Raw genomic sequence first — 72,089 nt, forward strand, 5'->3', positions numbered from 1 at the left:
CATGTGGCCAGGAAGATCAGGGCCAGAACGACAGACAGAGTCAGGATGATGACCAGGGTTAGACCCCTCAACTAGCTCTCGATAACTGGAAGCAGTTGCTTGTTGTCTTACAAGCCAGGGTATGGAGGCAAGAAGAAGAAATTTGCCTCCTGAGACAACAACAGGTTCCTGTAGGGAACATCTTGCCAGAGGCACCACCTGTAACGGTACCAATAGTTGAGTAGCCACCAGAGGCTGGGAAAAAATGGGAACCTCTTTATGAAAGGTTCAGGAAACAACACCCTCCAGTTTTTAAAGGTAGTGCAGTTCTAGCTAAGGCCGAGTAGTTGATAAGCATGGTTACCACCATCCTAGACTTTATGAGCGTGTCTGGTAAAGAGAGGGTGGTTTGTGCCACATATATGTTTCGGGAGGATGCCCAAATTTGATGGGAAGTGATATCCCAGAACAAAATGTTAATGCCCTTAGTTGGGAAGAGTTTCAGACTTTGGTCAATGAAAAGTATTATAATGATGCAATCAGAGCTGCATAACTTGAAGAGTTCAGAAAGCTATTTCAGGGAAATTTTTCAGTGACTGAATATTCCTTAAAGTTTGACAGACTGAAAAAGTTTGCATAGGAACTGGTGCCCATTGATGGGAACAGAAGGGAGAGGTTTCTCTAGAAGATACAACCTATGAAAGCCGTGATGTTCGTATTACCACTCTGTCTAGAGTGACTACTTATGCACAGGTGGTTGAGAAGGCGCTCATAGCTGAGAGCGCAGAGAACAAGATCTGGCGAAATAATGCAACCAGGAAAGACTTTAGGAGGGTGGGACTTCCATTTATAGGTTCAAGTAAGGGCGGAGGCCCTAGTGATCAGAAGAGGAAGGCTTTTGATGCCTTCCCAGATCCAGGCCCTGACAAAACACTATGTGGTATTACAATGGGTCGCTAGGGCGACAATGAGGCCTGGAAGACTTTTCCTGAGTGCCCTAGATACAAGAGGCACCATTTAGGGGAGTGTCGGGCAAGAGCCTGCTTTTTGTGTAGGGTAGTGGGGGATTTGAGGAAAGATTGCCCAAGAACAAGAAAGGAAGAGCCATGAAAGGCAGACATCTCAACCCCATCTTTAGTGTTCGCATTGACTCAGGCAGAAGCTGAGGCTTGTCCCTCATTAGTCACAGGTCAGCTTTTTAGTGTTGGAACCCCTTATATTGTTTTGATTGATTCTGGTGCTACACATTATTTTGTTGCTAATAGAATTAGTGATAGATTGTGTAGACCATGTGATTATTATGTTGTGGGGTTCAGAACCTTATTACCCACTCAAGAGCTAGTAGTATCTAAAAGATGGGTCAGATCATTGTCAGTGACAATGGAGGGCAGAGAGTTATCAGTTTATTTGATAGAGTTGGTTATGACCGAATTTGACATGATTCTGGGTATGGATTGGTTAGTGAAGTATGGGACAACCATAGATTGCAAAAGAAAGATGGTAACATTTGAGCCTGAAGGTGAGGATACTTTTATGCTTGTTGGCATTATGCATGGACCCCGTATGCCTATGATATCTGTTCTTAGGGCTAGAGATCTATTGCAAGAAGGTTGCATTGGATTCTTATCCAGTGTGGTTGATACCTCTCAGGTCATGCCAGTGCGACCAGAGGAGACTAGATTAGTAAGTGAGTTTCTTGATGTGTTTCCAAAAGATTTACCAGGGTTGCCACCACACACAGAGATTGAATTTGTGATTGAACTGGCACCAGGGACAGAGCCAGTGTCTAGAGCACCTTTCAGAGTGGCCCCAGGAAAATTAAAAGAACTAAAGGTACAACTGCAGGAGCTGTTAGACTTGGGTTTTATTAGACCTAGTTTCTCACCGTGGGGAGCACCAGTTCTGTTTGTGAAGAAGAAGGATAGTTCTCTGAGGATGTGTATTGATTACAGAGAACTGAATAAGGTAACAATTAAGAACAAGTATCCTCTGCCAAGGATAAATGAACTGTTTGATCAGTTGTAGGGAAAAAGTGTATTCTCAAAGATAGACCATTGATCTGGTTATCATAAGTTGAGGGCCAAGGAGGGAGATATATCGAAAATTGCCTTTCGTACCAGATATGGGTATTATGAGTTTTTAGTTATGTCCTTTGGGTTGACTAATGTCCTAGCTGCTTTTATGGATTTGATGAACAGAGTGCACAATGATTATTTGGACTAGTTTGTGATCGTATTCATTAATGATATTCCGGTTTATTCTCAGTCAGAGTCAGAACATGAACAACATCTAAGGTTTGTTCTACAGAGACTAAGGGAACACATATTATTTGCAAAATTCAAGAAGTGTGAACTCTAGTTATCCCAGGTAACTTTCCTTGGTCACATTGTCAGTAAGGAGAGGATCAAGGTGGATCTAGCCAAGATTAAGGTGGTCACAGATTGGGCAAGGCCAAAGAATGCTTCAGAGGTTAGAAGTTTCCTTGGGTTGGTAGGTTATTACACGCGTTTCATGGAAGGGTTCTCTAAGATTGCTACTTCGTTGCCTGAAATGATACGTAAGAATCATAAGTTTGTGTGGTCAAATAAGTGTGAGAATAGCTTCCAGGAATTGAAGAAGAGGTTGATTACATCTCCAGTTCTGATTCTTCCAAAAGATCAGGAGAAGTTTGTGATATACTGTGATGCCTCACATCAAGGTTTAGGTTGTGTTCTTATGCAGTCAAGGAAGGTGATTGATTATGCCTCATGCCAGTAGAAAGAGTATGAACAGAGATATCCCACTCATGACTTAGAGTTGGCAATAGTGGCAATTGCATTAAATGTATGGAGGCATTATCTTTATGGGGAAAACTGTGAGATTTATACTGACCACAAGAGTTTGAAGTACTTTTTCACACAGAAAGATCTGAACATGAGACAAAGGCATTGGCTGGAGTTAGTAAAGGATTATGATTGTGAAATCTTGTATCACCCAGGAAAGGCCAACGTGATAGCAAATGCTTTAAGCCGGAAGGGTCTGGGATAGATTTTCAGTGCGAGGCTGATATCCAAAGAATTAGCAGAGGAGATGACCAGAGCTGGCATAGAGTTGTTGGTAGGCCAGTTGGCCAACATTACACTTCAGTCTACCCTGTTGGAGAGAATAAAGGAAGGTCAGTTGGGTGATCCACAGCTGACCAAGATTAGAGAGGATGTTTTAGCTTGAGGGTCCATATATTATACAGTATCAGATTTAGGCTTGTTGAGGCACAAAGGCCGGATATGTGTTTCGATGGACACTGCTATGAGGGGGGAGATTCTGAATGAATCTCATAATACTCCTTACTCTTTGCATCCAGGCACCACGAAGATGTATCAGGATGTGAAATCGTTGTATTGGTGGCCTGGGATGAAGAGGGATGTGGCAGAATATGTGGCTAAGTGCTTGACATGTCAATAGGTCAAGGCTAAGCATCAGAGACCAGCAGGGCTATTACAGCCTCTGGACATCCCAGAATGGAAATGAGAGGACATCACAATAGATTTCATGGTGGGATTACCCAAGACTGTTGGTCAACATGATTTGGTGTGGGTTATCGTGGATCGATACACCAAGTCAACTCACTTCTTTCCAGTGAGGACAACTTATACAATTGACTACTACGTAGATCTCTATGTGAGAGAGATTGTGCACCTTCATGGGGCACCGAGGTTGATCGTGTCAGATTGGGACCCCACATTTTGTTCCAAGTTATGGGGAAGTTTGTAGAGGCCCATGGGTACATAGTTGAAGTTCAGTACTACTTATCATCCTCAGACAAATGGACAATCTAAGAGGACCATTCAGATATTAGAGGACATGTTGCGAGCATGTGTGATGGACTTTGGTGGGTCCTGGAGAAAGTATCTACATTTGATAAAGTTTTCCTACAATAACAGCTATCAGTCGACCATTGGGGTGGCTCCTTACGAGATGTTGTATGGTAAGAAATGTAAATCTCCCATTCATTGGGATGAGACAGGAGAAAGGAGATACTTGGGTCCTGAGGCAGTTCAGAGGACCAATGAGACCATTGAGAACATTAGAGCTTAGATGCTCGCTTCTCAAAGCATATAGAAAAGTTATGCTAATCCCAAAAGCAGAAACATGGAGTTCCAAGAGGGAGACTACGTCTTCCTTAGAGTCTCTCCATGGAAAGGGGTGAGAAGATTTGGGAAAAAGGGAAAGCTGAGCCCTAGATTCGTAGGTCCATTTAAGATCCTAGAGAGGATTGGTCAGGTGGCCTATAAGTTGGCCTTACCACCGGCACTATCGGCCATGCATAATGTATTCCACATTTCAGCTCTTCGAAAATATGTGTCAGATGTGACTCATGTGTTGAGTTATGAGGATCTAGAGCTTGAGGTCGATCTCTCCTACGAGGAATAGCCAGTCCAAATACTAGACAAAAAGGACAAGGTCCTGAGAAATAAAACTATACCTTTGTTCAAGGTATTATGGAGCAGCAGCAAGGTCGAGGAAGCGACCTGTGAGCTGGAGTCAGATATACAAAATCAGTATCCCAAGCTGTTCAAGTAGATTTTGGAGACGAAATTTTTGTAAGGAGCGGATAGTTGTAATGTCCCAAATTCCCAAATGTGGCATAGTGCCTGGATTAGGGGGCCAAGAGGGCCATAATTTATCTAACGCGTTATTATATGATTATATGCAAGATTATGACCATTGTATTATTATATGGCTATATTTGTATATTTATGTGCATGTACGTGAGATCACATTATTATGTGAATATGTATAAGCTATTCGGCATGAGATGATCCTAAAAAGCAAGTTAGCGGTTTGGTCATAACGGTATTAAATACCGGACTCGGGGTGAGCCTAGGGGTAATTTCGTGCTTGGTACATTACCGGGCATGAGTGGGTAATGGGAAATAATTTGATAATTATTTGAGGATATTGATCATAGTGTGAATTAGGAGACGTTAATTATTATTAACGGGGTAGGTGGAAATGACAGCTTTGCCCTTAGGTGACTTTGAAGGTTTTAGATGGCCCTAGGGGCATTTTGATCATTTAGGCCATTAGATATACTAAGCCAAGTAGGCTGTAGAAGGAACCAAGGCAGGACAACAGGGGTTCTCTCTTCTCTCTCGATCATACTCTCTCTCACTCACTCAGTTGATTTTTTAAGCTTTAGGTAGGGAAAATTGGTGCTATTTAAGCTAGGTTCTTGATTGAGTAAAGCTTAGAGATAATTATGGAATTAAGGTAAGGATTCTCAGCTTGAACTTTAAGGTTTTTACTCTATTTTTATGTTGTTTGAAAGATTGAGAGTTTGGTTGTAGAATTGAGTATTTGTTGGTGTTTTGAGTGTTTCTAGGCTTGGGTTTTAAAGCTAGATTGGTGGTAGTATGGTTTTGATGTTTGGTTTGAATATTATGATTGATTGGTGGAAGTTTTGGCTGATTTAGGATTGAAGAAAATGCAGGGGAGCAGGGTTCATAGAGTCATGTCGTGACTAAGTTCTTGGAAGCCGCGACTTGAGTGAGCCCAGAGCCTTCGATGGGCTTTGTCTGGAAAGCACCCCACGACCTTCAAGAGCAAGTCGTGATGCACCCCTGACTCCCATACAGGGGGCATGTCTATCTGGGAGGCGCACCGCGGCCTTTGGGGGCAGGTCGTGGCCTGCCTGTTCTTTTTGAGCCAGGCATGGTTTTACTTAGTTTTAAGCATGGGGTTTTGAACCTTAAGGCTCGAGATCGAATCTATTAGTCGTTTTAGTAGGATTTGAGGTCGTAGGGGATGGGTTTTAGTCCAAGAGTCTTTTATTACTCATTTTATTGATGGGATTTCATATTTGGTTATGATTAGGTTATCGCTAAGGACCTAAGGTCAGGATCGTTCTCAGGGATTGTTCTTAACTTATATTACGCTCGAACCTGAGGTTAGAAAACTGCACCCATTATGTGACATACTTGATTATTGTTGAAGCATGTTGATTGCTCTATATTTGGATATCTGTTGCATTATGAATGCTTGATTTCATTGTTTATCTGAGCAACGCACTGACTTATTAGTTTGAAACGGCAATGGTGTTAATGCTGGTCGTGAAGCTCTGACTTATGAGTCATGATCGGCAATAGTACTGAGCGCTGGTTGTATGGAATTGACTTATGAGTCAAGAGCGACAATAGCGTATTGAACGCTGGTCAATATTATTAGATCTAATCAACAAGAGCATTATATGCTCGTCCAACCTATTGGTTGAAGAAAACTAAAGCGCTTGGCTAGTCTATGACTAGTTACTTAGAGCTAAGGCTAAAATGCTCAGGTGATTTGATATTCACATGGCTTAGGGTGCAGGGCCCTAGGATGTCTTATTAGTCATCTATTCAGGGCGCAGGACCCCAAGATGTCTTATTATTCATATATTCAGGACGCAAGATCCCAGGATGACTTAATAGTCATCTATCCAGGGCGCGGCACCCCAGATTGACTTAATAGTCAACATCTGATTAGGGTTGCCAGCCCCAGAATAATTTCATGATTATTTGTATACATGCATTAATAATTTTTCTTGCTGAGTCGTGGCTCACGGGTGCTATGTGGTGTAGGTAAAGGGAAAGAAAAGCTTACCCAGCCTTCAGTGGAGAGCTTACGTGGCGACATGTACATATGGGGCCGCTTGACCACCACGACCAAGGTGTTTCTCAGGGGAACTTGGGTTTAACCCTATTTTTTCCGCTTAGGTCGGTGGATTGTAACTTTTGAGTTGTAATGATCATTTGGAATTGTAAACTACTTTGTAAACACTTTTATGCTCAGTTAAACGTTTTAAATAAAATATATCCACTCCTTTTTACCGAGATTTTAACCCTAACCCATTACTAACACTTAGATGCACGTTTATGGCCTAATGAATCGTTTAGCGAGTTAAGCACTATTTAAAGTAGACAGTGTGACTCTCTTGGCTAACCAAGGCGTTACAATTACCTTGACAAATCATTTCTAGGATTTGAAATTTTTGCATGTGCTTTTGCATGCGAAGATATGGACCTAAAGGGCGCCTTCAAATCTGGTGGGTCGGGACTGGACCCATCATCAAGAAGGCGAGAATATCGATGAAAAGAACCTCCAAAGATGAAGTTGTCACTGAATCCCATGACAAAGGATAAAGGTGCCATCTCCACTCAAAAGCAGCAGTAGCAAAAACAACAGCCAGCCGAGGTAACTGCAGATACAATTCACAAAGCTTCTCCTCCTCATCCTCGCGACCCTACTCCAGTTCCTAAAGTTGTTCAGGGCGAGGCCCCATCTACTCTTCTCCCAGGTACGCAGTCCAGAGATTTGTAACTCCCAATCAAGTCATTCGAGGTCAGGGTCGCCCTGGCGTCATCCCAAGGAAATGAAGGAATCGCCAAAGAATAGTTCATTGATGCGAGCCAGCACCGAGACCAGTTGCAGGTTTAGGTTGATAGCCTCAACAAAAAACTTGAGGAAGTCGACATGCTTAAAAAGAAATTATTTGAGGTCAAGGACATAATTAAGCAGGATGCTGAGCAGGCGAAGCTGGATGCTGAGAAGACGAAGCAGGATGCTGAGCAGTTGGATGTTCCCGAGGTAATGAACGCCCTGGAGGAGATGTTGTATTGGTGCTGGGCATACAACTAGGAAAGTGGTTTTTCATTTCTGGATGCTGAGCTTTGGGAGCATTATCTTTCCAAGTTCTAAAGTAGACGCTCATCAAAGCCCTCCAAGATTGTGGAGGCTTCTAGAGCCACTAAAAGAGGCAACGATGAGGTTGCATCACAAGGGCAAGTTATTGGAGCTCAGTGATGTTTAGGGCACCCTCATCTTATTTCTTTTTTTTAATAAAAATCACTTATAATCCAGCTTTCAAAAGCTGAAACAATCACCTACGGGCTTAGTTCGAGGTTATTTTCCTCGTGATATTCATATACCTATTAGTAAATGTTCATTACATTATGATCTATTTTTGTTCCCCTTAATCTATAATCTTGCTATGCTTACGAATTTTAATTCCTTGCACACTCGAAATCATAGGGGTTATCTTTATATCGAGATAGATTTCCAATCACTCGACCAATTAATTCTTGTCGATATCATTGTTATAACCAGGAATTTACCCTCCTAATAGCGCTATACATGTTGGGAATTAGGTCTCAGACCTGGTTATAACTAGGAATTTAATCACCTAAAAGTGTTAAACCTGTTAGGAATCAGACCTCGGACCTGGTTATATCCAGAAGTTTGCTCGCCTAATAGTGTTTGTAAATTTTGAGTAATATCCTAAGAAATATTTGAAATGGTGTCAATTCTTGAAGGCTTTGCAAGGTCCAATGTGCCCACACCAGGGTGATAAGCAAAAGTGTCGAGATACATAGACATAGGCATCCGAGCATAAGTCTTCAAGGGCTGTCATGTGAGGGACTCACCATGCAAGGCTACCCTATGTCTCGCTATGCGAGGCTGCCTTGTGACGCACCGTGTGAGCCTCCCACATACACCCTAGTACCTGAACATGGATACCTCGAGGCGTCACCCTCGCTATGTGATGGTCAAGGCGAGTCCCCCGCGCACACCCAAGTACCCGGACATGGGTACCTCGAGGCATCACCCTCGCTATCCGAGGGTCAAGGTAAGCCTCCCACGCGCACCTTAGTACTCAACCATGGGTACCCCGAGACATCCCGCTCGCTATGCGAGGGTCAAGGTAAGCCTCCCGCGCGCGTCCAAGTGCCCGGACATGGGTACCCCTAGGCATCACCCTCTCTATGCGAGGCATCGCACCCAGCCGCCGTGTAATCAGCCTAGGCTAGCCTTGCTATGCGAGGGAGCAGCCCCGCCGCTTCTCACAGGTCCCGTGCCCATCGGCGCATGCGTTCGCACCGTTGGCCACCCTCACTAGGCGAGGGCGCAACCTCGCTATTTCTCATGTTTGGAGCCTCCTCAATATGCATACGAGGAACACTTGGAAATACTAAGGAGAAGTGCAATGTGATCCTAGGATACCAGGTACGCGCACTGATATAGGATGTACGATCATGAAGGGGTCAGAGGCGTGGCCCTATCATCTGCGTCTGATGAGTAGTGGCGGTACGAACCTGTATGGATAGTGGAGGCACTACCTGAGCACCCCCGACAATATTCCAGAGTCCACAGTACGATGTCCTGCACCACTACTTGGGCATTGTTAGGGTAGACACCACTATGTCCTGAGCCACTACCCTGACCCTTTACCTGCATACGTACACGTCCCCTGGGACCTACTTGTATCAGGGGGACCTACTCGACCCGTCAGGTTAAGGGGTTGGAAAACTGATTGTATGAGGAGAGGTTTAAGAAATATATGATCTTTGTTCCATTGTAGCTCTGGTTTTTTCGTTGATTCAAGTTATTTCCATCTGATTCTATGCTATCCTTAGTATAAAAGTCTGAGTTTCCAAACCTTTTATCGTTGACAAGTTCTTACCATCAACAGTGTTATACCTGTTAGGAATAAGGCCTTGGACCAGGTTATATTCAGGATTCCCTAGTTGAATTCTAGGCTTTGTTTCTTTGAATTTTCCTAACCTAGTTCTATTTGGAGATTATTTTAAAATTCAAGCTTTAAAAAGTTGTTGAATGATCAATTTTCCAAATTTTGATTTTTGAATTTTATCCAAACAAGCTAAATACTTTTAACGACTCTTCAAGGGTTATATGCCCCCCCCCCCCCTCCAAGTGATAATAATTTATGGATATTCTAGATTTATTTTACAAAATGAGTACATCATACATTGTGAGAATAAGATAAAAATATTGGTTCTACGATTAAATTACGTAGCGATCCCGTGTTATTTAATTAGACTAACTTTTATAAATAAGCCTTACACAGAAAAATATTGAAAACATAAAAAATTAACAAAGTCATCCTATTACTGATAGTAGTTTTTAAGATGTAGAGCATTCCAGGTTCGTGGTACTAACTCTCCACTTAACCGAGCTAGTTTGAAGGTTCCTCCACGTAAAATTTCCACGATCTGGTATGGTCCTTCCCAATTCGATTCCAATACACCATCTTTAGGATCCTTACTCGACAAAAAAACCCTTCGAGGCACTAAATCACCTAGTCCATGCTGGAGAATATATTTTATTGCCTCAATGGAAAAGTGGAAAAACAAAAAATACAACTCTATGCAAAGAATACAATGGACTAGATGATAGATAAATAGGTTTACAACTCAATGACCAACAATACAAGTAAATGTAGAGAAGAGAGAAAGAAGAGAATTATTAGAACTAAAACTCTAAAACAAGAGATTCCAATAAATATGTAAATAGAAATAGAAGAAGAGGATTAAAAACTCAATACAATAATAATACAAGAAGAACAACTGAATGAAAAATCAATGGAAAACACAAACTCACACTCAACCAACGTGTAGAGTAGTGGGGATCACCAACTTGAACAAGGTTCAAAACCTTTGTCCAAAATCTTATTTCCCCCTATTCTCTAAGCACTAAGGGATCTCTCAAGGAAATAACTCTCTGGAATAATCAAGCCTCAAGGTGAATTTTTCAGCCAAGTGCTTTGTGGATGAAAAATGGTGTGTCATACAAGTGAGCATTAGGCTCCTATTTATAAAGTTTGAGATACCCTTTGGATTTCAAATTCCACCAACCCCCATGGCTGTTACCAATGTTTAATTGGATTAATATGGAATTAAAATTCAGATTTGGGAGTTATTTGGGTTTTTAGAACTGTTCAACACAGTTGGAAAAAACTGAAAATTTGGCCTGAAATGCACCTGTGGCCGCGGCCAGGGACATTAGTGGCCGCGGCCACTGCTCTCTGTCCCCCAGGCCGCAGCCACCATCATTCAGTGGCCGCGGCCACAACCCATTTTCAGCACTTGAAAATGTGCTGTTTTTCCAAACAGTTCCAAACCCTCCCAAATGATTTTGTAACTCCCAAAACACATTATTGGGGTCAAAATCATTTCTCCCACAACCATATTTCATAATGGCTTTATGAAATCCAATCTCAAATGTGTAACATATAATATATACATTATCGGGTAATATTTGGGAGTTACAAATTTGTAACTGATTTTGTAACTCCAAAATATGTCACATTTGGGCGAACACATGTGTCCAATTTTGTGACTCTCAATAATATGTTACAAGGTGTGACAAATCACATTTGTGTGACAAATCACATTTTGTCACATTATTTAATCTAATATTATATTATATGAAATAATATAACATTCCCCCACTAGATTAAATAACCACTTTTTGTAACACTTATTTAATCAATCAAACATTATATTAAAATATAATATTCCCCCACTTTATTAAATAATCAATCTCTATAGAAACCTTTGCATTGGTGCATAAAGTAAAATGTCTTTCGACTTGAATTTTACCTTAGTGTAATTATCACAAAGTTTGTTGAAATTTTGGTTGCCGAAGCATTGAACCACTATTCCTTGATAACAAACTAGTGATAACACACACATCTTTGCTATGTTCACTTGAGACCTCAATGTCTCGCTTTTGCACCGTTAATGGCCATGTGCACATTCCATTCATAGACTTTTCTTGAGAATGACTCCCAATCCTCATGAGGGGCGGCACCACCCCTAGGTCTATATAGGTAGAACTCTTACAGTATTTTGTTACCCTAAAATACTTGTCTTTTCAAGACTGAGTTCTATTAATAAACCTTTCGGTTTTAACCCTCATTTTGGTAACACACTAGTACTCATATCTCAGATGGGACAAAATTTGAGTACTACTATCTATTCACTTGATTGACTTGTTATTACCTATTGAACCTAATACTAGTTTGGTTACTAGTATTAAGATAGGTTACCATCAACCGTGAATCTCTTTAGGGAGTCTAAGTCCCACCCCTTGAAATGTAAAAATGATTCCATTTGAATCATTTCTTTTCTCATGTATGCATACTTAGACACTCTCATTATTTTATTCAAACATTGTTGCTAGCCATAGTTTGATTAAAATAGTTACCCCTTAAAAATAGTGATTTTGACCATAGTCAACACCCCCACTATTTTATAGTTTAATATCCAAGATAAACATTTGAATATTAATTCTAGAAACCTCTTTGTTTCTAAAATTCTCCTTTATGTTTTAAGTTGATTCCTTCTTGAATCAAAATATTACAAACAGTAACTTTAGACACCAAGCATGTCTAGATTTATCCATTCTATATATAGCGAATGTGATTTAGAATGTGGAATTCCAAATCACCTATTTGATAGGATGACCAAATTAATCAATTGATTAACAACAAAATAAATTGATTAACTTTGGAGCATCACCCCCATATTTCTCACATAGTGATAGTAAAATACCACTTTAAAATAGAAATCTCTTTATTTCTAATAAGTCATTTATCCTCCAAGAGAAATCTAGACCTATGATTCTCAAAGTTCATCATGAGTCCTTAAGCTTCATGATAAACACTCAATAGATCAAGATAAAAAACCTCAATGTTTATCTTGATTCATTTACTTGCTAAAGCAAGGCACACTTATTTGAATGTAACTTTCACTTGGTTGCTTTCTTTTATATATTTCATAAAATAAAATGTGAACACAAGTGTAATGTGAGAATTTCTCAAACAAATAATCGCATTATGAAATAATAGGTCTACACACTTACCTATTATTTTAACAAGTTCATTTTGAAACTTTGTTAATGTCTCACACAAATGTCTCATAGAAAAATAAAGAATCATCATAGAATAATACTTTAATTTTATTGATAGCTTTCAAGAGTACAAGCTTTATTACAAATTAACAATTTTCCCAACAAGGCACATAAACATGGTAATCATGCTAGGATCTCTTATTCCTTTTCTATAGCATTTACCAAATTCTCATGTGGGTCCTTTCGGTACCTACATACTCTAGCATAGTGCCCGGGTTTTCCACAAACAAAACAATGACCTCTCATGTCTTTGAATTGTCCATGATCTTTCTTTGGACCTAAAGGGTTCCCACTACCCTTTTTGTTGTTGTTGTTGCGCTTTGGATTCTTGTGTGAAATGGCATTGGCCTTGGAAGTCTCATCTTTAGACTCATTCACACCCTTGTCTCTTATTCTCGATTCCTCTTCAATTCTAATGTGTTTTTGGATCTCTTCCAAAGTGTAATCCTCATTCTTATGGAGGATTCTTTTCCTATAGCTCCTCCAAGTTGGTGGTAATTTTGCCACTATTGCACCAACTTGGAAGGCCTCGAAAAGCTCAATCTTGAGAACTTTCAACTTGTTCACAATCACTTGTAACTCATGAATTTGAGGTAAAAGAGTTTTCCCATCAATGAAAGAAAATTCAAAATATTGAGAAATTAACAACTTTCTTGTACCTTCTTCCTCAGCCTTGTACTTACTCTCCAAGGCATCCCAAATCTCCTTCCCAGATTTGGTATTGGTATAGAGGTCATATAGCCTATCGAATAGGGCATTAAGGATATGACCCCTACAAAGAAAGTTGTCCTCTTCTCTCTTCCTTCTTTTCTCCACCTCCTCGGGAGTGTCTTTGTCGGATGGCTCGGCTAGAGGTGCCAAGGATGACTCAAGGATGTAGGCTATCTTGACTGTTATCAAAAGGACTTTCACCTTGTCTTGCCACCTAGTGAAATTGGATCCATCAAACCTATCCAACCTCACTAGGTCTTGGTTCATGATCTTGATGGTCTCCCCTTCCATTGAAACAAAGAGAAATTAAGCTTTTGATTGTTAGAGAATATATTTTATTGCCTCAATGGAAAAGTGGAAAAACCAAAAATACAACTCTATGCAAAGAATACAATGGACTAGATGATAGATAAATAGGTTTACAACTCAATGACCAACAATACAAGTAAATGTAGAGAAGAGAGAAAGAAGAGAATTATTAGAACTAAAACTCTAAAACAAGAGATACCAATAAATATGTAAATAGAAATAGAAGAAGAGGATTACAAACTCAATACAATAATAACACAAGAAGAACAACTGAATGAAAAATCAATGGAAAACACAAACTCACACTCAACCAAAGTGTAGAGTAGTGGGGATCACCAACTTGAACAAGTTTCAAAACCTTTGTCCAAAAGCTTATTTCCCCCTATTCTCTAAGCACTAAGGATCTTTCAAGGAAATAGCTCTTTGGAATAATCAAGCCTCAAGGTGAATTTTTCAGCCAAGTGCTTTGTGGATGAAAAATGGTGTATCATACAAGTGAGCATTAGGCTCCTATTTATAGAGTTTGAGATACCCTTTGGATTTCAAATTCCACCAACCCCCATGGTTGTTACCAATGTTTAATTGGATTAATATGGAATTAAAATTGAGATTTGGGAGTTATTTGGGTTTTTAGAACCGTTCAACACAGTAGGAAAAAACTGAAAATTTGGCATGAAATGCACCTGTGGCCGCGGCCAGGGACATCAGTGGCCGCAACCACTGCTCTCTGTCCCCTAGGCCATGGACACCATCATTCAGTGGCCGCGGCCACAGCCCATTTTTTTTTTGGTCAAGAAGAATAGAAGACATCATTGAACAAAGAACAAATACAACCAAACAGCCCAGATTTACCTCAAAAAGAGGAACCAGCCAAAACAAAGAAATCAGTAGCTAATTACAAAGAATATGCTCAATGAAAAGCTGATCATGAACCGAAATATTGTGTCTATACACTTTGTAAAGCCTAACCTTAGTAGTGAATTTAATATCCTGAACTAAACTCAAAATAGATGAAGAGTAATTGTCATATATACACCTATTTCTATTCTTCCAAATATTGTAGACAACTGCAGCAAAAATCATGTTCACAATGTCAGTCTTTGTACCATTCCTGGCTTTAGTCAGCCAAACCAGCCAGTGCTGGAACTCCAAAGGCCACGCCTGAAACCCCAGCCATTTGAAAATGCACTTAATCAACTGGGAAGACAGAGCACAGTCAAAAAACAGGTGAGAGTGAGTCTCAAGACAATTCTCACAGACCGGGCACAAGCTTGAGACTATATGTATGTTCTTCTTGGTGAGGTTGTCTCTGGTTAGAAGGTGGGAGTTAATTACTTGCCACAACATGAACCTATGTTTAGGGAGGATTTGCTTACTCCAAACAGACCGATGGTAATCCACATGTTCCTGAGCCAGTTGACTGTTATAAAGCTTGCCAGACCAAAATTTTCCTTGAATACCAGCTGAAATAATAGCAGCAGAGCCAAAGAAATTCTTGATTCGACAGAGCTTTCTCCAATACCAGCTACAATCGCCTCTCAATTCATAACTCCAAACGTTAGCTCCTTTCAAATAAATGGAGTTAATCCATTTGACCCAAAGCAAATCAGGTTTAGCTGAAATATCCCAAATATATTTAGCTAGAACTGAACGATTCCATATTGCACCATCTCTGAAACCCAGCCCCCCATAGGCTTTAGGGAGACAAATCTTGTGCCATGAAGGGATGTGCAGCTTGCTCCTCTGTCCCGAAGATCCCCAAAGAAAGCCTCGACATAACTTCTCAATTTCCTTGATAATGCTCTGAGGTAAGACAAAGATGGACATCCAATAATTTCTAAGCCCAAGAAGAACTGAGTTGATAAGCTGAATCCTACTAGCGAAGGAGAGATGTCTGCTCACCCAATTCTGAATTTTCAGCCTATACTTCTGAAAAATCACCTCACAGTCAGAATGTTTCCACTTGGTAGGTTTCATGGGGACCCCAAGATACTTAAGGGGAAAGGATCCTTCAGAGAGATTAATATCCTGAGCAATTTTGGACCTTTCCGTATTCGGGACACCACCAAAGAATATCTGAGACTTCCCTGAATTAATAGAAAGCCCTGAAACAGCGGCGAAATCATCAAGAACTACCTTGACACTTTGAACAGCCTGAAGAGAACCTTTACAAAAAACAAGAAGATCATCCGCAAAACACAAGTTAATTAGCTTCAGACTTTTGCACATAGGATGATATCTAAAAGGGGAATTAAGAGCTGCAAATTGGAAACTTCTTGTTAAGTACTCCATGATAAGAACAAACAATAAAGGAGACATGGGGTCGCCTTGTCTCAACCCTTTCTTCCCTAAAAACTTGCCTTGGATTCTACCATTAAGCACAAGAGAATAAGAAGTGCTTCTAACACAAGTCATAACCCAACCTATGAATTTCTTGGGAAAGCTAAGAGCATTTAAAAAATCCTCAAGAAAATCCCAATCAACCGTGTCATAGGCCTTACTAAGATCAATTTTAAACGCACATCTTGAAGAAGTAGACGCCCTCCCATAGTTTTTTATAAGGTCTTGAAAAATCATAATATTATGGGCAATGGTGCGACCTTTGACAAACGCCCCTTGGTTAGTCTGAACAATATCAGGGAGAACTACCTCTAGCCTCTTACAAATCAACTTAGCCGTGCATTTGTACAGAGTAGAGCAACAAGCAATGGGCCAAAACATGAAAATGTGCTGTTTTTCCAAACAGTTCCAAACCCTCCCAAATGATTTTGTAACTCCCAAAACACATTATTGGGGTTAAAATCATATATCCAACAGCCATATTTCATAATGGCTTTATGAAATCCAATCTCAAATGTGTAACATATAATATACACATTATTGGGTAATATTTGGTTGTTACAAATTTGTAACTGATTTTGTAACTCCAAAATATGTCACATTTGGGCACACACATGTGTCCAATTTTGTGACTCTCAATAATATGTTACAAGGTGTGACAAATCACATTTGTGTGACTAATCACATTTGTGTGACAAATCACATTTTGTCACATTATTTAATCTAATATTATATTATATGAAATAATATAACAGTCCAAGTATGCTTTCTCTTACCTTCGAGCTAATGTAACGAGTGATTCTCTGCTGATAATAGGCGAGCTATAATTGTGACTCTTCCCGCTTTTCCTCGATCAGATCCAGATATGCGTTGAGAAATTCGTGGTTTCAATCTTGAACGGAGGTTTCTTGTCTATGTGTCATCACTATCTCTTCAATTGGGAGCATAGCCTTACTTCCAAAGGTTAAAGAAAAGGGAGTGTGCCCCATGGATGTGTTATGTGAGGTCCTATAGGCCCAAAGTACATGCGGGAGATTCTTGTAACGCCCCACGTCACTATGGAAGCTTCCTGGACTGATGAATAGGCCTAAAAACCAACACGAGTCTTTCCAGTGTGTTTTTTCCTCACTCGCACGCTTCTTGGGAAAACTTCCTAGGAGGTCACCCATCATGAGACTACTCCAGGTCAAGCACGCTTAACTTGGGAGTTCTCAAGTGAGGATACGGTGCTGCCGCAATGTTAGGAGCAAAACGCTCGAGCTACTCATCGAAATCACATTAAAGCTCGTCACTCGAGGGTTGGATCCCTGGCATCTAGGTTATTTGGGAGCTGATTATCGACCCCCTCCAAGCCTGAGCTCAGTTAGGTGGGACATTCCCATTGTCGCGTTCAATAGACGGGTCTCCCTCAAGTTAAGTATAACTTAAATCATCATGGTGAACTGGATATCCTCTTTGTGAATTTAAATGATCACGCATGTCTGGATGTGGGTCGAAACAAAGACTGTGTGCGAAGCTCAAGTGACTCCTCAAGTCACTCTCATGTCTGCCTCCGTGCTGGCTCTCTGTCCAGTAACTTAAATTAACAAAACTTACAGCTCATGGCTGGAATCGAGGGCCTGGATTATTAACGCAATGTCATGGGATATAGATTTCCTCTGAGGGTGGAGGGTTTCTATTACCATTCCCTCGAGCTGAAGCATTCCTCTGTGGGCGAGGTGGCGTTCACTACAAGAAAAAACAATATTCATAACTCTTAAAAACTGCTAACCGGGACTATTGATAGCACTTCTGAAAATGCTAACATAGCCCCTGTTATTAAAAGTCCAGTATTTTCTATAATAATTTTTGAATGTTATGTTCGGTGTTATCTTAAACTATTCAATAACACATTTTTAGGTGCTATAATATTGAAATAATAACATGTAGATAGAGTTTTTGGTTATAAATTTAAAGTTTAATCTTGTACTTTTTTCATAACACTTTTCAACTGTTACATTTGATTATTTTGATAACATTTTTAGTTTGTTATATTATATAAACCATAACGATTTTTTACGCTTATAATATGTTTCTAAATCATAACATATTAAGGTTTTTTATTGTGATAATGGTACTTATAAGTTGTTTTTTTAATTAAAAGATTTTCATTATTGTATTTTGATAAAAAAAATCAAAATTAATCATAAAATATAATTCTCAATAGATTGATAAACCATAAGTATTACATTAAACAATAACTAATTCAAACTCTGAATGTGTCTATTTCATGAGATCTTAGTTCTAACTTAAGTTTGAAAGCATAACATAATAAAGTTTTATAATGTTGAACATTTTTTACTTCAAAAATGAAAAACAAAAAATTACAAGATACACAAAAGTAAACCATGCATGAAACTTGCTCCATCCTTCAATTCATCATCCTTTGTGCACTTGTCTTTGTTGTGAGTCCATTTGTTGTGCACTTGTCATATACCTGTTTCCCTTTCTTCCACAGGTCCATGTGTAATCCTCTTTGCAATAAAGCCAGTTGTAGTCCACAAAAGGCCTATTGTTGTCAAATCTGACTTAAACAATAAAAAGGAAGAAGGAGATGAGAAATCATTAAAATTCCAGGGAAAAAAAATATCAAAAGCATGAGCACTTCAATGAGGGAAGCCAAAAAAGCCAATACAACATTATTAACAAAGGAATTGCAGTCTTACATTTTTCTTTCATCAAGTATGGCTGAATTTCAAGTGCCGACTCATTCTCAGAGTCGTCATCATCACTAAGAGATAAATCAAGAAAATACAAAGTATTAATAGAAACTTGCGAGATCTCTAACAATCAATGCGATATCACATACCATAGAAATATCATAGAAGTCTGTCATGAATACACAACAGCTGAATAAAGCTTTTGATGACAGAATAGGGATGCAAAACTTGAATTGATAAATGGAATATAAGTAAAGGAAAACAATCAAGGCCAGTTAAATGCATACCTAACAACCATATACTTCACACTAGTTAAAACAAAACATTTCACAAATGACAAATATGGAATAGAATATAGAAATAAGTTGAGACAACTGCAGTTATATAAATATATAGAGAGAGAGAGAAAGAGACCTTTTCTGAACTATGAGGCCTTGAAAGTGAGTATCAAAATATGAAATTCCAGAGCTTAACTGGTCAGAAACCATTGATGCTTCTACTGCTTCAGCAACGCCCAAAAGCTTTAAATACTCATTCCAACACTCAGCACCCCTCCATAGAAGCTTAGCTGCAAGACCATAATACCCAAAATCATTAACATCTTACATGAACACCCTATTACATTAACTGCGAATTGTCTAAGAATTTGGCCAACTAGAACTAAATAAGTTAATCACAAATTTAAATGTTGTATTTATCTTTCCTGAAACTTCATAGAAAAAAATAAAAATACTATTCAATGCAACGGTACCCTAGTCGCATTGAAGTCCCCGCTGTTACAACACCATCCCCACAGTCCCACCTCCATGCTAACATCTGCAACAACAGAGAAAGAAAGAGAGAGAATGAGATCGTGGGTGAGAGGGAAAGAACTAAATCTGGAGACACAAACAGATGTACATATATCCTTGTATATATATAATACATATACATGAAATAAATACATCAAAATAGAACAACATCAAAGCAGAAACAGAACTAAGTAAACTTAAGAAAAAATAGGACAGAAATGGCAAAATAGACAATGAGAGTCACTAAGGAGGGACAAGTGACTAGCATAACAACCAAATAATAATCGCACCACACTTAATTCATAGTAACTGCTCTTTAAAAGTTCTATGCATCTGCCTTTATATAATATGCAATGTCCTAATGGGAATTTATATTTGGAAAGACAACCAAAGAAAAAAAGTTACTTTTTGTAAACAAAAGTAGACCCTACAAGCAAACAAAATTAACAGAAAACAGATGAAATATTGAATACACCATAACAGATGGAAATACTCATCACAAGCTAAAATGACATGGTGAAAACTTATAAGAAATCAAGCTATAGAATCATGCCTTGTGTAGTCATGATAGCAACAAAAAGGATTATGCCAACAGGTTGCACCTTAAAAAAATGCCAAGCTTTATGCATTTTAATTTCTCATTAAGACCTGGCTAAAAGCATTGAAGCAATCAATACAAAATATTATATTACCACTGTGTCAAAAAGCAATCATTTGAATATTTATATTAGATGAAATTAGCGCATAAATGATCAACTCTTAATAATGGACCCATTCTAAAGATACTTTCATCTTTTACCAAAACATTGATAAGTGCTTATAGTAACTCTTAAAAAAACCATATTAATTATCAAAAGCATCAAACAAAGAAGCCTAAATATGATTTTGATTAAGAGCTTATCCAATTTTAGTTTAAGGATCAGGTTGTTTAGTTCTACCTCTTTTTATGAATTCCTACTTTGTAGGACTCAGCTAAGCGGCTGAAGCTATATATAAACTCTTGTAATTCTTTTGTTTCTTAGTGAAGTGGATTTAACAATGTTTTAGTGTTTCCTTCCTTAACCAGCTTTACTCGTTATGTAATCTTCCTTTCATCCTATTGTTTGTTTTATCATTTTATTCTTCTTTTGACGATATGATTTTGACAACTTGTAAGTTTCAAATTAACTTCATAACTATTACTAATTTTTTAAAGAAAACATACTAATCTATATACTAAAATTTATCAAAGTGCACCAGACACTGTATAAGACTAAAAATATTCCTATCCAGTCATTTCTACTGAAATCCAGTCCAAAGGTTTATTTAAATAACTAACTTCTTCGTGTGACTGGAGAATACATACCACAAGCATAAAGCAAGCAACTAATGGCATACAGAACAGTTAGCTGAATACAGTAAGTTGTCCCCCGAAACCTATGCACACAAAGGAGCCAAAGACAACATATTATCAGGCAGTATAAAATGCTCCAAACTTACTTGCATTTTGGGTGTTGATTGCAGTCAATAAAGTAGCCGGCACCGAATTGACTGACTTTAAAAACCAATGTGCCCTCAAAACAACTAAGAAGCAAAACCATGAAATAGACTAATTAAAATTTAAAAATAAATAAATAATCATTTAATTAGGCAGCATAGACATTCCCCATTAAAGAGGAATAATAGAAATCATGCCCCCCCTAAAAAATGATTAGCGCCAACCTTGAAAAGGAAAAAATTTAAAACCATCTAAGAACCATTATGCAAAGAAGGAAAAATAAATGTAGAGAACTTTTGAAATGCAATTCAGAAATGTAAAATAGAGAGGACAAGAATATTTCTACACAATACATTTTGCATAAAACTTTGCTATTACTTAATGTTGAAATTATCATTGATTCTAGGTGATATTACAGCCATATTTTACAGCTGTGATCAGTTATTAATTTTCTCATTTGTAATAATGCTGATAGTATGCTATCAGAATATATCTTTATAAGCAATTAATTAGGAGAAAACTCTTATATATTCAACCTTAAATGAATGAATAAATTGCTGCATATGGAAGCGAATTTTCAATTATCAAATGGCCAAATTCTCACAATCCAATTTGGTTGTATCCTCAATTAGACAAGTGCCAATGATCTCCATTTCATCATTACAAAAAAATACATAAAGGTACTGTGCAAAACATAGTATTTCAGGAAAAAAAATAAGTAATAAAATAGAAGAACAAATTTACAAAACATGCAAAATTTAAATCTAATTTCATTTATTTTCACTTCTGTGATCAAGAACCTAAAATATGCAAATGAAATACAATTGCAAAAACTGATATGCAAATAATCATAGTTTAACTTTAAGAGAGTAGAGCTTCAGATCACACTTATAATATACTTAATAAGCTAGCTATAACAAATAAAAACACTTAGTGACACTATAATAAATAAGAGTTCAAGAAAATGTTTTGCAACTGTTAATGAGACAAGAAAACAACAACAGAACAAAAACCTGAACACCAGGATGTGTCTCATGCATGAACTCAAACAATTTGTTCACAACAGTTTTTAGGAACTTCCAGTGAGCTCTTAGAAACCTCGGGTACTGTCCAACAACATACCTACAGAAAGAGAGGAGGATTATGTACAAGATTTCAAAAAAGTACTGGTTGTATACCTCCAACCAAGTTTCTCATAGTTCTCAAATTTACTCAATTAAAATCAAGTGGCTAAAATTCATGGTTTCTACAAATGACCAAAGAATCTGGATGTAATGAGATGTTATGGCCTGGGGCAGATCTCAAAAATTTGAACACGAACATGTAAACATATGCGAACACGGACATCATATTGCCCTAGTAGTTTTTTTAGAAACAAAGGACTACAACTTGTATTATTACTGACAAGAATAATACAAACAGAAGAAGGTGTACAAAGATATTGCCCTAATAGTTAAGTGAAAAAATTTGAACCAATTCATCATAAAGTGTTTCCTTTAGTCCAATTCATCTCAAACATAAGTTTTTACAATTATTTTGATAATAGAAACTGAGCTAACATCAAAGAATTAAAACACACAAAAATAGAAACATTAATTAAAAGTGAGAGAAAAGAATCCTGAGAAGCAGTTGGTGCAACAGGCCTAGGGAAAAATACATTTCCTTTGCTTTCTTCCCCTCCATGCTGCAGAGAATGCATCTCAGATTCAGACTTGCTTGTGTTTGCCATCCAATCTGCTGAAAGGGTCCGCATATCAGAAAGAATCCTGAAAATTAGCAATCAAATCAACATATAAGTTTTTTGGAACATCCTACTCGTAATACAACTAATATACATAATAGGATATTAAATGAATTAGCCTTTAAATTCAGGAAAGGAATTAAAAGATATACATAATAGGATATTAAATGAATTATATACAACTCAATCTTTCACATCAAAAGATAACCATTCTAACTTCTAAGTTTAATTAGTAATGAACATTGTTTAGCTAATGTTTATTATATTAGTTACGCTAGATTCAGTCTCAATCATGACTGTTCTCTATTGGTATATATTAGCAAAATGATCATTTTAAAGTTACCACTTTCAACGAACAGAAGTTGATTAATTCATTTTTTTATCCTGAAATTCCTTTTACATGATTGAGAGTTTGTTCCACTAATTACATAAAAAAAAATTATATAAGTAATTAGTACTATGCCTTTGGGGCCTAACTTTGATTCATTTTGATCATTGACCCACTAGAGCTAAAATCAATCTCCTCAAAATTAATTTGGCAGATTCAAGAGACTTGAGAAAAGGCCCAAGAGCTACCATGCATAGATATGCACTCAATATATTAAGATCTAACTTTCAAAAATATATATATTAATTTTTTTTCTTTTTAAATAAAAGTTCAATTTGCATTCTATTTCAAGTAATAAATTGCAAACGATATTTTTATTTTGTTTTATCCATTTATGTGCAGAAAGAAAAGTTTTATGTATAATTCAGTGCTTCCAAACACAGTAATATGACTGGCTTACTACTGATTAAGTATCTGAAACAAGTCAGAAGGCAAAAATAATAAATCCTATCTCTGGTATTGATTCATGAGCCAAACAGAAACCAATTTCCACATATCTACAAATTTTAACCGGAGTAAATAATAGGACTTTCCAAAATAAAAGTCACACAATTAAATATTATACACAAGTTTTACATCCACTTACTCAAGAATTATGTGGAGGTGACTCTTAGTCTTTAAGGATCCAAGATATTTCACAATATTTTTGTGGTTCAAATTCTGCAAAAGAGAATAAGGTTTATCAGTCTCTGACCATTCCTTATATACATATTCAATCATTAATCAAAAAATGAACATAGCATTTACAGAATCTAGTATATGACGAAGAAAAAATAACAGAAAAATTTTTTTTAAAAAAAAAACCTAGATATTTTAGAAGAATGTGGAAGTGCAAAAAAGTTTATGATTGCTTACCTTTGTTTAAATGATTCAAAGGGAGAGTACACTGCCTTCAGTGTATCCATTAGAACTCGAAGATCAGAATCTGAAAAGGAATGTTGAATATTTCTAGCAAAAGTCTGTGTCACGTTGTGTAACTCAATCAATGCCTCCAAATGTTTCCTCTGAATCTTAATTCCCATTGGCATGTCACCAGACATAATATCTAATAAACCTGAATAAAAAGAAACACATTGATAGGATAATTTATAAATTGCCAAAAATAAAATTGCATGACTTAAAGCTTGTCCAATTGAAAGATATCATATAATATTAAATGCCTACAAAATTTAAAAGCACCATAAAAACAAGTCCGTACAAACCTTTTCCCAAAGCTCTTGTTTCAGGAACAACTTCTCCAATTGAAAGGTTGATACGTGAAATAAAGCTTGCTCCAATAGTTGCCATTGTCTCGATCAGTAGCTTTGGTACAAGAGTTTTATAATCCTCAGGAAAAGCAACCATACACCTGCAGATGACAGTTTAAGCTCAGTGCTTAAATTCAGTGATAGCTTCTTTGTATCAACAAGATGTTCCTCGGTGCTTAAAAAAATATATAGTCAGAAGAATTTACCACTTCCACTCTTTCTCAAGATAAAGAATCAACTCATCATAGAAGCTTGGCAACCAACTTGTGAATGAAATTGTCGAAGAGCTTGATTGAAACTCATGGCTTGACAGCCTTTCAGATTCAGTCTTCTCATTTGCAAGCTTAATAGCACGTTGTTTTGAATCGAAATCTTCCCAGAGCTGTTTTATGGGCTTTAGGTGAACTTTTGTGTAATGTAGCTCCAGTGATTTGAATCTTCCAATTCGAATGAGAATACCCCGCAAATTTTGAGCAATGTCTATCTGCAGGATGATAATAGATGTAAGTTATTCAAGTTGCGTATGGTATGTACTAAAAGGAATTAATAGGAGATAAATTGAACAGAAAGTAAGCCATAGGAAAAACAAGTGCTGTAAGAAATTTGGTGACCTTTCGGCTGGATAATGCATCTGTTAAACGTGGCTGCACCATTGCATCTAGCCTATCCTCTAGGACCTCGAGTTGCTTTCTCACATTAGCAAATTCAGCAACCTAAAATGAGCAAAACAAAAAATAAAATATCAAGTTAAAATCATCAAAAATTATAAAATCAAATGTAGAGTATAATGTTAAAACATTTTATAGAAAAATATTACCTCCCCAACAGCAGACAAGCAATGCCTCATGTTGGCTAAGGTTTCTGCAGCCCTTGGAAGATCACCACTGGCAAAAACATCTTCCACAGTTGAACTTAATTGAGTTAACCCAGCAGCATCCTGTTGATCCATCAATGAGTAAATCAAATGCAACATCAACATTTTCCAATACTGCACTGATTATAACTTCTATGATCAAATACCCACCTGCAATGTCTCATAAGCAGCTTCCATTCTCTGCTTAACAGTATCAACTTTGGCCAGAGCAGCTATAGATTCAGCTGATGATCCTTCAGCCTGCATATTAAAACCAATTGTTTGAAGAGAAGAGTATTGTTATACATATGTATCAAGTGAGAAGCTAAAATCTCAAACCATATAAACAAAGCTAAGCCGGCAACAGCTGTCTACCCATGTAAATTATATAAACCAATTACATTAGTAAATGTACTGAAACGTGGGTATATCAATGTGAACTTGCTACTATAATTTATAGTAATGCTCTACAACATATTGCAAAGCAGAATCTATATATTTAGGCAACTATTTCAGTTATGTGTGCGTATATCCATGCATATAACTCAACATAATTCCATTGTTCACATTAGCAATAATCTATTCATAATATCTACATTTATTTTTAACCAGAAAAAGCAAAAACGAGACGTTTTAACCAAAAGGGTGCCCTGCCTTCTTGTAATTTATTCCAAAAATCTATTAACTCATTGCCAAGAGATTGAGCTCAAAAGGTAGCACAAACTACACAATCGTAGTTCTCAAATATCCAAAAAAGAAAAACTAATATTGAAAAATTTGCATTAGAAAATCTTCCTCAAATTTCCCTCGTTCACTTAGGCAAATTGAAAAAACTCAATTGAGCAATTGAGAAATATATTAAGCTTCAAATTTGGCATTAAGGGATAGCATAACTAAAAGATTATACTTTCTTAACTTATAAAATGCAGTAAATCTGACACCGCCATCCTAATATTGTCCAAATTTTTCATACTTCACGTCTTCTAGTGAATTGAACCCAAAAATAAAGTTAAAAAACCAAATTCGAATTGCGGCAAAAAGAAGAAACATAGCAGAAACAAACATAACATGTAGGTACCTTCTTAAGCTTCTGAAGGATTCCGGCGACGGCGGAGCCTAGTGAGACCGCATCGTCGTGGAGTCAGATCACATCGCGGGTGGCCCGTGGCACGCGAAGTAGGGCAGCGAAGCTCTGCTCCTCTAGCGAGGCAGAGATCTCTTCAGATACGATTTGGAGCCTCATCTCCAGATCGACGAGATGGTTATCGACTGAGTCCTCCAGGTGCCGAAACTGACACGCCGAGTTCACCCATTTCTTGGGATCGAAACGTAAAACGCAAAAATCACACAAAACGCAAAACGCAGACACACAAAACGCAAAAACAAAGCAAACCCAGATCACAAAAATCATCGAAAAACTTGAGAGAAAAGAAGAATTGACGAGAGAAAGAGTCGAGAGAAGGAACATACTCGTGTGGAGGCAGAGAGAGATGGTAGTAGCTTCGCTCAAGAGCTTATTACAAAGAGGGCACGTCATGCATGCCTCCATCCCTCCTCGCTTTAACAATCTGACCCGCCATATCTGTGTGCGACTCCCTCTCTCGCTCTCTCTCTCTCTCTCTAGGCTGAGAAATTGGTGTCTATTGAAATGGCATTCGACTCAAATAAATTGAATATATATATACATTGATTATATGATATTAATTGAAATCTAAATGCTAAAAAAACAAAAACAAAATACCTCACAGAAAAACAGAGGTCCAGCGGGAGAGATATCAGAGAGAAAGAATGACGGGGAAGCTGGCACAGTCATGGTGCGTTTCAGCGACTCGCATGAGAGAGAGAGGGCTGAGGAAACTAAGTGAGAGAGAGAGGAAGAGGAGGCGACACTGATTTAGGGAGCTGGTTTGGGTAGTTTAGGGTTTAGGGATTCAATGAGAGCAGATGAGGGATTAGACCAAAAGTTTTACATGGCGTCTTATTTCTTTTTCATTTGGCGCCTAACACATACACGACTTGTTAAAAAATAATTAATTGTCCTTTTTTTTTCACTTACACATTAATAACGCTTCTTCATTTATGTTATATTTTAATGTAACATATAGTCAAAATTGTTGTAGTGGTTGGATGTCGAACTGGTGATGGTGGATGTCTTATTGGTGAAGACATCCTTGTTCCAGCAGGGCGAACTAGATTAACTCGTCCATGATATACTCCAACTTCTGGGTTAGAGGGAGGACCATATTTCTCCGTGTCCGAGGCACTGACCGTGGCACGGATTGATTTTATGGGGTATTTCGCCTCCTCGAATTGGTCCCAACTTGCCTTGTTGGATCATGCTGAGCATTCCAAGGGATCTGTTCAGAAGGCACGGAGCCCAGGGTCGCAGTCCGAACAAACCGACTGACATGAGGTCAATGATACCTATGAGTATTATCAGGTTGAGTATTTCGCTAAATACGCTCTGAAGGAATGGAGCTCGAAGTTGTAGTTCTGACAAAGCAACTAAGATTGGGTCGATTATTCCTGTGAAATCTATGGGTCCCACTTTGCCTCTTTCCGATGTTAACATCAGTTGAAGGAGGGGGGTAATCAAGCCTAGATCTCCTCAATCTGCTTGTTATCCTGAGCGAGATGGCTCCTTAACTGGGCATTTTCCATCTCGATGGCTGCCTGATATCCCAAATGGGGATTTGGTAGGCGTGATGCTGAGCTCCCAGTGTCGTCTTGGTCCACATGTTGCTTTCCAGAATGACGTTGAGCAATTGAGCATTCTCCAGTGGGGACAGCCGCACGGTGCACCTCCTAATCATCAAGTTGTTCCATCTTGTTGTCACACATAGACCGGGTGACCACCATGGTGAATGTTGGGTGAAACTAGCATGGGGGATTAAGCTTAATAAACTCTCAATGAAAGCACTAATCTGTTGACGCGATTTCTCACCAAGAGTGGATTAAGAAATTCGAAATTCGAAGTAGTATTTGTGTAGAGATCATAGATAATATCCGATAGAGCGTTGAGAATGTTGCCTCTACATATTAGCTCATCTTCATCTGTTTTCTTCTTTTCCTTGATCATTTATTGAGTATTAACATCCTTTGGAGCATTCAAAGTCTTCAAAACTTTGTTAAGGATCTAGTCAAACTTAAATTTTCTGAGAAGAAACTTGATCTTGTCTTGCCAACGAACAAAGTTTGAGCCATCGAATCAATCTAGTCTTCCTAGATCTTGAGACATGAACTTGAGGGCTGAGATGGAGGACCTTTCTTCTTTAGAGATAGACAATCTTTGATACAAAACATAGGTTTGGAGTTAGATATGTTTTTTTTTTGGGATTGAGGCTATAAACCAAGCTTTGTATATTACAAGTGAAAGAATTAAACAATGATAATCTCTACTCTAATGGAAGAATAATACAAAGAACATAACATAAGTAAAACAAGTGGTAGAATTGACCTTTGGGTTGAAGAACCTTGATACATAAACTCACAAGTCTATGATTTTATGTAACTCACAAAATGTAACAAAGGCTTCACACACAAAGATTTGTTGTCCAAAAATCTCTATTCCTAGCTTGCTCCTTGAGATTGCTTGAAGCTACTACAATGGAATAAGATTGGGATTCACAAGCCTTGAATTTTCATACAAGTCAAGATTTCTTGTTGAAGATTTTTTATGGTAAAAGCTCATCTACGATTTTAGGTTAGAAAACTCAATGCTTAGTGAGAAAATAACTTAGAAGGAACTTAGAAAGAACTTGAAGAAGAAAAAATGCATAGCATCAATGGAGCAAGAGCTTGTATATTTCTTATTATCCTTGGTATACAATCAATTTTCCAACCCTTTTGTTTGAGAGGTAAGGATTTATCTATAGCGGAGCTCTGATGGCTCCTGGTACATAGTGGTCACAGGGACAGGATATTACACATGTACACTGTCAGGGTAGTGACACATATCGTAGTGGTGCTGAAGGGTGTGGTGTCGGCTCTGGAACATTATCAGAGGTATACAGGTAGTGTCTCCACTCTCTATAGTAATTCGTACCACCACTACTTGCCTGATACGAATGTCAGGTTCATGCCTAAACAACTCGGCACTTGGGCATCAAAGCACATCGGGTCGTGTGAGTCACATGTTTAGGTAGTTAAATATATCATGCCTCGCTATGCGAGGCCCTTTTTCACACCAAGTCACATAGGCAGCCCTAGGCACCTAGAGATGGCACCTCAAGAAATTAGCTCTTCTCGACATCTTGGGGTCTCAACACTTCTCAAAAACTTGGCGTTTAGGCGTCAAAGCATATTAGGCCATGCACGGGTAGTGCCCGTAGGCACTTAAGGTCGTCGGGCCTCGCTATGCGAGGCTCTCCTTCACGTTGAGTGATGTGGGCAGCCATAGGCACCTGGAGATGCTGCGAGGCCCTCTTTCACACCGAGTTACACTGGTGGCCTTAGGCAGTGACACCTAGGTGAGGGTGCCTTGTGCGCTCGACCCGAGGTTTGTGAGAGGTGCCTTGTAAGCATCTCAGCACTCCTTTGTGGGGAACTCGTGGGAGAGTCTTTTGCACGTATCTGTGTCTAAGCATACAAATGTGTCGTGCCTCGCTAAGCGAGGTCCTTATGCATGCCTCAGGACTTACATGCATATGTAAGTTGCGCCTCGCCTAGTGAGGCCCTTGGTGGGGGGAGCCATGTGCGCTCGACTCGAGGTTTGTGATTCCTCGACAGCACCTGTGTTGGGGTACATTTTGTGCCTGCCCTCGCCTAAGGAGGCCCTTAGTAAAAGGTGTCTTGTGCATGTCTCAACATTCGTTCATAGGGACCTCAAAGGAGAGGCTTGCCCGCGTCTCAGAATCTAGGCACAGAAGTTTGTCGGGCCTTGCTATGCGAGGATTTTGTGCATGCCTCGGTACTTACCCGCATATGTAAGTAGTGCCTCTCCAAGTAAGGCCCTTGGTGGGGGGAACAATGTGTGCTCGGCAGGAGTTCCTTTATTCCTCGGCGACACCTTTGTGGGGGTGCCTTGTGCACCTATGCGAGGCCTCTTATAACGATTAGCCTTATGCACCCAGCCTCGCATGTCGAGGTCATACTTCATGGCTTAGTTTGTGATGTTTCTTGGGATAATTTTACCATTTTCACACTCTCCCCCGAGTCTATCAGTATACTTTTAATTGTTCTTGTAGACTCTTTCATATGTCATTCATGTGATACGTATGGCATTTGTGTTTCATCTTACTTAAGGGACATTGAAGGTTCAACATTTTTTTGTTATCTTTTCGTGTATGAAGAAACACAAAATGTATTTTATTGGTGTGTTACTTTGAACTGTATAGAGAAACACAAAAACCAAATAGTTAGGGTGGTGATCCAAGTGCCTCCTTGGAATTGAATGTGGGAATTTTCAAGTGCGGATCCCAAGACCTTCAATAATGAATCCATGCTTTTTATCTACACCCTTCACCTTAGAAATGATCCAATGGCTTGGAAGTCGTGGCTCTCCCGATAAATACCTCAAGGCTTTGACCCATTTTTTCACACCAATACTTGCTTAGCCTAGTGGTATTCCTTCTAAGTCATCTCCAAGGGGTCAAATTTTATATCCTCCATAGAAGTAATCTTGAGGTTATTTTTGTCACTTAAATTTTTTTTTTGTCCCATGCAAGTCTCATAAGGAGAGTTAGTTTTCTTTTTGCTTAAGAGGTTGTCTTCGTCTTTGAAAGGTCCCCCCTTGAATATCCAAGGATTTTTCTTTGCACATCCAAAGGTCGTCCCTCACATATCAAAGGTTTCATATTTGCAAATCCAAAGGTTCGTCCTTGCATATCCAAGGATTCATATTTTCATATCCAATGGCCCGCCCTCACATATCTAGTTATGATTTTCTTTACCAATAACCCATGTGTTCTTTTCTTTTCCTTTATACGAGGGAAGATGTCATAGGTTCATATTAATCTTTTCCTTAAGAAATCCCTATGCCCAAGGTGTGCTAGGCGTGTATGTGTAGGGTCTTATTTTACCTTCATTGCACCTTTTTTCCGTTTTGTAGATATAGGGTTGTTTTCACGTACCCATGTCCATCGAGTCTTAGTCTGCCCATGGTGTCTGAACGGTCCTTTAAATTCACTCCTGGTGTTGAACCTATCGAGTTGTCATCCTCTGACTCCGAACATGAATGCGGGTTAGCGAATGCACTTCCTGCAATGGCTATCCGCCCCTTTGTTCTCGAGGTGCTTCGCGAAAGATGAGGCCCTGGGCCCCGCGAGCCTATAAAAGGTAATAGGAGAATAATGAGGAAATGGGTCTCGGGAAGGGCCTTGTCTTGCATGTGACGCAAGGCGGTATGAGGTGTCGGTCCTTGTTCCATGCGAGGCGATGCCCTTTCAAGTTAGTCCAAGGGTATTTTTGGCCTCGTGTGCGAGGTGTGTAGTTTTTGTGAGGCCCAGATCTCGATTGGGCCTGCAAGATGGCTTGTCCATGCTCTTTATAAGCCTCGCTAGACTAAGCCTTGGTATTTGCATTGGGTGTCATGGGAGGCCAAATGAACATAACCTCACCTAATTTTCTATATCCACATTTCCCTAATTTTTGGTATCCACATTGACCAATGCATCTCTTTACTTGTTTTTCAGTTAGGTGCTCAGGGAGGAGATATGGAGAGGCTCTCGTGGGTTTCTGGAGGTCCCTTGGAGGCATCCAGCTCCCATCCATACCAGTCTCCATTTCTCATATTGAGGTAGGCTTCCGAACCTCTATCTTTTTATTTATATTATGTCTTTAGACATGTTAATACAGAACCATAGGTCATGACCCCCAGGCTTAGTATATGGCCCTCTTTTATACACTCATGTGCGTAGAGAAAATTTGGGTATGCATTTTTATGCCTCATATGGTATTGCACTTCCGGGCCTAAACACATGTGGTTTGGACCTCGTTTGGAGGTCAATTATCAACTTAAACATAAAGCATGTCTCTTATATAGGCTTTGCACGTAGGGCCTTTCCTTATTTTTTCCACATGCATATGTAGCCAAACATAAAAAAGCCTATTTGTACCTTGTAGAATATCATACCTCCGTACAGTCCTTGAACTCCTGCCAATCGTGAGACCTTTTCCAATGGACTCCGAGGAGTTGCCTGGTGTATCTCATGGTGTGGTCCTTTAGGTAAAGGGTGTGGGTCATTGAGAGCAAACTTGACTCTGTCTTGAGAGGCTATGGTGCGAACATAGTTGTCGTTCCTTATGTCTATGTGCATCATCTAGAAATGACCCTCCTAGAGTTACGGGTGCAGATAGCCCTCATGGAGGGGAATATCCCTCTTGAACCTTCATTATCGCCTGAACCTCAATCTCCACCTAGTGAAAATGAGAGAAAAACTTCATGCCACCCTGGCTTTGATTTGAGGATCTGTTTCTAACTCTAGTACAGGGAAGACAGAGTTCTTTTTTTGTGGAAGGCTTGGCTAAGGAAATTCGCAGGGACTTTCGTGTAGTTCATGAGCATTTTTCCTTTTAAGTCCTTTTATGTAAGGAACTTTGTTTGTCGCTAGTTTATTCACCAGTCATATGTGAACTTCTTATTATTGCAAGGATATATTGGCCTTTGGGCTTCTATTTATCAATTTTATATATGTCTCTGAATCATACTCATTGAAGGAGCGTTTGAGCTCCTCTTATGTATGCACGTTGGTCTATTTTAAGGATGTGTCTGCCCTTTGGGTATCTCCCTTCCTCTTTTTTTTTTTTTTATATTCGCCATGTGCGCGCTTTTGACATTTTATTTTTGATCAAGAAGCGTCCATCTCGTTATTATGCATTGTACAATTTTTGCAAGTGTATTCTTCGAAACTCTTTTTGCAAGCGTCTTCTTTGAGACCCTTCTCGCAAGCATCCTGTTTGAGACCCTTTTTGGGCTTGGTGACTTTGGTCGACCTAGGATTATTATGAGGACCTCTTTTTCTCCTTTATGTGATCTCCCTTTGGGTTAGAACCCTTATATGGAGATGGCACTTTTTAAGCCTCGCAAGCGCCTCTTTTCATGGCCCTTTTATAGATTGCAAGGGAGATTCTTGCAAACACCTCCTTTAGGGCCCTTTTTCCCTGGATTAGGCGACTTCTTCAATCTTGACTTAGGGATCTCATTGGGCACCCCTTTTTTCTTCTATGATGCGGTCCCTTTGTAGGGTGTGTGTATTTGTGAGGAAGTCACTTTTGAGGGACCTTTTCACTTTCTTAGCCTCTATAAGGGTAGCTAGTCCTTATAAATTCAAATGGTGTCTTACAAGGTTGACCGCTCATATATACATATATATTATATGAATTTTTATATATATTTCACGAGGCTAGGCACCTATTTTACATAGGGACATGCGCCTATTGAGGCTTGTGAGGCTAGGCACCTATTTTTCACAAGGCTAGGCATCTATAAATTTCTTGCACGTCTTGAGGTTAGGAAGCTACAAGGTTAGGGACCTAGTGAGGTTGGCTATAATACATGTAACGCCCCAAAATTCTCTAATAGAATTAAGTGCTTTTATAAGCGTTCCAGTAGATCATGTGGGATAATTAAGCAAATTAATTTATTTATATTATTATATGATTGAGTAAGCATGATTATGTGTATTAAATATGTTTAAAGACCTCCTTTTGTTAAAAATGGACATTTTTGTAATTTTGACCCGTTGAGGGTATATTTGTAATTATTATGTGCAGTGTTCTTTAAACATAATTATTATGTGGGTATAATTGTGATTTTCGACATGAGTCGATCCGTTCGAGCGATTTTAGCATAAAAGTCACAACAGTTATAAATACCCGGCTCGGGTCAAGCGTAGGGGTATTTTGGGAATTTTAATATTTTAGGAATTAATGGTAAAATCAAATTAATTGGTGAAATAGTTGTTGTGATGGATTAGTGGTTAATTTGGTGATTAGTGGTATCATTAGTATCTTATGGGCGAATGACAATATTGGCATTGCGGATTTGTCAAAGGACTAAGTAAAGGGAGGGGTAAAAATGTATTTTGAACCTAAAACTAGAAAAATAGCTAAGTGTTTGAACTCAGATCTCCTTCATGTCCTAATTACTTTTTCTAGCATTCTTCTTACATCTTCTCTATAGACTCATCCAAGCTAAGGAACCAAGGCATTGATTGAGAGGATTTTGGGAAGGAATTTAGTAGCAAGCAAGGAGTTTAGAGCTGCCAAGATCACCATTAGCACAAGGATTTTAATTTCAGCAAGGTATAAACTTGTTTACTATGTTTTGTTTAAGTTTTCACATGTTCTTGATGATATGGAGATTTGGTAGATTTTATTGTGTTCTTGCTTAAGTTCAGAGTATTTTGAAGTTGGGGTTAGTTTTCTTATTGCATACGAGGTGAATTGTGGTTGAAATCTGTTGGGAAAATCAATTTAGGTTGGGTTTTTTGGTTTGAAATCGCAGGAGAAAATCACATTTTCTGGGATTTTTGCGGTGGCGCCACGACGCAAATGGGTTTCCTCGAGGGCAGGGGTTTGCCCTCTGAACTCTGTGGCGTCACGGTGCTAATGCACTTTGATTTTCAAGTGTTGCTCTCTGACCTCTGTAGCGTCATGGTTTCTTTAGGAGTCCGCCGCGACACTAATGAATTTTAAGCATGCAATTTTTTAGGGTTTTGGACGATTCCACTACTTGGTTGGTGTGGAATTAGAGGTCCCAAGAGTTAGTGCTTAGTCTTTGACCCTGTTATCAGTTGTAGTTTCTGACAAGTATACCACTTATGTTGTGACTAGGGTTTCCGTCAGGCTCAAAGAAAACATCGCAATCGGGGTCGTTCCTTGTTCTACACAAGACATGAGGTAAGAAAAGTTGACATTGCACGTAGAGTGGGCATTTGCCCAAATGTATCTAGAAACAATTATAAACGTATAATATTGATATGAGATAGGGTTGTGCATCCTTATTGCATGTTTTGTTTATTATGCTTATTAGTAAGTGATTCTGTCATGGGCTTACAGTAATTACCATAATCTTAGTGTCGAGAGACGCACTCAACTAGACATCGATTGTACATATGGTGTTGGTGATGCAAAGTATACGGTTATTAGCTAATCTTAGTGCCGAGAGACTCAGTCTACTAGGCATCGACCATATATATGGTTCTAGTGATGCGAATTACTTGGTATAGTTTATATTGAATGCTATTATGATTATTAAATATAGGTGGCTATAACTTATGAGTTATGTGAATTTTTACTTCTATGAATTGTTAAATGTTCAAGCGGTGGTTATTATGTATGTTTTGTGGAACTCTTCTTGCTGGGCCTTGGCTCACGGGTTCTCTATGGAGCAGGTACGGGCAAGGTGGAAGTCGACCGACCATGAGTTGGAGGGCTTTGGAGCAACACTTACATATTCAGCCTGCTTGGCTACCACGGTCAAGTTATTTTTAGGGACTTATAGTATAAGTCCAGATTTGTTACTTAGGCCGACTATATTTGTAAACTTTGTTTGTAATTAATTTTTAATTAACTCTTTTTGGGATCCCTTTGTAATTATTTAAGTTTAAAATGAAAAGCTTATATCTTCGACCAAATTTTTTGAAAACCTAAACCTTCGACTAGCTTTAATTACACTTTTAATTCCAAATGACTCGCATAGCGAGTTAAGCACCACTTTAAACACACAGTGTAGTGGTCTTGGATTAGTAGGGTTTTAAAACTTTGTATCAGAGCTACCAAGGCTTTATGGTTCCTGAAGATCAGCCGAACATGTACGCTCACTACTAAAGACAAGCTCGACTCACGGTTCGATGGGCATTGTGTGGAATATGTGTTTAACTCTTGAATTGAAATATATGACTTATCTGCATGCTAGAATAGGGAGCGTAAAATATACTAATAGGGCTTGGCCCTTGACTGCTAGGTGAACATGGAAGAAATGCTTATTACCATTGTTGTTAAATGTGAGTGTGATAGAAATTATTATTAGTATTGTTGTTGCATGTTTATGCTTTATTTTGTTCAGTTTGGACCGTGGGACAGTTTCTGGATATGTTATCATTGTCTGATAAACTGGTTCATTGATTGCAAACATACTTGGAAGTTTTGCATCCAAGGCGGTCAATCAAACTAGGCAGTGCAAATACTAGTCCAGATATGATAACCAGGGCAAAAACCCTCCACCTGTCCCACTGAATAGGCAGCAAATCATGCGAGACTACAAAGGCAAGAGGAATAGATCAGATGGTGGAGGAAGTAGGTTCCGTCGGAGAACGCTGCTCCGTTCACGCCACCGAAAGTGGCACCAGTTCTAGCACAGCTAGAGATAGAGATCTGATGGGAACCATCATATGAGGGATTCCGGAAACAATATTGTAACGACCCAAAATTACTATAATGACTTAAGGGCCTTGGTTAGTGTGCAGGGAGGGCATAATTGGTTTATGTGTGAGTTTATTGATTTAATGCATGATTACATGATAAGCATGCTTGTATGATTATATGAATGTAAGTGTGGTTAAATGTTATATCTGTGAGAACCACATTATTATGTGGGTAGATCTGCAGTGAGCGACTTGAGGCGATCCTAGGGAACTAGATAGCGGGAAAGTCACAACGGGGCTTAATATTTGACTTTGGGCAAGTCAGGGGTATTTCAGGTATCGAGTGGTTATTTAGACTATTGGGTTATGGAAATAAATATATGGAGAAATATTTGAGGTTAGGAGGCTTAGGAGGGAATATTGGGGAATCTTACTATTTTGCCCTTGGGGACGTTTTCGGTACCCCGAGCCTCGGGATTGACTTAACTGGCTAAGATTAGACTAAGTTAATGGAAAGCAGTAGAACAAAAGACACAACCGACCATTTAACATATCTTCTCCTTATCCTCTTCTCTCTCTTTTCTCTCTTAAGGAATCTACAAAAATCTAAGGAAAACTCAATTGGAAATTATGTGTTTGAGCTGAATTTATGAAGAGTTAGCCTAGTTCTGACTAAGGGACACTCAACCAGGATCAAGGTAAGGATTGAATCTCACTCATGAACATTAGAACTTTAATTCTTGACTGGGTATTCAAAGTGTTTCTAGTTTTGATATTAAGGATTGAGTTAAAGCTGAGAAGCTTGGATTTTAGCTCAGGCATGCTAATCAAGGCCCTAAGCCTTTTAGCAAATTTGGGACGCTACAAAGCACTCCCTGATAGAGCCTGCTGTCTTAGAAGTCGGATCTGCTCATCTTGGCTCTGAAGCCGCGCTTGTATGTCTGCCATAATCTGCTGCCAGTTCTCAGGGACTGGTGGAGGGTTCTGGCCCTGGTCATCATCTCTAGACTCAGACCCGGTGCCAACTAGTCATGTAGATTGTCTTGGACGCATAACTATCCAAGTTGATCTGCAATCAATGACTCGACGGTCAATCTATGATGACAGGGTAACAATCTTTCCATGCATCACCATTGGACACACAACCAATCACATGCAATCAAGGTATAATAGTTTAACCAAATATTCATCCACATGCACAACAATACTAATAAGCATGCCTCAATATCATCACACAGTAGTCAAGGGCCAGGCCCTATCAGTATCTCATGCTCCCTATTAATCAAACAGATAACAACATTCATATTTCTTTCCGATCATTTAAGCATATTAACATGTATACACAATTTCCAAACCCTTAGTCGAGCTTGTCTTTAGTGGAAAATGTACATGTCCAGCCAGTCTTCAGGAACCCTCAAACCTAGGATGCTCTGATACCAAGTTGCAACACACTGGATAACCAAGGTCATTTACTGTGTGATTATAAAAGTGCGATACTTGCTAATCAAGTTGTATAGTTTAAAATGTTACCCTAAAGTCGTAATTAGGTTCGAGTTAAAAGATTTTGGTCATAAATAGGAAATTTTTCACTAAAATAAACGTTTAATACATGGGATCCCAAAATAGGTTTTAAAGGACAGTTTACAAAATTTCAAAGTTTATGTACATCCACAAGCCACTATAATGGAATTAATATACTTAACCTCAGCTACCAGTGCCCGAGCCGCGTCCTTTGCATAAATATTAATTCCGGAACTCTTAGGCTATTTATCTCATGTCCCCATGCCATAATACCATCATATGACATCAAATACAAGTATAGGGAACTCTTAGTCCCAACATAATCACATAACCGGGTGTAGTTTCCTTACCTTTGATTCTGATTGCTTTGGTTTAATAGAATCAATCCTCGAGCACGATCCCGTTCGAGCCCTAGCGTAAACCTAGTCACAACCGTAAAATAGAACCCTCATTAAGACTCAATTATGTAACCCAACTTCAGGACCAATCCCTAGCTCTCGGGAAGCCCAATTCCAGCAAACAGGGTGGTGGAATCGAGCCCCGAGCCCCCAAGCATAAACCCTAAAAGAAAACCCAAAAACCAATTTCTGGAGGCAGGGTAGCGCTACAATGCCACAAGGTGGGTGCTATAACACTACAAACAGAGAAAAATCCCCCAGAACACGAAGCATAGTGCTGTAGCGCTCCAATGCTAGTGCAACAACCAGCATAAGCACAATTTCTGGGTTTTTCCTTCAAACTTTCCCGAGCCAAAGCTCCACCATACCACTCCAAACTTTATCCAGCCTCAAAACTAAACCTATAATTCACTGTAACTCAACCAAATCAATCCATCAACATCAAAACCTAGCTAAAAACATCGTCAAACATAAATACTAAACTTTAGCTCAAAAGCTCAAGAACATCATCAGAAAACAAGAAACCCAGATCTTCAAAGTTAGAATTTGTTACCTTAGCTGAGGGAATTTGACTCTACGTTGCCTTTAATTCCTTTCCAGACTTTAGCTCCTCGAATCCCCAAGCTCAAGTCCTTAATTCCCATCAAAAATCCGAATTCAGAGATCAACCATAACAAACCCAGAAAAACTCAAACAAAACCTTTAACCCTTACCTTAATTAATAGCTAATTCCAGTTAAAGTCCTTAGCCACTCCAAGGATCAAAGTCCCAATACCTAACCTAGAAACCTCCTCTGTGTTCACAGCTCTAAAATCCACAAAAAAGAGAGAGGGGAAGAAGAAATCGTGTGGGAGAGTGATGGTGAGTTGCATGCACTGTTTTTCTTTACTTTTCTTTTCCTTCAGTTTCTAACCCTTCTAAAATTTTCCACTAGAGTCTAAATGAGAAGAATGTCACTTCTCCCCTTTTTAAACATCAAAAGACCATTTTTCCCTCCCAATTAAATCCAAGTCTTTAATCACTCTAAGGGTATTTTGGTCATTTGCTCCCGATTCCTGCTAATTCCTCTAGTGTCTCTAATATTTACCACTTAAATCCCGTCTTCTAGTTAATCACCAATTATTTTCCCAAAGTCTAAAAACCTCACTATATTTCCCAAATTCCCAGAAATACCCTCAGGTTCTCCCGAGCCGAGTATAAACCCCCGTTGTGACTATTTCGCTAAACCGCTCACTAGGATCACCTCGAGCCACAAGCTACAAATATGTCCACATAATAATGTGGTCTCAAAAATTTATCACAAATAATCACGTTTATGCCCTCAACGGGCAAAAATTATGAATATGCCCTTATAATCTAAACAGGGCCTACATACATACTAATACTCATAATCATGCATCTAATATATCGATATAATCATATAAGCATGCTTATCACATAATCATGCATTTAAATAACTTAAATCTCATATAAACTAATTATGCCCTCTTGGCACACTAACCATGGTTCTTAATCCTTATTAGTGTTTTTTGGGTCGCTGCATAAAAGCTCTAATCCTATTGGTTAGACTTAATCAGAATGCCTACACTATAAAAGAGGTCTTTTAGAGTTTTGAATCCTTGAACACACTTCTCAACTCTCTCTCTCCCTCTCTCTCTAGCTCTCTAAGATCATTAGTTTTCTCAAATGAATTCATTAAGAAAGTGTATGTATTGTGAATTTCAAAGGCTTATTAAATCCTAATTCCTTTTCCTCTTAGAAAAGCCTCAAGCATCCATGGTGGGCTATGAAATAAGGAATTTAGATAGTGAGACTCCTCGTGTATGAGACTTTTGGTGATTCCTCCCCAAATTTGAAGATTCAAGTGGTATTCTACTCAAGGGTTGAGTGATCTCCAAAGGCTGGTCGTGAGATTATTGTCGCCTTTCAAGGAGACCATCCTATGGCGAGACCATGAGACTATCAAGATTTTGTTTTCTAGATGTGTGGGCCAATGACTATAGATTAGTGCTTTAGGCACCAATGACTACTGAAAAGAGGCTAAGGCTCGCATGTGTCTGAAGGTTATTTACATAGTGTCGTTGAGAGAGCTCTTGGCATGCGACCGCTCTAGTGGGGTGGCTAAGATCTTGTCGCGTGCGAGGCTACTTGTCTAAGGTGACTAGACTTCAGGCGTATCTTTAGATTTGAGTCTTCAGCGAGAATCCCTCTTTCGTGGTACGATGCTGCCTTTCTCAGAGTTGGCAGATAAATCTACCATCTGTAGTGGCACCAGTGACCAAGAAGCAAGTCATTCTTTAGGAGGATCCTAGTGAATTGTTTCATAGTAGGGGGTCATTGTAACAATTATTCTTTATGAACTGGATATGGTCTTCTTGAGTTCGGCTCTTAATGAAAGCACCAAAAGTTGACTCATTTTTTTCGTCAAGTCATCAAACACCCAAAAAGATTATTAAGAAAAGATTTGTGAGAGCTAAATTAAGTGTTTAAAATATAATTAATGTTATGATACTATAGATATAGAAGAGATTTTATAGTGGTCCGGTCCAAAAAAGATGACCTTTGTCAACTTAGCCACTGCTATTGATCTTTGAAGATATTGATTACATTTGTTGTTATGCATTGGCTCTCTCGGACACTCAGAGACTTTGGCACTAATGGGTGACTTGTGTTATTTGGTTGTACTGCCATCCCTCTTTTGGATCCTTCCACTTTTTATTTATAGTGAAGAGTAGGGTTACAATTGGGTCGTAGGCCTAAGCTATTAGGCTTTGGCCCGAACACATTGAATACAAAGTGATAACTAAACTAATTTTGTCACATGTTCGAGGAGTTGCTCCTGCAACTATCTCTAGTAGTAGTGATTCACTATCAACTTTGGGTATCTGATGAGTATTTAGCGGTGTGCTTCTGCTTTCTGGAGTTAGCGACCGGGACTTCGGCATTGGTGCCCAGCGACCACACTAGGTGATAGGAGACCACTTGTAGCTTTGTTCCATAATGCAGGGTGATCGCTAGGTCCTTGATCATGTGTTGGGAAACCACCCTTGTAGAGTTGGGTTACCAGAGGGTCATCTATGTGAGGTCGGGTGACCACACATTGGCTACTAAGTCTTGTAATTGATGCCAACCGACCAGTCACAATGATAGGCGACTGAAAATGGCCATAGGTGACCAAGCATAATGGCAGGCAATCACCACTTGGGAAAAGTGATGAGATGCGTATCCAGGTCCTCCCGAGCCTATCTTATGTCTTGGAAGTCGTTGTTCTTTTCATGTACGGTGAGGCTAACTTAGCTAAGCAAAATGACCTTGACATCGCTTAAGGTACTTGACTTTGGCAATCTTGGTAATTTGGGATGACGGTCGGTGCATTATAATTAGTAACCCACGCCTTTCATATCTTGCTCATATCGATTGCCACCTTATTGTGTAAAAAATGGGTGTAAAAATTATAAAAACTAAGAATTAGTGATATATATTATCCAATTCATGTGATCATTTTATGAATTACCATTGATCTTAATAAATATTTTTTAAAATTAATGCATATAGACATATAATGTGTTTTTACAAAAAAATAAATATTCTATATGTAACTTGAGAAAGATATATAGAAAATTTGGGAATTCGATCATTAATTTAGATTTTAAAAAATTACAACCATGAAATTTTGGTAAATTAAATTAAGATTAATTTTAGTGAAATCACATATCTTAGAATTTTTCTTATTAGTTTATTTTGAATATGCTGTAAATTTGTGTTTTATTTTATATTCTTTTTAATTTATCAACATTTTAATATTTCCAAATAAAATTAAGAATAGTAATTTCAATAATTAATAACAAGCATTCCATGTGGGTTCGACACTCTCTTTATCACTTGTGAACGATTTTTTGCCTTGCAAATATCCTCAACATTATTCTCTTTAGCAAGCGACTCTTCTAATCTTGTTGTTTTATAACCTGGGTGTGTTGTAAATGGAGTTAGATTTTTGTGTCATGATAGAGACAAGAATCATAAAACTCATATAGTGGTGTCTCTGTAGTGGGATTTGAAAATAATACTTACTACAACTAGTTGGAAGAAGTTTTAGTGATGTCATATCTTATTGGGTGTTCTATTGTATTAGTTAAGAACAAATGGTTTGACACTAATTGGTCATCGGGATGAGTAAAACATAACTAGTATTAACATAAGTTCAGAGGCATTCAAAGATCATAAATCCATCCTAGCAATTCAAGCAAACCAAGTGTTCTACATTGATGATCCTAAAAATATATCTCACTGGAAAGTTATCCAAGAAGTGCATCATAGAAATGTGTGGGACATCCCACTAGTTGAAGAACAATTGGAAAACATTGAAGTAGACGTTATGCATGACACAAGTTTTTTTTATTTCCATTTGTTCGTTGAATTTGGTTTGTTGCTACTATAATGCCCTAGATATTTTATCTTTTCAAAAATACATTTAACATAATTCATAACAAAATATTGTTTTTGCCAATATCACCTCAACAATAAAATATGCAGAAAATATTGGATCCAAATTTAAGAAAAAATATTTAATACAACATAATACATGACTTTAAAATCCTAATTACATTTCTAAGATGATACCAGACTTATTTTAAATGCTTTAAAAGATAAAATAAAACTTTTGGTGTTCTTGATCGGTTTCTGGTTCATATGGCCCCCAAAGCATACACATTTCATCTGGATAGGTCACAACTTGCCACATTCAATAAGTGCCTACAACTGGAGGAAAGAAGGGGAAGTGAGCTAAAGAGCCCAGTAAGAAAGTACTAACATACAAACACAACATTCCAATAATCATAAATACTTTAGAAACTAACATAAAATCATAACTTCCTTAGTTCATATAAAGTTGCGACATTTCCAAGGAATTTCTAACATTAACTTAACTTTTTATCATTCATCTATATTTATCATCCTCATAGTACCAACAATATCACTAACATACACTTTGATGTCTTAACAGCATGACATCTAACGAAACAAAACAATTAGATTCACCATAGCATATAATCAACTTGTCATGACATAATATCACACTAGTCGTAGCATAAATACCACAAGGTCATAACATGCACTCTCAGACATAACATACATAAACTTTGGCATTCATACATTCATACATAAACATTGAAGACAACAAGTATTAAGAAATAAAGCCTCGCGCTTACATCGGAGCCTCACGTGCACACCTGGCACCTCATGCTCCACTACCTCATGCGCACACCTGATGCCTCATGCCCCACTGGCTCTTGAGCACACCTAGTGCCTCGCACCCCACTTCCTCGCGAGTGCATCCGATGCCTCATGCCTAGCATCTCACTTTGCTTCGCAATGCCAGAAGCCATGGTCTCTCTCCATCCATGCAAAGTGCTACGCCTTGCCTCCCATTATCCATGGGAGATGCCACCTCGCTAGCCCGAAGGAACATGTGAAACGCCATGGTCTCCCCATGTCCACGTGAAGTGTTACGTCTTGCCTCCGAGCATCCATACGAGATACCATCTTGCTATCCCGAAGGCCCGTACGAAACACCATGGCCTCCCTGTGACCATGCAAGGTGCTACGCCTTGCCTCTAAATGTCCATGTGAGATGCCAACTCGCTAGCCCAAAGTCCCTTGCAAGACGTCATGGTCTCCCTGTGTCCACTCGAGGCACTACGCCTTGCCTCCAAGCGTCCATGTAAGAGGTCATGGTCTCGCCTCCGTATGTCTGCATGTGATCTCTCTAGCTTCATTGCATGGACCACCCGCCTCGTTGAAGAGGCCCTACTTCACTTCCTGACGTAGGTGCCACCAACGAGGCACACCCTTGCTAGTTAGGTACTCTTACAAGATACGAAGTTTGGAACTCCATGAATATATGTAAGAGGAGGGATAACTCATGAATAGAGGAAAGACCCCACAATGATTTGATATAAAGTTAGGATCGGTGAAGCCAACCGACTATGTCATTCAAGATAGCCGACAAGTGACAAGAAGTACGATTAAGGTACCTCTAGGTAGGTACATACAGGTCAGAAAGGATCAAGGCATGGACTGGACACCTATACCAGATAGGTAGTGGTGGTAAGGAATGTTATTATTGGTTAAATACATGGTGAAATTGGTTAGGCATGAAAAGGTGCAAAAATCATAACCATTTAACAAAAGTTAACATGTGAGAGTTGACTTTCGGTATAGGCATGTATAAATCATATGTTTTGGTCCAAAGTGCTTCTTTGGAGTATATGAGAGTATCCAAAAAGTTTTGGGGCATTTGGGGATGTTTTGCGACAAGTTTTGGAGTGCCAAGTCAGTAGCATCGGCGATGCATCACTTATAGAAGGTGATGCATTGCTCATTTGTGAACTAAGCTCCCAGGTGACGTGTCACCTTGTACTAGGTGATGCATCACCTGGCAAGTGAGGGTTCGACTAGTGTCAAGCAACGTGTCATCTGGGTTGTCTGTACGAGTCCGTACAGTGATGCATTTTGCCTCAAAAATTCAAATTAAAATGATCTAATCTCATTGATTTAGACTAATGAGGTTCCTATAAAATCTAAAGGGTTCATTTGAGTTAATTGGTAACTTGAACACTCACCTCTCTCTCTCTCTCTCTAAAATAACTCTCTCTCTCTCTATCTAGCTTTAAAGATTACTAATTTTCTCCAAGATCTTCAGAAAGAAAGCTTGACTTGTAAGAAAATCCAAGGCTTGTGAATCCCAATCTCATTCGATTGTTTTAGCTTCAAGAAATCTCAAGGAGGACGATTGGAATAAAGAATTTTGGAAAACAAATCTTCAATTATGTCAAGCCCTTTTTGTAATGCCCCAAATTTCCTAATAAGGTCTAGGACCTTGATTAGGAGGCCGGGAGGGCCATAATTGCTTTATTATGCTATTTAATGATAATATGCATGTTTAGGTGTATTAAATATGCATGTGAACCCATTTGTGATTAATTGGGTGATTTTTATATTTTGGCCATTTCGTGCATTTTTGGCATATATGTGAAATGGGCGTGGTGCTTTGTTATTATCTGGTTATGCCAGGGTTACCCAACAGAAGACGATCCTAGGAGGTAAGCTAGTGGTAAAGTCACAACGGGATTTAAGCTTGACTTGGAGTAAGTCAAGGGGTATTTAGAGCATTACCGGGTTATTGGGTAATGGGAATTAACATTTGGTGATAAATTGAGAGTTAGTAAGACCAGGGGGAAATTCTGGAAGTTTTGACTATAATGTCCCTGGGGGTGTTTTCGGGACCCCATGCATTAGGTTTTATTGGAAGCTACTTAAGCTTGAAGTAACCTTTTAAGAAATAAAAGAAACGTTCTGTACGTTCTCTCTCCCTAAAGTTCCCTTTTCGTTCCCGATCGCATTTTCGAAGATAACTTGAGTTCTAGGACTCGGAATCGAGCGAGGATAGAGGCATAGCAATCCTAAGGAAGATTAGAAGCTTATTAGCTGGAGGATTTAGTTGGAAAAAAACTTAATCGGAGGTAATTCAAGTTTAAGTTTTAAGTTTTTAAAAGTTTTTAAGCTTGAATTGGACTTTGTGAATCGTTGAGTTTTTAGTTTGTTTGAACCTTGGGTTTTGGTGGTTTTGGACCATTGGGGAGTTTGGGAACTTTGATTTAATGATTTGGGAATGTTTAGACATGTTTTTGGGAGGTTTTAAAAGGTTAAAACGAAGGAAAAATGGCTGCCCCGAAGTTGGGCCGCGGCCCTGTTCTTGGGCGCCTCGGCCCTTGCTCAATGAAGCAGGTGTCTTTTCTGTCTTGCTGGGCGCCGCGGCCCTTGGGTTGGGCGCCGCGTCGCTTGCTTCTGATGGTGCTAGGGGCCGCGGCTCAGGCAGGCTTTTGAGCCCGTTTGGGTGTTTTGACCCCGGAAACATGGTTTTGGGCCTCAGGATCATTCCTACTACCCGGATTAGTGAGGATTGATGTCTTGGAGGCTAAGTTTTAGTTCAAGGGTTGGTTTTAGAACTTGAACTCATTGGATCACCATTTGTGATTGTGACTAGGTTTACACTAGAGGCTTGGATCAGGATCGTGCTTGTGGCTCATTTGTTGGTAACCTGTGCTTGGACCAAAGGTAAGAAAACTGCACCCCATATGTGACATGCATGGTTATGATTGATGCATGTTGAATGTTTAAATGTAAACATTGATAGCATAATGAATGCCTGGCAATCTTGCCCATTTGCATATGATTATTGTTGAGGCATGCTGGATGATTAAATGTGATGCATGTGATGCACGAGAAACATGTGATTAGGGTATGCCATGAATGATGAGTACGAGGTTGGTCAGAGCTTGAGTCTCTGAGTTTGTGCATGATCATAATTATGCTAGCAACTGTTTAGTAAGCATGCTGAATGCCCTATTCTTGGATAATTGGCATATGATACACATTGATAGCATTGCTTACCTGTGCATGGTACTGACTAATTAGTCAGAATGGTCTTAGTGTGTATCACGCAAGCCATCAAAGATGAGGTCTATTTGACTATCAGCATTGAATGACTCAAAGAGCATTAATGCCAGACCGACCCCGAGGGTCGATGAATGAAATAAGCGCTTGGAGGCTAGTGGCTTACTCAGCAGCCACTCTCCCATTTGAAACAGTGACATGCTTGTCAGTCACTCAGTATGGTTTACGAGAACCTATTGAAGGCTAGTGGCTTACCTAGCAGCCACTCTTCCACTCGAATTAGTGACTTGCTTGTCAGTCACTCAGTGTGGTTTACCAGAACCTATCGAAGGTTAGAGGCTTACCCAACAGCCACCCTTCCACTTGAGTTAGTGACTCGCTTGTCGGTCACTCAGCATGGTTTATCAGAACCTCAAGTGTTGCGACACTCACTTGATGAATATTATAAGCGCTTGAAGGCTAGTGGCTTACCTAGCAGCCACTCTTTCATTTGGTTAGTGACTTGTTTGGCAGTCACTCGTCTGATTAGGATCGACTTGATAGTCCTCCAATCGGAAGGCTAGGATTTCTTATCCTGGATACCCCAGCATCTGTTTGAATTCAATTGCATGCTAAATAGAGCTATGAATGCTAGGCATGCCAGATATGATTTGATATCATGATATGACTGTTTATGAGCATATGAGTTTTCTTGCTGGGCTTCGGCTCACGGGTGCTTTGTGGTGCAGGTAAAGGCAAAAGGAAGCTGGACCATCCTTGAGTTGGAGAGCTTAGGTGATGACGTGTACATATGCAGCTGCTTGACCAATACTTGGCGAGGTTTGAAAGTGGAACTAGGGCTGAACCCTGTTTTTGCCGCCTAGATCGGCTTGATGTAAATAGTGTTTTGTAATAAACTCTGAAATTATATTTTTGGGATCCCAATGTATACAGTAAACGTTCTAGTGAGACGTTTTATCTTAACCAAAGTTTTTAACCCCTAAACCGTTAATCAAACTTAGTTACACGTTTATGGCCAAATGACTCGATTAGCGAGTTTAGCACTGTTTGCAATGTGCACTGTAGCGGTCCCTGGAGTTGGGGCGTTACACTTTTACATTTGTGGCTCACAAAAAATCATAGAGTTGTAATTTTATGTGTGAAGGTTCTTCTTCAAGAAAGGTCTACTCTACACTTTTTTTTTTATGTTCAATTACTTTGTAATTATCATCCATTATAGTTTATATTACTTGAGATTATTTCTTTGAGTTAAAATACAAAACCAAGGTCTTTAACATCTAACCCCCAACATTCAAAATCTCAATTTCTAAACCTTTTTTTTTTTGTATCAAGTTTGTCTATCTCTAAGGCTTATTTACTAACCAAATCTATGGAGGAAAGCTCATCAATATCACCCCTCAAGTTCATGTCTCAAGATCTAGTGAGACTGGATAGATTCGATGGATCAAATTTTGTTCGTTAGAAAGACAAGATCAAGTTTCTTCTTACAACATTGAAGGAGCACTACATTCTTGACAAATACTTGAAGAAGTGATTAAAGAAAGGAAGAAAATGGAAGAAGATGAACTCATTTGTAGAGGTCACATACTCAATGTTCTATGTGATCGTCTCTATGATCTCTACACAAACACTACATCAGCAAAGGAGATATGGGAAGCTCTTGAGAAGAAGTACAAAACCAAAGAAGAAGGTACCAAGAAACTCCTCATTACTTAATACATGGAATTTAAATTATTTAATGTTACACCCTTACTCCTTCAAATAGATGAGCTTCAAGTTATTCTGAATAAGTTGTCTACTCTTAAGATAACATTGCTGGAATCCTTCATTGTCGAAGAGATTATAGTTAAGTTACCTCCATCTTGGAGAAGCTATAGAAAGAAGATCCTCCATAAGAATGAAAAGATAACTCTGGAAGAGATCTTGAAGCACCTAAGGAATGAAGAGGAGTCTCATTCTAGAGATAAGTATATGGAAGAGTCCAATGTTGGGACATTCAAGGCTAATTCCATAGAAAAACCCTCTCAATACAAAGGGAGGACTCACAATAAGCCACAATCAAAGAAGAATACTTACCTAGCCTTTAAGAAGAATGAAGGGAAATTCAACAGTGTTAGAGGCCCTTGCTTTGTTTGTGGCAAGAATGGCCACATGGCTAGGGAGTGTAAGTATCGAAAGCCTCATAACCATGGATCCAAGGTCAACCCTACCAAGAAGAGTTGGTTGCTACCTTAAGTGAGGTGAATGTCATCCAAGGGAAAGTACATGGATGGTGGTATGACACTTATGCCACCATTCATGTGACTTTTGATAGAGAGGTCTTCAAAACCTTTGAAGAATCAAGACATGATCATGAGATCCAAATGGGCAATGAGCATAGATCCAAGGTGTTGGGCAAGGGGAATATTGATCTTTACTTCACATCCAAAAATAAGGTTTTATTGACAAATATGTTGTATGTTCCAGATATGAGTAAGAATCTTGTGAGTGAGCATTTTTTGAGCAAACCGGGCATCAAAGTGGTGATTGAGTCTAGCAAGCTATTTCTATCTAAGGGCAACTACTTTGTGGGGAAAGGGTATGTTTTGATGGGATGATAAAGTTGTGTACCAAAGACAATTTTTTTGATAATAACGCATGCTCATCTTCCTCTTATATGCATGGTTTTTATTCTATTACTTTCTGGCATAATAGACTTACTCATATAGGATATAGTACAATTAAAAGAGTTATCAAATGTGGTTTAATTGTATGCAATGATGTTGAGCATAATAAATGTGAATTATGTGTTAAATCTAAGATGGTAAAGAAACATTTTCCAGGTGTTGAAAGGAAAACGAACTAGTTAGATTTGATACATAGTGATTTATGTGAATTGAATGGAATAATTACTAGAGATGGACATGGGTGTTTTATTACCTTTATTGATGATTGTTCTAGATTCACATATGTGTACTTCCATAAGAATAAGGACGAGGCCTTTATCATGTTTAAAATCTATAAAGCTGAAATTGAAAATAAATTGGAAAAGAAAGTTAAAGTGATTAGAAGTGATAGAGGCGTCGAATACTTTTGCAATGTTCTCAATGTGTTTTGTGAGATGCAGGACATAATACATGAATTTCTAGCCCCTTATACACCCCAACAAACTAGTATAGTGGAAAGAAATAATATAGCATATGTTGAAATGATAAATGTTATGCTATTACATGAAAATTTGAGTTTTGCATTATGGGGAGAAGCCTTGCTTACCGCTTGTCATATTCTAAACCAAATTCATCTAAATAAAAATTAATTTCACCATATGAGATATGGAAAGGAAAGAGGTTCAACCTAGGGTATCTCAAAGTGTAGGGGTGCCTTGCTTATTGAAAGAGCACGGAGCCTAAAAGGAAAAAGTTGGGTCCAAGAGCCACCAAGTGTGTGCTTGTAGGCTATACCTCAAATAGGAAGGCCTATAGACTATTAGACTTTGAGTCTAATGTGATAATAGAATCAAGAGAAGTTAAGTTTTTTGAGAATTTGTTCTATAGTGACAATAAGTCTTAAGAACAGATCTCATTAGAAGGAACTCAAGAGGAGTTACCTTCAAGGGTTGTAGAGTAACCGATATTTCCTAGAAGAAATCAAAGGCTTAAAGAGGGTGGATCACAAAATAAAACCTCTCAAGTGGAGACTCTTTACCTAGTAGAGGAAAACCATAAGGGAGACACTTTGAAGTAACTTATGGTACTTCTAGTGGAGGATTATCCTAAAACTTTCCAAGAAGCTATGTCCTTAAGGGACTCTAACTATTAGAAAGAGGCAATAAATGATTAGATGGATTAAATTATATGTTGGTATTAAATTAGAAAAATATAAAAATACTCAGTGGATTGTATAGGGAGAGGATTTTTTTTTTAAAATCATTAAAATCAATCAGGATCACACATATATAGATATATTAAATATTGCATATAAGGAATAGAGATTAGCTCTCATAGCCTATCAAGTGTCCTTGAGACTTTTAGGAAAATCAAAGACCTTCATATCCTTATGAAATCTCACACCTTAGCATTCCAAGTCGTTCCTCTAATACACAAGGTCATGTGTGGGCATGTACGATTCACAGGTTTATTTAGGCTCTCTTGATGTACTCCGCACATGAGATCAAGAAAGGTTTGAGAAGAGAGAGGCTATGGAAACTTCTAGAATTTCAGGTATAGAAAATTCTATCGTTTCTTTCTTTTGAGAGTCTCATAAGCTAGAAACAACTGACTTAGAAAAGGATCGCTTCTCTTTAGGTTTATAAGGATAACTAAACTATTTTAATTAATATTTACTTAATTAAAATAAAATTGATTAGTTACAACCTATTTAATTAATTAATTAATTTAAATCATATTTAAAAAAGAATAATTAAACAAACAAGTTAATTTGAAATTTAAAATTCAAATCCCAGGGATAGGGATGTGAGTGGCGTGTGCCACTCTATTCTATCCCTGATTTTTTCATTTGTTTGTTTAAATAATTTTAAGACAAGATATTTATCCCAAAATATATATCAGTTAATTCAAAATTAATTTTTTCTTAAAAACTATCAGTATTAAATAATTATTTTATAATATGATAATAATTAAACTCTCTCAAATATTATTCCAAACATAATTAATATTTATTTTAATATAAAGTTTTTCAAATAATTATCACATAATTATTTTCTTGCCCTAAAAAATTAATTCCTTTGTGTTGACCTGTGAAATTGGCCAACGGTCGTATATACAGTATACGACACTTTTTAAACGAAATGAATATAATATACGACACAGTACAAATATCTTAAACAAACACACAGAAATTTTATAGTGGTTCAGCCCTGTTCTGATGAACAGTAATAACCTAATCCACTTAGTCTTTAGTATTGAATCACTCAATAGACAATTACACAGATGAACTGAAGAGTTCACTCATCACAAATTTTCCCAAAGTTTCTCTCCAGCAAATATCCGTCTCAAAATCGATCCCATATCCAACTAACCCTTTTTATGAAGCCCTGGGTCATTATTTATAGTACTCAGGGGCTGTTACATGATCAGTAATACTGGAGATTGTAGTTTGGTACATGATTATTGGGTAGTGGAGATACGTGTCCACCTCCCCATGATTACGAGATCTTGGGTATTCTTGTTGTTTCTCTGGATAGTGGTTGACGATGCACGATTGAAACCTTCGTGAAAATGCTAAGCCTTGGTTGGTCTATGAGACTTAGGTGCTAGGCTCAATGACCCTTTAGAACTTGGGTGCTAGGCCTGATGACCCTCTGGGTACTAGGCCTGTTTATCTTCTGGGTGCTAGGCCTGCTGATCTTCTGGGTGCTATGCCTAATGACCTTTTGCGTGCTAGGCCTGTTCATTTCAGCTTGAATGAGAGTGAACTTTATCCAACAAAGTGTAAATGGGAGTTTAGGCCGACCACTCCATGAAAAATAGGTTTAGTCGACAACCCCATGCATTTTTTCAGCATGTCAGGCTGACCACCCCTAGGGGTTGGGGTCATGCCGACCACCCCTAGGGGCTAGGGCTAGGCCGACCACCCCTAGGGGCTAGGGCTAGGTCGACCACCCATGGTTGACTACCCCTAGGGGGTTTAGGCCTGGTCGAGGTCCTGGACCTATCCTTTTTTTCTCATCGGTCTTTTTTCAATACTTTGTCGTTTTTCCATGACTTATGATGCCACATGTCGCTTTCTCATTCTCCATGTCATCTCTTGGATTTTGAGGCATAACATTTGCCCCCCAATTTTATCGTACTATGTTCAACATTAAAGTAAGCTTGATCTGGCCTGAGAAACATATCATAGCAGTACCCTAACAACAATGTCCCTCGGGACATTACGTAGTACTTTTATCATCTATCAATAATTTGGTCAGCATGTATTTTTCAATGTTAATTGTAATTCCTAAAAATAATTATATTTTTCAAGGAAAATTAATTTCTTAAAAATATTGTATATTTTTCAGGGAATTTTGAAGTCCTAAAAATATAATATATTTTTCAAGGATATTAATTCTTAAAAATACAAAATATTTTTCAAGAAATTAGAATTCCTAAAAATATAATATATTTTTCAAGGATATTAATTCCTAAAAATATAATATATTTTTCAAGGAGTTTTGAAGTCCTAAAAATATAATATAGTTTTCAAGGATATTAATTCCTAAAAATACATAATATTTTTCAAGGAATTTGAATTCCTAAAAATATATTATATTTTTCAAGGAGTTTTGAAGTCCTAAAAATATAATATATTTTTCAAGGATATTAATTCCTAAAAATACAACATATTTTTCAGGGAATTTGAATTCCTAAAAATATCAAATATTTTTCAAGGAATTTGAATTTTTAACAATAACAGATATTTTTCAAGGAATTGAATTCCTAAAAATATGGTTAGCCTGAGAGGCTATAAGTAGGGTCTCACTTATCAAATCTCTGACCCATGCGCCTCCTTCAGGAACTTCTGAGCTGTGGAATTCTCCAATTCTTCATCAACTTTGCGCATCTTCTCTTGGGTAAGTACTCTCTCCCAATCTTTGTGTCTTTGATGAATTTGTCTGAATTTCCTTGATTTGCTCTACTTTGATTCAAAACAACTGACTTGTTTGAACCAAAAACTTGTTTTTAATCAAAATTTTGCTTGATCATTGCCTCGTTCTACGTGATGCTTTAGGGTTTAGCAGTCAATAGGTTGACCACCTTCAGATTCACTAGCCTGGGCAATTTCCAGGCTTGTAAAACCCTAGGCAGACCACCCTTAGGTTTCCTTGGCCTGGGTGATTTCCCGACTTATGAAAATTTGGGTTGGACAATTTTAAGGGCTTCACATCTAGGCATAGGCGACTTCCAGGGTTTCAGATCATGGCATAGGCGATTTCCAGGTTTGTAAATTTCATCATGGGCTAACCACCCCAGGGTTTCCCTTGCCTTGTGCGATTTCCAGGCATACACATCCCATCATGGGATGAGCACCCCTAGGGCTCCTTTAGCCTGGGAGATTCCTAAGCTTATAGACCCTTGGGCGATTTCTAGGGTTACGAAATCCAACATTAGACTGCAGACCCATGTCTGGAATGATTTCCAGGGCTCCCATGCTTGGGTGGTCGGCCCAAACAGTAGCATAGGTCGACCACCATATTCCCTGGATGATTTCCGGGGATCCAAGATCTAGGGTGGTCGTCCCAACCATTGGCCGACCACCTGGGATCCTAAAAAAATGATTTTCTTCAGGTTCTTCAATTTTGCTCCTTAGTTAATGGATATGCCCCAACCTATTGCCTTCATTATGTTATGCACTAACTTTACTCTTTATTTTTCCTTTGTTGCAGATGTCCAGCTCCTATTCATCATATAAGTCTGTAAGCAAGTGTCCTCCACAGGAATTCTTGGAAAAGGTGAAAAGGATTTTCTCTTGCTCCGCTTTATATTTATTCAGTGAGGAAGATTTCTTGAAAAGGTATAGCCCAATGGAGAGAGTAAAACAGACAACTTGGCAACTCTCCGAATATAATCCTCATATTGTCAAGCACATCAGTCAGGGCTCTTCGCCTGGCTCTTCTCATATCTCTTTTCAGCATAGTACTCCCCGTGGCTCTGAAGGCACATCTCAGCGAAGTCATTATTCTCAGCAGAGTCTGTCCGGTCAACGAGACTCCTTGCAATTCCCTGTGCATCGAGATATCAGTCAGGTTCCCCGTCACTCTTCTTCTCAGCGAGAACATACTGAGGGCTCTCATCGCTAAGATACTCATCCTCGGGAGCATTCTATTCACAGGTTCCGGCCTAAGGTGGTTCTCCCTTCTCCCAAGAGCAAGACAGTCTCACCAGCTGCGCACCAGAAGAAAATATGACAAAAAGAGTTCCATTCATCAGATTCTAGGGCCACCTTTGCCAGTGAGATCATATGGAAACTGGTTGAGAAGGCTTTCCTTACTGATTACGAGGTGGTTTGGTTCAAAGGGGAAGTATCTGACATGACAGAAGAGAAGGTACAAACTTAAGGAGGACCTTTGACCTCTCTGGCGTTTCTATTATTATGCCTGGTCTAGATGATAGAGCTGAGGACCCCAATTTGGGTATGTTCTCCTGGACACGCTCTGCCATCAAGTTTGGTGCCGTACTTCCTCTTCATCCATACTTCCAAAGGGTGGTAGATTACTTTGGAATTACTCCCTCTTAGCTAGCTCTGAATGTGATCTTGGTGTTATCTGCGTTGTACATTATCTATCATCGTAGAAAATGGGCTTCTCTAGTACCTTATGAGATCCATTACTTATTTGATTTGAAGACAAACCCTTCTGAATGTAACTCGGGGTACTTCCACTTCCACAATTATATGAGCAAGGGTACCGACACCTTCTTGGAAGAGATCTTTGGAAATAGCAAGGCGTTTAGATATGCCGACAACTATTTCTTCACTAAGGATGAAGAGGCCAACTACTCCAAGTTTAAACATGTCGAGCCTTTTTACAAACTGCTCCTAACCCAGGCTATGAATGTTAGGGCTAAGGCATTGATTTCCATGACCCATGAGGAGAAGAATGTCAAGACCCTCGTTACTTCAAAGAACCTTAGGAAGGTCGGTCTGTTTCCTTCTACTATCACTGATGTTATGGATGAAGATGGTCTTGAGCCTGTGAATGCCATAGAATCTCCAGGACCTATTCATATCGAGGAGGTACCCTCTTCGCCTGTGGTAACTGGACAGGAGGGTGATGAGGTGGGTGCATCTGCGCACTCACTGCTTGCTTCAGATGATTTTGATGAAGCCATGTTCAAACTCGAATCTCATTCAGAAGGTTTGACACTTTTATCATCTTTACCTTATGTTTCATCTATTTTGATATCCCACTAATATTTTATCTTCTTTTGTAGGTTCAGATATGTTCGGCTTTGTTCACACCCAACAAAGGTCGACTCCAATTAAGACTAGCCCTTCCGTCTGAGCGGCCAAGAGGGCCAAGGTTGAGGCTGAGTCGATAACGGAGGTTCCTCCTGAGGTGCTTCCTCTGACTCAATTGGCGTCTAGTCCTATCGCAGAGGTAGAGCCATCCTTTCCTACGCCAGTTCCTCCTAGTATCATTGATGCGGGTGCCTGCTCCCTTATCTAAGCCACACTAGTCTGCCATACGGAATTTAGGTGCCATCATGGACCAAGCGTCCCATCTGGAGTAGATGACAAAGACTTTTAATGAGATTAAGAATGAGGACTTGAGCACCATCCTCACGAAGTCACACCTTGACATTCAAAGTGTAAGTCCTCTACAGTTTTCTTTTTGTCTAGCTAGCTTGTGTGCTGACGTTATCTAACACTTGTATGTTTTTTGCAGACGTTGATGTTGGTCTCCCATGTATATGATTGGTATGTAGAGTATACCTCTACACTTTCCATTCTTTGTTCTGAGCTTGAAATTGTCCGCCTGGAGGTGCTAGACCTTTGGCGCGTTCTTGGCTCTAAGGATGCGGACATTGCTTTGAAAGATGAAGAGATCAGCACTCTTCGCATTACCATGGAGTTTAAATAGTAGGAAGTGACCGAGTTGACTCTTAGGGTAACCCGGACGGAGGGGAAACTTGCCGATCAACTCAAACAAGTTGAAGCTGAGAAGGAGATGTTGATTGCTAACATGGATCAACTCCAAGAGGATGCTCTTGTCGAGAAGGAGCAAGAGGTCAAGGTTGCTCCGGACAAGGCTCGAGAGAAGTATTCAGAGACAGCTTTCTCTTGCTTTTACTTAATCTGGAAGTCCAACAGAGAACTGAACTTGGATTTCCTTCTCGAGAAGACGCGAGCGAAGGAGCTTAGGAAGTGTCTGGCTCATGAGGCTGCTGAGGCTTAGGGTGGTCTTTCAGATGATACTCCTCTCCCTTGTTAGTCTTTTTTTGTTCTTTTGCTCTGTCTTTCCTTTCGTGCCAATGGTGGGGCACCTTGTACTAGACAATTTTTACATATGACATTTTATGCCTTTATGCTTTTTTGTTATGAGTACTCAGTGTATTGATTAAAAAAAAATATTTCCAATGCTTACTAAGTATATCAACTCACAACCCTCATTGGTTCAGGTATCAATATACTCTGAACACATGTATTTCATTTGCCATACTAACCTTACTCCTTTACGTTTTTCATGCTAACAACCATGGTAATGTGAGTAGAACGATACTTCACAAGGTACCATGAACAAAACAGGCAGGTCGACCACCCCATGGGTGATAGGCTGACCAACCTATAGGGTTGATGATCTTGCTGACCACCTTATAAGGGACTGTAATGACCCACTAATCTAGACTATTTAGACCATTAACGAAACTATACATAAAACTTACACTTTTGCGGAAATACCATAATTTTACTGAGTAACTTGTAAAAATAAGAGTTTCTTACAAAATAGAATACTAAGAAGGATATGGGATCCCATTGTCTTTAATAACAAAACATGATTTAATAAAAAGACATTACATAAGAAATGCGGAAAATACATGTAAAACCATAAAAAAGACATAAAACAGTAACTACATCCTCGAATCGAATAACGCTCAGCCCCTTGACTCCATTCACCATCGATATACATCCTCTAAGCGTCCACGAATCTTACCGCCTCTTAAAGCTATTTTCCTGCACATAAAACAAAAAGGAATGAGCCTAATGCCCAGCAAGGAAAATCTAACACATAGTCATAAACATAATTTCATAAGGAACATAAAGACTTAACATAATACATATAACATACACTTATTATAATGGCCATTATTACTTGGGGTCCCATAGACTAAACAAGCATATGCCCATGGGATTAGTGGGGTCCTACTAGCTAAGTAGGTCATATGCCCATAACCCATTTGGGGTCTTGTTAGTCATATGGGTCATATGCCCAAGCCTACAAACATACATGCATACATATCATAACACATTTAACAACATAAAACATAAGATAACATAAGCATATAACATATTGATTCTAGCCTATTTTCCTTACCAAAGTTACCGGGATATGTGGACTGAGTTGGGACTTTTGGAACACTCCTAATAACCATAATGAACAAAAGTGAGTTGAAAGAAGAAAAGAGATGAAAAGGAAAATGGGAAGACTAAACCATTTGAGAATCATGCTTACCGAAACTTATGTGCTCAAGAACTTAGATTCCCTAACCAAAATGAAGATTAAGGTTAGAGATTGAGTAGAAGACTATGAGAAAGAAAATAACATAATACAGAAATGAACTAGAGTTTTGGTTACCTCAAAGACTCGAAAGACCAATCTACACCTCAACCGAAATACTATAGAACCTCACTTCCCAAAGTGTTTGATAAGCTTATGATGTTTAAGCTTATGTTTTTCCCAAACCAGGTGTTTATACTCTCACACTCACTTAACACTAGTAGCTTCTGAACTTAGAGCAAAAGGTGAATAATGGCTGGGTACTACGTCCTATTTATAGAGTTTGGGAATGAAAGTATCTTGATTTTACTTGAATAAAAATAATGGCTTTTTAGGTGAAAATCATTTGAATAATCGTTCAGCAGAGGCTGAAGACTCGTTCAAAAGATGCTGGACTGTTGAAGGAGTTTGAATGGCTGAAAGGAAATGAATTCAAAAGTGTTTGAATTTATGCTGGAGGAGGCGATATATCGCCCCCTGTAGGCGATATATCGCCTAGGCTAGTATGCCCGAGGCGACCGTGCATCGTCTCGTGTTTTCCGTATCTACGTGCTGCGATATATCGCCCCCTATAGCTGCGATATATCGGCACACGCTGAATAATTAAACACGAAATTACACATTTTTAGCTAAGTTTGAATGGAGTAAACAGCCTTGACTAAGCCCTCAACGTATTCAAAGCTACTGACTGACCCTATAACATTCAAACTTTACTCCTTATTAAATTTAATCCTCAAAAATACATAATCCTTAATCACCATTCATAACATGTGCTTAAAATCCTATTGGTTGATGTCTAAACCTTATAATATAATAAATATAATCCTTAATATCAGTCACATTAATCAAACCTTAGGTTATACTTAATATTCTTAAACTATAGATTAAACTTAGAAAATCTACAAGTACTACTATGAGTGTCCAAATAATTCCCGGTCTGAACCAAAAATCCACAGTAACAAAGATAATACTATACATACTATAATACTACTAAACAATTAGCTAAGTAAAGTTCTTGGACTCTACAGGGACTTGGCAAGGAGTCTCCCCACCAATGCCTTTTTTGTTTTTGTTTTTTGCACTTTCAGAACATATGCTGAACAAATGTCCTAGAAAAACTTGAGCTTGCTTAGTAATTAAGGTCACATCCTCATTGCTTATGTATACCCTGATCGTTATGTACTATCTGCCGCCCAAGTGATCATGGGTTTAATAGCCTTGGTCACTTGCTACTTTGCCATGTCTTGCTTTGAGCCTTTAGACACATAATACTATCCTTTTCACCCAATAATGCAAGCAGAAATGCTTGTCCCTCATTGGTAGTCGGGTGATGGTTTCATACTGACTAGTAATGATACCTATACAAAGATGAAAATTGTGTAGCAAGTTTCGATCAGGATCTACGTAATCTCTCGTGTACTCGCTATAATGATTTTAGATAGAAGTGTCTAAGTTGGACCAACCGAGTCTAGATGGGCTAATGAGCCTATAACGAGTCTTAGATCAAATTATCGATCAGTCCCTCAAGGACCATATTCAATTATGATCGATGATGGTGACTGGTCTTCGAACCAATCTCTATTTTGATGGTATGGGTCGATAGGATTTTAAAGAAAAAGGATCGAACGTGATCAAATAATGGTGACTGGTTCTCAGACCAGTCTCTTTTGTTGATCGTATAGGTTGATAGGTTCCTCAAGAAACAAGATCAAACATGATCAAATAAATTGGCGACAAGGTCCTTGGACCAGTCTCTTGTTTGGATCGTATGGGTCAATAGGCTCCTCAGAACCAAGATCAAACATGATCCATAATTTGACGACAAGGTCCTAGGACCTGTCTCTCTTGTTGATCGTGTGGGTCAATAGATTCCTTGAGAACCAAGATCGAACATGATCAAATAGTTTAGTGACAAGGTCCTCGGACCAGTCTCTTGTTTGGATCATATAGGTCGATAGGCTCCTTAAGAACCAAGATCAAACATGATCCATAATTTGACGACAAGGTCCTAGGACCTATCTCTCTTGTTAATCGTGTGGGTCGATAGGTTCCTCAAGAACCAAGATTGAACATGGTCAAATAGTTTGGCGACAAGGTCCTCGAACAAGTCTCTCTTGTTAATTGTGTGGGTCGATAGGTTCCTCAAGAACCAGGATCGAACATGATCAAATGATTTGGTGACAAGGTCCTATGACTTGTCTCTTGTTGAACGTAATTTAAATAATTAAGAGAAACTTTAGAAATTAAATTCATTCATTCATTGAAGCACAATGGCTGTTACATGGATAATTTGAAAATACTACATTTGCAAATTAAAACTTGTGTCGTTGCTGAACAACTTCACTGATAGTACCGACGGAGGTGTTAGCCATTCTAGTAATTTTTTATTAGTTCTCCATTCATTCGAGCTACTTGTTCGTCTTTGGTGGGATCACCTCCTCGAAAAGGTATGGATCTTCCTAATTAGGTCCTAGTACCCCTGCTGTAGTGTCCTTAGTGTTTAGAAACACCCTCCTGAGTACTAAGTCTCCGACTTGGAATTTTTGATATTTCACTCTGAAGTTGAAGTATTTGGCCACTTTTTGTTGATGTGCTACTACTCTGAGACATTGATTTTCTTGTCTTTCTTCGATTAAATTGAGTGGCTCTTTTAGTAGTTGATGGCTCTTCCATTGATCATATGTCTGTCGTCTATGCGATGGGGGAGTGAGTTCAACTGGAAACATAGCTTCATAACCAAACGCGAAAGAAATGGCGTATGGCCTGTCATCGTTTGAGCCATCGTTCGATGTGACCATAGGACCTCCAAAATTAATTCAAGCCAAGCTCATTTGTCTTGTTCAAGGCATTTCTTAAAAGTGTCTTTAATAGTCTTGTTCACTGCTTCTACTTTACCATTAGCTTAGGGGTGTGCTACCGAGGAAAAACTCTTTGTGATTCCATGCCTTGTACAAAATTTGGTGAACATATCACTGTCGAATTGAGTCCCATTGTCTGAGACTATCTTCTTCGGTAGACCGAATTGACATATGATATTCTTCACCACAAAGTCTAAGACTTTCTTCTAGTTGATGGTGGCGAGCGGTTTTGCTTCAGTCCATTTGGTGTAGTCTATGGCTACAACAACAAATTGGACTCCTCCCTTTCTCGTTGGTAGCTTTCTGATCAGGTCGATTCCCCATACAATGAAGGGCTAAGGGCTTTGCATTTTTGTTAATTCCTTAGGTGCCGCCTGAGGTATCTTGGAGAACATCTGACGCTTGTGGCATCTTCTGATATACTCAACAATTCTTCGTTCATCGTTTCCCAAAAGGATCATTGTCTTAGGATTTTCTTTGATAGGCTCTGCCCCCCAGCATGATCTCCACAAAACCCCTCGTGTACCTTGATCACTAATAGCTTTGACTAGTCTAGTGTAACTCACCTTAGCAGTGGTAGAGAGTACCCTCATCGGTACAGGACCCCTTCGATTGTCATATATCGTGCATCTTATCTCACCAACTTCCTTGCTTTGTTCCGATCCCTAGGTATTACTCCTTGGTTAAGATAGTTAATAATAGGGGTCATCCATGTATCTCTTAACTCAACAGGTAGTGCCTTCTGCTCGATTATGCTTCTTTCAGCCAAGTATTCAATGGGAATGACGTTCAGGGTGTCCACGTCTTTGGCACTGGAAAGCTTGGCTAAGGCATCAACATTGGCATTCTGCTCCCTCGAGACTTGTGTAATCAAGTATCTCTTGAACTGTGTCAACAAGTCTTTAACCTTGTTCAGGTACTTCACCATCCTAAGTCCCTTGGCTTGATACTCCCCCAGTATCTTGTACACTACTAGTTGGGAATCGCTGAATATCTCCAGGGACAATGCATGCACATCCTGAGACAAGTGTAATCATGGTAGCAATGCCTCGTATTCAACCTCGTTGTTTGAAGCGTTGAATCCAAATCTAAGAGCGTAGTGGATTTGATGATTCTCTAGAGTAATCAGTATGATTCATGTGCCTAAGTTATGTTCATTGGATGCTCCATCAACATATAGCTTCCATACGGGAGTATCTCTTTCTTTCTAGGTATCTCCATTCTCCGATTGATAGGAAGGATCTTCAAGGTTGGTGCCTTCGACTATAAAGTCCGCCAATGCTTGTCCTTTTATCGTCTTCCTCGAATGATAAGTGATATCAAACTATCCTAGCTCCACTGCCCATTTGAGTAATCGTCCTGAGGCCTCTGGTTTTTGAAGAACTTGTCGTAGCGGTTGATCGGTCAGGACTCAGATCAAGTGAGCTTGGAAGTATTGACACAACTATCGAGAGGCGATTACTAAACAGTAGGCTAGCTTTTCAAGAGGGGGTTACCTAGACTCCACACCTACTATACTTTTACTGATATAGTACACAGGGTGTTGTACACTGTTCTCTTCTTTCACCAAAGCAGTGTTGATCGCATGCTCAGTGATTTCCAAATATATGAATAGTACTTTGCCATTTATTGACTTCTCTATGATGGGAGGTTGAGTGAGATGCTCCTTCAAGTATTGGAAGGCTTTCTCACATTCCTCGGTCCATTGGATCTTCTTGCGGCCCCTTAGTAAGTTAAAGAAGAGGACACACTTGTTCGTTGACTTTGATATGAACCTACTGAGGGTAGCAACTCTCCCTGTTAAGCTTTGCACTTCTTTGATTGTGGTAGGTAACTTCATGTTGATCAATTCTTTTATCTTCTCGGGGTTAGCCTTGATTCCACGTGAATGGAATATGTATCTGAGAAACTTACCAGAACCAACTCCAAATGAGCACTTAAGAGGATTTAACTTCATGCGATACTTTCTAAGTATTGCAAAGCATTCTTCCAAGCATTGAACATGCCCTACAGCTTTTTTGGACTTGACCAACATGTCATCAACATATACCTCCATACTTTTGTCAATCAAGTCTCAGAACATGCCATTCACTAAATTCTGGTAGGTGATTCCAACGTTCTTCAAGCCGAATGGTATTACCTTATAACAGTACAATCCCTTGTCTGTACGGAAGCTAGTATATTCCTCATTGGGAGGGTGCATCGACCAGTTGGTCTATTCTGGGTAGTGGGAAGCAGTCTTTGGGGCAGGCCTTGTTCAGATCTGTGAAGTCCACGCATGTCCTTCACTTCCCATTTGGTTTTAGGACCAGCACGGGGTTTGATACCCAATCTAGGTAGTAGGCCTCTCTTATAAAATCATTTTCCTTGAGCCGTTCGACCTCCTCCTTCAGGGCTTGAGAACGGTCTTTGTCAAGCAGTCTCCTTTTTTGTTTCACTGGTGGGTAGTTTTTGTCCACATTGAGGACATGGCTTATTGCAGAAGGCGAAATTCCAACCATGTCCTTATGTGGCCAGGCAAAGACGTCCTGGTTCTTCTTCAAAAATTCTATCAACCGTGCCTTAATTTCCACCTTTAGCTTCTTCACGAATTTGACTACTATAGTCGGGTCCTCCTCATCTAGTAGAACTTTGTTAAGATCTTCGACTGGTCCTACCCCCATGATGTCATCCCCAAAGCGAGGATCGATGTCGTTTCCCTCTCTTTGGGAAACTTGCTATAATAACAAATCATCGTTAAAAGGAGCCCCCAACTCTAGTAGAGTGTTTCTTTCAATGTCAACTTCCATGTTGACAACTTCATCGGTTCCTTCATTCCTTTCGCAGAAGTTTACTACCATGTTGTTTATGCTTGTTCCTTTATTTTCCTTGACTACTGACGCATTATAGCATTCTCGTGCCTATCTTTGGTTACCCTGTACGCATCCTTTCCCTGCGCTAGTGAAGAACTTCAAAGATAGATGTCAGATAAACACTGCTGCGTGTAATGCCATCAGGAGAGGTCTCCCGAGCACTACATTGTAAGACGATGGGAAATCTACCACTAGGAACTCTATCATCATAGTCTCGTGCCTGGGGGCATCCTCCATCATGACCGGTAGTTTGATAGTTCCTACTGGTGCTAGGCATTCTCCTATGAACCCATATATCACTTGGGAACATGATGCCAGGTCCTTGACCATGAGCTTCATCTTCTCAAGGGAAGATATGTAGATGATATCAACTGAGCTTCCCGTATCCACCAAGCATCTCTTCACTCGAGCATTGGCAATTTGAATGGTAAGGACCAGAGGGTCATTATGGGGGTACCTCATGTGCCTGACGTCATCCTTTGTAAAAGTGAGAGTTTCACTTTTATACTTTGTATTTTTTGGAGACCGCTCCTTGACTGCCATGCACTGGGAAGACTCCCCTACCTTATGTCTTTGGGTCCTTGAATATTTCTCACGAGCATTGTTACTATTTCCTGCTATGTGGGGCCCCCCACATATGGTATCTAATGTGAAGTCCATAGCCGCTGGCTCCAGTGATGGACTCCTTGTAACGACCCGGATTTTCAAGACTCGATAATGCGGAAATATAAATGTTTTCATTTAACAAAATGTCTCAAAAACCCGTATAAAAAAAAAACTTTTTTAAAAAGTCGTATGGCCATACTTAACATTTAGTTTCAACATATTTTATAAAGAGTAGAGTGAGCCTAGTTTAGGAAAATTACACAACATTTCCAAAAATAAAACGGCTTCCCAAAAGGTCGGTCCACATGTACATTTGCAAGGAAGACTCCAGCGCTCACTGCTCTGCCTTGCCCTTGCTCTTACCTACAACATGAAACAACTAGGTAAGCGAAAACGCTTAGTAAGATCAACTTTCAAACAAAGCATGTAGAGAATTAGGGTTCCGGACCCATCCGGACCCTAAACAATCAATTTCAAGAACGCTAAAGCATCCTGGCAAACTTATGGTCATGCCTGATAACCAATGATAAATTAAATCGTAACTAGATAAAAATCCTGCACTCAGAAAAATCCCAGAACAAGCAGATATATTATATCACAACTATATCTTATCAACAATTATATCCCTGCACTCAGAAAATCCCAGAGCAAGCAGATATATTATATCACAACTATATCTTATCAACAATTATATCCCTGCACTCAGAAAATCCCAGAGCAAGCAGATATATTATATCACAACTATAATTCGAGACCAACGCTCGACAATTTCCAACAATTCATGCGTAACGCGCCCTCCAACATAATTGCTAATCTGTAAAAGAGAACTGAGTCCCCACACTAAGATCTAGCCAATAAATATTCTCATCAAGGGTAACTATCGTGTTACTTAGGGCATCGCTACATATTCAAGAGTGTAATCCAATTTACACGGTTTTATGGAGACTTCTATGTTAATCAGTGGTGCTGGTGAGCAGCTGCCCCTAGGGTGTTCAACCTCACTCTATCTTGGCAACCCCTAGTATCTCTAGGCACTCTCACGGAATGGCCAATATTCACGGCTGCTATCCGGGAATAACTTATCAGAGTACTTGCTCGGATTCTAACCGTCCAATGATTAAGTAAGCATGAGGGCCCCTAGGTCCCATTTATCTTGGCGCCCCTAGGTTTAACCAGCTTATCCTCATCTCATGGCCACTCGTCTCGGTAATGAACCAGACATAAATAAAATCAAGCAGTGTGACGGGGATCAACCGTCTAGGATATGACGGACTTCTACCGTTCATATTTTCTAAATCAGCACTCACTAGACTAACGTCTCTAAGCAACTTTCTATGACAGCCTATGTATATGCATGTATCCCTATACTAACATACAAGACAATAATCATTTCATGTTTCAGCCATACAATATAAGTTGACTTACTTGGAGTCCTTAGCGCTCAGCAAGTTTTCACCCTCCAACGTTCAGTCCAGTTACGCTTAGCCAATACTGTAGTTATCCATACAGTATACTCGGATTAATTATGGCACTCATAATTCATTATTATTATTTTGGGCAGTTTGGTCATTTTAATAAAAGTCATTTGTAAGGATTTACAATCCTTATTTGGTTTTAAACTTATTAAGGAAAGTTATACAAAATATTCGAGACTAAACCTTAAGTCTCGGGGAGACCTATCCTAAGGTCTCGATACCTAGGCTCGGGTATCACAATGGTATTTCCCACAATCTGCTAAAAATCTTATTCTTTCCAGGTATCGCTATTAACCCGCACTTTCGACTAGTCGGTTAAAATATGTAAGATTTTAGCCGGTATTATATCCAGAAAATACAAATAAATTCCTTAATTATTTTTAAAGAAAATAAACTCTTTAAATTTTCCTTTTATTTTTCTTAAGGTTTTAATATCTAAAAACCGTTTTAAGAAAATTGCCTAATTTGTCTTAATTAGGAAAACCGTTATAAATTTCTCATCTTGACTAATTAATTTTCCAAAAGCAATTAATCAATTTTACTTACTAGGAAAATAATTTATTTAATTATTTTTCTCAAAATATAGGGTTTTAATCCCTCTTTTAATTTATTAACTATTAATAAATTAAATCTCTTATTTTTAGAAAGAATAAAAACTCTTTAATAAAAATAATTCATTTAAACTCAAAGGGTAAATTTTAGTGAAAATATGATTTCAAGACTTACCATTTTATATCTTGAAATAAACAAAATTTTACTTTTTACCTTATGTTCCAAAATCTCATTTTTACACTAAGTGTGAAAAACCTATTTTTCATATTTTTAACTACATACTTCGTTAGTTCATAACTTGAAATTTACTTACCCAATTGTTACCAAAATTTCCCAATTCCATTTTTGTTATGCCATTTAGGTCTTTGAAAAATCTTAGGTCAAAATGAGCATTTTTGATTGGTGAAATCATTTTCCAACAATGAGGTAAAAATGACATTATTTTCAAGTCCTTATTTTTTCCAAACTTTGACAGTTAATAAATTTCAAACCGTTCAATATTTTCTTACCAAATTTTACAGTGGAATAATAGGTTATGCAAGTAATATGTCCACAAAATTTTAGAAAAAACTGGGTTCATTTGTCCTATACAGTGGCTGTCCAAACTTGTTTCCAAAAATAAGAATACGAAAAAACAGTTTTTTACCTAATATTTGAAATAGCATAACTTACTCATTTCTAAACATTTTTTTGTGTTTCAAAAGCTCAATTTTATGTACTCAATCTCAACAACATCACAGTACAATTTAATTTTACAAAAACAATATACAGTGGCTGCTTGACCCCTTGGAAGTCACAGCTCAAAACATGTTTTGTTTTAGGGTATCCTACAAAACCCTTGGGGGTTTTGGTTCCCATTTTCAAAAATCAATACTCATGCATCATAAAAATTATTAAACAACTACCATAACCTTATTACATCATCAACAAGAAACTCTAAGCATTAGATATACAAAATAATGCTTAAAACTAAAAACCCTACAACAAAATCATCAAAAGTAAACTTTTTACCTCTTTGGTGTTCTTGCTTAAGGTTTGGACCTTCCTATAAGCTTTGACTCCTTCAAAACCTTTCAAAAACCCTAACAAACTCCCCCCAACAACATAGTCAATTAGCTATTTGAAACTCTATGCTTAAAACTTTACAAAAGTCTAGATTAATGAAACTTTACCTTAGGGAAAACCCTTCCTAGACCAAGACTTAGCTTCCAAGTTTCTTTGGTGTTCTTGGGGTTGCAAATGGAGAGAACACTTGAGAGAGTCTTCAAAAATCAGATGAGAGTGAATGAGGGAGGGAGAGTGGTCGGATTTGGGGGTTAGAATGGCTCACACAACTCTTCAAAATATCACAAAACACTTGAGTGCTTTTCTACCCACTTGCCCACTTGACTTCTTACACCTTTTTCACTCTCATTAAGTTTTAATCACCAAACTTACTATTAATTAATTAAATTAAATGTCTCTCATATTTAATTTAATTAACCACAAAATAAAATTTAACCTAAGGTCCATTCATGGAATAAAATTCCCCATTTCGGCAAAATTAGGCATTTAACACAAAATGCCTTAAAATTTCCATTTTCTTTTAGGTTTATTATTTTTGACCAAACTTTAACTTTTATGAATGTATTTTATGCCCAAAATATAATTGCCATGATTTTTCATTTTATTTTCCGAGATTTTTACCCGATCAGGGTTTTTGTGTCGGTCCAGGACCGAAAGTCTTATCTTGACTTTTAAAATCACAAAATTCATATTTTGGCTAGCAATAACTCATGGAATACTTACAAACAAAATATAATATTATTTAAAATAATATTCTTAACCCGGGGGGAAAATCCCGACCCGAGTCGTTTAAAGGTACCCAAAAACGTAGGACGTTACACTCCTCTCCCTTCGGAACTCTGGATTCCTGCTCGGGGTTTCAGTCTTACTTGGTACCTTAAGAGTTTTCTTGATCGGAGGAGAAACTCAATCTCATCTTTCAACTATTTCCATTCGTTTGTGTTGAGCCCATAATCATTATGGAAACGAAAAAACTTATTTTTGTCCCTCTTTCCTTCTGAACGCAAGGGTGGTGGCTTTTGGTATGGTACCTCCTTGTATGTTTACAAGTAAATCTCAGCCCTTGATGTAGTCAAGATGGTATAATTGGTGAACTTGGGCTGGTAGGGCTTCTGCTTAGGCTGTTTGTCGACTGGTGCTGACTTAGCTTTTTTTTCTCCACCCTGCTCGGCCCCTGAGGTACTATACTTTTTACCGTTGCCCCCATTGTCATCCTGAGGGTTTGCGCCATTCTTGTCTGTCTTGGTAGTGGTTGGATGGTTTATGCCGTTTTCTTCCTTCATGATAGCATCATCTAGCTTCGTCCATTTTTCTGCTCGGTCTAGGAAGTCCTACAAGGTGTTGATGGGCTCCTGTGTATGTTATCCCACAAGGGACTACGATAAATTATTCCTGTCGAGATGGCAACAAAATTCCCCTCATCTCCTACTATGGATGCTAGGTTTGCCTCTCTCATGAATCTTTGGATGTAGTCCTTCAGGGATTCATCATTCCCTTGCTTGATGTCAGCTAGCCGATTGGCTTAAACTGGTTGAATCTGTCCGGCATTGAAGACCTTGCAAAATATCTTCCTAAACTTCTCCCAAGAAGTGATGGATCCAGGTTTGAATTTACAATACCATTCCTAAGTTGAGTCAAAGTGCTAGGGAATACCCTGCACCTACAATCATGCTCCACGCTGAGTAACTCCATCTGATCCTCGAACTTTCCAATGTGTCGTACTGGGTCCTCCTTCCCAGTGTATGTTGGAAGTTTTAGGGTCTTATATTTTGGTGGTGGTTGAGCAGCTTGGATCATGGCACTAAAGGGACTCCCGCTTCTATGAGCCAGCTCAATATCAGAAGGTTTCTTTGTCAGGCCCTGGACAGCCATGACAAGTGCATCTATTTAAGCCTGCACTGCCGGTGGGATCGCTGCTCCAGGTGGGGTAGACGTCCCTGGTACTCCCTTCTGAGCGATGGTCCTCCTGTTGACGACCTCTCTCAGATCCTGAGGTTGTGCATCTTTCCCGAGCCTATCGAACACGGTATTGGTGTTGTTCACCGGTTCCTTTCCCTTGTGAGACTGAGGGTATAGCGGTGGTAGGTCTGCCTTGCCCTTTTCGGTGCGACCCTTGCCCCGAGCCTCTCCTCCTACATGACTTTAAGACTTTGAGCGGCCATTTCCATTCCTATCACGCCTCTCAGATGTTTGACCCTCATCTGTTGTGTTGTTTTGTCTGTCCCCCTGGGAGGGGGCCTTCGAGTTGGTAACACTCTTACTTCGAGAAGAAGTGTTATTCTTCTTAGTCATGGAGGAGGCAATCTTGGACTGTGCCTCTTCATCCTGTCTCTCGGAAAGTGGCTCAGAGAGCGTCCTTGGGGTTCGACTCCTCCTTTGGGACTCCCTGTTACTGCTATCTCGCATTCCTGCTGCTTTGTCCTGAGCCTCCCTCATCGCCTGAACAGCGGCTTCAGCGTTAGCTCGGGCTAAATGGGTTGCTGCCTCAACGGCCACAGCAGTCTCCTGGTGCCTTCGGTCAACTTCATGCCTCCTCTGGATCATCCTCTGACCTTCTTATCTATCTCTCGTCGTTGTAGTTTCATAGTCTCCCTTTGGAGGGAAATATCTACATCAAAGGCCTCTTGCCTCACCAAAAATTGTGCCATCTCCTCCTAGTGAGCATCCTGTTGATCTTTTGCATCAAGTTTGTCTTCAACCTCCACCTAAGGTTCATTAACGGGATCGATTGGATCCTTAGTTGTGGAATCCCTAGGAGCCATCTTCTTTGTCTGACTAGATTTTGGAGGCATCGTAAAACTTATGAAAGTGTGTTTCTTGATTTCACACTCTCAATGAAACCACTAAAATGTAGATGAGTGAAATTGGCCAACGCTCGTATGTATAGTATACGGCACCTTTTGAACGAAATGAATATAATATAGGATAGAGTACAAATATCTTAAACAAACACACATAAATTTGGTAGTGGTTCAGCCTTGTTCTAATGAACAGTAATAACATAATCCACTTAGTCTTTAGTATTGAATCACTTGATCAACAATTACACAGATGAACTGAAGAGTTCACTCATCACCAATTTGCACAAAGTCTCTCTCCATAAAATATTTGTCTCAAAATCAATTCCAGATCCAACCAACCCTTTTTATGAAGCCCTGGGTCTTTATTTATAGTACCCAGGGGCAATTACATGATTAGTAATACTGGAGATCGTAGTTTGGTACACGATTATTGGATACAAGAGATACGTGTCCACCTCCCCATGATTATGAGATAGTGGGTGTTCTTGTTGTTTCTCTGGATAATGGTTGACAATGCACGATTAAAACCTTCATGAAAATGGTAATCCTTGGTTGGTCTATGAGAATTAGGTGATAGGCTTGATGACCCTTTAGAGCTTGGGTGCTAGGCTTGATGACCCTCCGGGTACTAGGCCTATTGATCTTCTGGGTGCTAGGCCTGGTGATCTTCTGGGTGCTACGCCTAGTGACCTTCTGGGTGCTACGCCTATTGATTTCAACTTGAACGAGCGTCAACTTTATCCAGCAAACTGTATTTTGGAGTTTAGGCCGACCACCCCATGAAGAATAGGGTGGGTCGACCACCCCATGCAGTTCTTCAGCAATTCAGGCCGACCACCCCTAGGGGTTGGGGTCAAGCCGACCACCCCTAGGGGGCTAGGGCCAGGGCGACCACCTCTAGGGGGTTTAGGCCTGGTGGACATCCAAGACCTATCCTTTTTTGCTCATCGGTCTTTTTTCAATACTTTTTCATTTTTCCATGACTTGTGATACCACGTGTCTCTTTCTCATTCGCCATGTCATCTCTTGGATTTTGAGGGGTAACACTTTGCAATTTAGTCCTTCCCTTTATAAATCTTCCTTGTTACATCCTTACCCTTAACAGTGCAGAACAGAGGCGACCTGGGGACCATGGACCTATAATACGAAGCTCTAATAAACCAGAATATTAATTAAATAATATTATTTATTAATTGTCTAATTACTCCACTATAAATATGGAATTTCACTCTAAGTATTTATAGAATTATATTTAAAGAGTTTTCTCTTGTAGTCCTTTGATATATTCAATAAATGTAGTAATGTCCTCCATTTATTGGTTTATTAATTAGAGCTGGTCAAAATTATCGTTTTACCCTTCTAATTACCTTTTGTTTCTTAAGTACCATTAATTCACTAGCGAATAATCAATCTATAATCAAATTGTAGATTTGAGCTCCATAACTATATAGTTCCAAAATTATCCCTTAAGGGAACCAATAATCGATTTGTTATTGAAAAATTATGTTCCCAACCATTCATGATATTGAATCTCCAAAACAAAATTTACTAGCCTCATCATATCAAGAGACCTGAACAAATGAACTAAAAGATCAAATAAACACAAACATGAGTTCATGATCACTCAGGATTTAGACTGCTTTATAAATGACCATCTATTATGACGAGAATTAGATCTTTATGGTAAACAGTAAGTTTATAAAGATAGTTAATTAATATCGATCTTGTCATATATAATCTCTATTA

General features: G+C 38.8%; 1 protein-coding gene across 1 annotated transcript; it reads right to left on the reverse strand.

Annotated features, from left to right (window-relative positions):
* Window positions 1–23,956: 23,956 nt before the first annotated feature.
* LOC133829118 (conserved oligomeric Golgi complex subunit 7-like) lies at window positions 23,957–25,620 on the reverse strand. Its single transcript, XM_062259032.1, has 6 exons — window positions 25,433–25,620; window positions 25,226–25,345; window positions 25,020–25,121; window positions 24,615–24,892; window positions 24,364–24,509; window positions 23,957–24,215 (listed from the first exon to the last, which is right to left on the reverse strand). The coding sequence occupies exons 1-6, from the start codon at window positions 25,526–25,528 to the stop codon at window positions 24,013–24,015; spliced, it is 945 nt and encodes a 314-aa protein (XP_062115016.1). The 5' UTR covers window positions 25,529–25,620; the 3' UTR covers window positions 23,957–24,012.
* Window positions 25,621–72,089: the final 46,469 nt, after the last annotated feature.

The sequence above is a fragment of the Humulus lupulus genome, chromosome 4, assembly GCF_963169125.1.
Source record: "Humulus lupulus chromosome 4, drHumLupu1.1, whole genome shotgun sequence".
Lineage (NCBI taxonomy): Eukaryota > Viridiplantae > Streptophyta > Magnoliopsida > Rosales > Cannabaceae > Humulus > Humulus lupulus.

Bases quoted from the DNA above. Each gene is read 5' to 3' on its own strand.
- LOC133829118 (XM_062259032.1), bottom strand. From the start codon at position 25,528: ATGCAGGCTGAAGGATCATCAGCTGAATCTATAGCTGCTCTGGCCAAA. The intron at 24,893-25,019 runs GTCACCAAATTT...ATCATCCTGCAG, and splicing joins ATGCATTATCCAGCCGAAAG to ATAGACATTGCTCAAAATTT. The intron at 24,510-24,614 runs GTAAATTCTTCT...TGTCATCTGCAG, and splicing joins CTTGAGAAAGAGTGGAAGTG to GTGTATGGTTGCTTTTCCTG.